The sequence below is a fragment of the Myotis myotis genome, unplaced genomic scaffold, assembly GCF_014108235.1.
Source record: "Myotis myotis isolate mMyoMyo1 unplaced genomic scaffold, mMyoMyo1.p scaffold_m19_p_18, whole genome shotgun sequence".
NCBI lineage: Eukaryota > Metazoa > Chordata > Mammalia > Chiroptera > Vespertilionidae > Myotis > Myotis myotis.
In genome coordinates this window covers 30,604,239-30,655,367 of record NW_023416322.1, presented here as the reverse complement: position 1 = coordinate 30,655,367, position 51,129 = coordinate 30,604,239, and the positions used below count along the sequence as shown (strand labels likewise).

At 42.3% G+C, this 51,129-nt stretch overlaps 2 protein-coding genes across 6 annotated transcripts; one reads left to right on the top strand and one right to left on the bottom strand.

Moving 5' to 3' along the window:
• The first annotated feature begins 2,184 nt into the window (after window positions 1-2,184).
• Window positions 2,185-41,891, top strand: POGZ (pogo transposable element derived with ZNF domain). Of its 5 annotated transcripts, XM_036343612.1 has the most exons (19): window positions 2,188-2,440; window positions 13,774-13,898; window positions 14,875-15,033; window positions 23,851-24,026; window positions 24,939-25,047; window positions 26,426-26,716; window positions 26,798-27,016; window positions 30,092-30,198; window positions 31,231-31,568; window positions 32,263-32,417; window positions 35,241-35,341; window positions 35,823-35,969; window positions 37,522-37,656; window positions 37,751-37,920; window positions 38,071-38,211; window positions 38,803-38,859; window positions 39,057-39,169; window positions 39,433-39,457; window positions 39,587-41,891. In XM_036343612.1, the coding sequence occupies exons 2-19, from the start codon at window positions 13,775-13,777 to the stop codon at window positions 41,256-41,258; spliced, it is 4,239 nt and encodes a 1,412-aa protein (XP_036199505.1). In that variant the 5' UTR covers window positions 2,188-2,440; window position 13,774; the 3' UTR covers window positions 41,259-41,891. The 5 variants fall into 5 exon arrangements, with proteins under 5 accessions (XP_036199506.1, XP_036199508.1, XP_036199505.1 ...); XM_036343613.1 differs by lacking the exon at window positions 14,875-15,033 and having other exon boundaries at window positions 2,185-2,440; XM_036343614.1 differs by lacking the exon at window positions 26,798-27,016 and having other exon boundaries at window positions 2,189-2,440.
• A 2,469-nt stretch (window positions 41,892-44,360) lies between these two features.
• PSMB4 (proteasome 20S subunit beta 4) lies at window positions 44,361-46,714 on the bottom strand. The gene is made up of 7 exons (XM_036344433.1): window positions 46,537-46,714; window positions 46,114-46,320; window positions 45,768-45,914; window positions 45,511-45,592; window positions 44,996-45,112; window positions 44,690-44,778; window positions 44,361-44,481 (listed from the first exon to the last, which is right to left on the bottom strand). Exons 1-7 carry the CDS (start codon window positions 46,674-46,676, stop codon window positions 44,469-44,471), a joined length of 795 nt encoding a protein of 264 aa, XP_036200326.1. The 5' UTR covers window positions 46,677-46,714; the 3' UTR covers window positions 44,361-44,468.
• Window positions 46,715-51,129: the final 4,415 nt, after the last annotated feature.

Here is a 51,129-nt window from a genome sequence, read left to right as displayed (position 1 = left end):
CAATAAATATATTTTAAATGAATGGATGCAAGATGCATTTTCAGTATGGAATGCTAATGATTATTGGTCGACAGTATGTGGTCTAGACCTTATTGGCAGAGAGCATAAGTTGGCACTTGCAGCATGGCAAAATATATGATTCAACAAGAATATTTTGGAGGCAAATAACATTAAGTAAATTACAATAATTATTTCAGGAAAGCATAAAATAGGACTAGAACTTCATGTGGAATTTGTTTTTTGCTGATTGACTCCATAAACTCACCATAGGCTTTTCCAGATCAGGTCTGGAAAGACTTTCAGAAGTGTTTTAAAAAGGATTAGCGATTCTCTCAATTCAAATAATGAAATTCTTCTAAGAATGACTACTTGAAATCACATTTTTGGTATGAAATGGGATGCAGTGGGATGAAAACGGCTGGTGGTATATGAGTACACAATTTGGAATGCATACTTCCACTGCCTATTTTCATGGTCTGGCGGTTTGAATGGAGTGTGTATATAAAGAGAAGGAATAAATAGGATCTGGATCTCCCCAATCTTGCACCAAGTACTTGATTTAACATTTGGAATGAAGCAAAAGAGTTTTAAAGAACCTTATTGTTTTGTGTAAAGCTTAAGGTGGTTTTTAAAAAATATATTTTTTATTGATTTCAGAGAGGAAGAGAGAGGGAGAGGTAGAAACATCAATGATGAGAGGGAATCATTGATCAGACCGTGACCTTCTAGTTCATAGGTCCATGCTCAACCACTGAGCCACGCCAGCCAGGCAGATGTGTGTGTTTTCAAAGAAACACCACCAAAAGTCCATCCCTTCCTCAGTCATCTGCTTCCCACCATCCTCCATATACTGTCCCCAAACATTTTGGAGTCGGGGAGCGGTGGGGAGGCAGCTAATCAGGGTCTGAGGACAGGATGATCCTCTCTGGATTGCATTGTGTGGCCACACTCATCTTGTAAGTACCATGTTGGGAGGGTTGTAACTGGGGGGTTAGGGACCACTGGGCTGGAGATCGGCTACCGAGGGAGCTGGTCATCAGGCCATGGCTGGGAGAGTCTGCCCTTGTTGAGGAATCAGCAACTGGGGCCATGGAAGCCAAGGGAGAAGGTGGTTTGGGTAGGGTACATACCTTCTTCCCAGTCTCCTCATGCATTGCCCGTTGCCTTTCCAAATAGTTCAGAAATGGCCTCTTGAGGTGACCCACACCGTGGGTATCAGAAGCTCGCACAGTTCTGGAGCTAATATTTGTGTATCGCTTAAAGAGCAACAATAGCCTCAAATATCTAAGGAAAATATTAACGTTGTATCATCTTGGGAGGTAATGAAGGACAAACTTCTTAGCGTCCTGGAAAAGAGGTTAGTTTTTGTTTGGGAAAAATAACAAGTGGATGCTCTTCAATGGACTAATCAATATTTTTGAGCCAAACCATCTCAGCCATGATTGAAGCAAAAAAAAGCACGGTTATTGAGTCCATGGTTTCTTAGAATCGAGTGTCTTGGCTGAGTGTAATCACAATGATTTCAAAGCCGCTTTTATATATGAATCACCCTGATAAGCAATCATGTGCGATTTTCAGGATCCAGAAGGATTCAGGGTATAAAATGGCTTTTAAAAGTTCTTCACTTAAGGCTGCCATAAGGCTACTTGGCTGAAGGTCTCTTGAGGAAGAGTGTCATTTTGCTGCCTTTGTTCCCATGACAGTGGTTGGTGTCACTGGGCCTCGCCATCTGGCCTGTGACATGAGGTTCCCCTCCTGATGAGGTGGAAGCCTTGAGTGCAAAGTGGGGACATTCCCCAAATTTCCCTCAAAAGTCCAGGCAAGTGACCTGGGGGGAACATTTCCTTTGGGAATCCCATTTTCCTCGCCCCCCCAAAATGCATATTCTTTAGAAATCTGCGTCTGAAGCTAATCATGCTTGATTTCATATTTTAAAATAACAAATGTTTTTACTTATTTATTTATTTATTTGCAGGCCCAGACAAACTTGATTAGAAAAGAAGCGCCCAGGCGGGGGTTAGGCTGAGCCCATGACGTGCCACACCCCTCAGCCAATGGAAAGGCCAGGACAGGGGGAGGGCGGAAGTGACGAGCCGTATCCCTCCGCGGGGCGAGAGGGTCGGTGGGGGGAGTCGGTGTCTCTCTCCCCCGCGCCAGCTCCTGTACACGGAGCCGCATTCCTTGGCCCTCCCACCCCCTCCCTCGGGGCCCCCCCGCCCCCATCGGGGGAAAAAAATCCATCCCAAATCACTCGCACACGAGGGAGGTTTCCTCGTACCCTCAGGGAGACGAGCTTTCAACGGTTCCCTCTTCTCCGTCTCCCCCCAAGCCCCCGTCCCCTCCCCTGCTCCCACCCCCTTCTCCCGGCGCCGAGTGCAGGTCCCTTTAAGGCGACGGCGCCTTCTCCGGGTCAGACTACCGGCGGCGACGACCACGGGAGGTGAGTGAGCGAGCCTTCTCTCTCCCCACCCCCTTCTCCCGGGGGTTCCGTTATCTTTCCGTTCGGCGAGGCGTTCGGAGGCGAGACAATGAGAGGGGGATGGGGCGGGGACGCAGGGTGGAGGCGGGGGGCCGGTGGCGCGCGCCCCCGCCCCCCGCGAGTGGCGAGCGGCGGCGCGGCCCGCGAGTGGCGAGCGGCGGCGGCTGGCGTGGGGGGCGGTGCGCGAGCGCGAGTGTGAGTGCGTGCGACCCGCTGGAGCCGCGCGGCGGCCGGGCCGGGAGGCCCCTGCCTGCCCGCCCGCCTGTCTGCCTGCCGGCGCCCCCGCCCCCCGGCGGCCGCTACGGCGCGCGCGCGCGCACTCGAGCCCCACGGCCCCGCACACCCGACGTCCACACGCACGCCCGGCGCGAGGCGTCTCGGAGGAGTGGGCGGTGCGGGCGCGGGTGCGGGTGCGGGCAGCGGCCCGCCGGGGAAGGGGCGGGGGTACGGGCGGCGGCGAGACGGCGGGAGGGGCGGGCGTGGGGCCGGGGGCGAGGCTGCGCTGGGGAGGCGGGCGGGGGCGGCGGCCCCTGGGGCGGGGCGGGGGGTGCCGGGCCTGCTGCGTTCCCCTCGCTCCTGGGGAAGCGGGGCGCTCGGCTGGAGTGCGGGGAGGAGCGGGTGATGGCTCAGCCCCCTGTTATGTAATCTCCGCCTGGTCCAGGAGCACATCCCGAGCCTCGGTGCCCGCGGTTAGTCTGTCAAGTCCCCTCCCTCGGCCCCACACTTTCCCGGGGATGGCGCCGTGACTTACAAAGTGGGATGGGGCGGAAAAAGATGTTCTGGTGATTCTACTCCGCCGCGGTGGGCGCCATGTTTCTCCCAGGGACTCTTTCCTCTGGATTCTTAGCCATCGACTCCGAAAAGGAGTGGTTTCGTGGACCCACCTGCTCTCCCTCCCTTCCGGGCGTTTTCCTGATTCCTTCTCCCGTGAGTCGCGGGATTCCCTCCCACTCGCGGGACGTGTCTCTGCTCACTAGTCCTGGACGTTCTTAGCTCAAAAAGGCCGCGTTGGAAAGAGCCCGGTCTCATTTTGGAGGTGGAGAGGGAGGTACAGTTGCGCTGTCTCAGACCAGCCCAGCGCTCTGCTTTCTTGTTTTGACACCTTCCACCGCAGCTCAGAACCCACATGTCACCTGCGATGGGCTTGTATCTCAAACTAAACTAAGAATTAACCGGATGACAAAGTAGCAGGGAAGGCCGCTTCCTGGTAAACGACATTGAACTTGGCGACACCCCTCTCCCCCCCCCTCCCCCACACTTGCTCTTGGGACTGGGGATTGGACTCTAAATTTGATCCATTTAGCACAATTCTTGGGGTTCATAAAAAGTAAGTTGGAAATGGCTCAAAGTGCAGTTTGGTAGGGTCTCATCCCCAAGACTGATGGCGAGGGAGGTGTCATCTCTACGTTTTTAACTGCTGTCCCTCAGTTGAGACTGATTAATGGAACTTCCACATTGGGAATTGTTGGTCTAGCTCTAGCTGCATGAAGGTGCTCAAAATAAAACCTTAAAACAAAATTGCAATCTGTGCCCTTGGTTTCCTGCTCCTTTCCTGTGTCAGTGTGTATCTCAAACTAAATGAACTAACGGAATGACTCTAGGGGTGAACAGGGTTTTGGTGTTTTCACCCCACCTTGAACCAGTGGTATAATCTAGGAAAGCGGTTCTGAAAGGATGAAAGGATGATCCACTGAAAAATGGGGATCTCCTCAGGCCCTTGAGAGCCAGGAGGTTGTAACTATTTCCAAAATAACACTAAAATGCTGTTTATCTTCTTCACCGACATTTGCACTCATGGTCCAAAAGCAAGGATGGGTAAAACTACTGTTGGTGTTTTAGCACAAAGCAAAGAAGTTGAGTGAAACGCTACAATCCTTACTTGAGAATGTCTTTGATGAAGCAATAAAAATGATTAATGCTATTAAATCTCAGACCTTGAGTCCTAGGGAGTATCATGCTAAGTGAAATAAGTCATTCAGAGAAACACAAGTGCAGTGGGTCCTCGGGTTACGCAGGAGATCCGTTTCTCCGCGCGACGCAATGCGATTTTCGCCGTAAGTCAGAACCCACCTACACAAGCACCTACGTCACTCACATGGAGCACAGACACAGCAGTAATGGAGTGAAACAGTAAAAAAAGTTTAAAAGAAAGATAATTCCTCACCTTTACTTGTGGTAAATAAATAATAAAAAACATAAAGCACATATGTACATACGTTGAAATGACGGAACTTTTTTTTTTATAAATAAATGGGAGATGGCCACGTAACCATGAAACGACGTACGTCAAGTCGGACGTAACCAGAGGACTGCTTGATACACATGATCTCACTCATGTGGATCTCACTCATGTGGAATCAGTTTATTAACTGATGAATGGAGTGGATCCAGAGACATGGAAGCATGGAACAGAGTGCGGAATCTCGGAGGGAAGGAGGGGACAGGTGGGTGGGTGGGAGGTAATCAACCAAAGAACTCGTATGCGGATATGCATAACCCATGGACACACCGGGTGGTGAAGGCCTGGGGTGGGGGGCGGGGGCAGGCTGGAGAGGACCAATGGGGGGAAAAGGGGGACTTATGTCATACTCTCAACAATAAAGATTAAAAAAAAAAATCTCAGCCCTAAACGGTTTATAGAGCGTCGGCCTGCGGACTAAAGGGTCCCAGGTTCAATTCTGGTCAAGGGCATGTACCTTGGTTGCAGGCACATCCCCAGTAGAGGGTGTACAGGAGGCAGCTGATTGATGTTTCTCATCGATGTTTCTAACTATCTCTCTCCCTCTCTGTAAAAAATCAATAAAATATTTAAATAAATAAAAAGTTGGACAATGAATAAATGGTCTATCATCCATTATTTTTTTAAAAAAAACAAACACCTCAGCCCTTGTGTTCAAATCTCTTTAATTTTTAAGTATCTGACCAAATGGGAAGTATGCTTACAGTACTTATGCTGCCTAACAAGGTCTGATCCATGTCATACGGAAAAGGACTTGTGAGCCTGAGTTGCGGAACAGCATTGTTTGTTTCATGGATCAGCAGTTTTACTTGAAAGAATGACTGACAGACTAGTTTTTTACACTTGAGTGGTGGATGTTTTCTTGAATGAAGTGAGCTTGTCACTTAGAGGAAAACAGTTGACATCATTTGTTACCAATGATAAAAATTTGAGTGAAATTAGAATTCTCAAATGTCGACATCTTGCCCAGCTGGTGTGGCTCAGTGGTTGAGTGTTGACCTATGAACCAGGAAGTCATGATTCAATTTCCTATCAGGACACATATCTGAGTTTCGTGCTTGCGCCCAATTAGGGGGCATGTAGGAGGGATATTTACTAACTGTAACCATGGGCGAGTTACTTAATCTCACTAAACCTCCGTTTTGACCTCATCTGTAAAATGTAGTTACTTAGGACAAAAAATTGTGAGAATTCACAGAGATAATGAATGTAAAGTGCATAATAATAATACCTGGCTATGTCACAGTAAAATAAAATATATTTCCAGATAATATTGAGTCTTTATTCTCCATATATGTTTTTGTTGAAAGTGAAGACCCCTGATTTAAATTACCCTAGAGCTGGTTGGTGCTTTGTATGGTACGACTTTGATAGATTCTTTGGCATTCTGGTTTGTGATACTAAGACATAGCCACAAAAACATTTTTACATGTAACTCTGGGGAGTCTAGGAGAACGGAAATAGACTAATGTTTTGCTAGTATTTAGCAGAGTTAAATGCAGTTAGACTAAAAATGGAATTTAGACCACATACAACTGTCCGTAAAGAAGAACTTTTATTGGGAGAGGGACTCCTAAATATTAAACCCTTTGGAAATAGGGAACTTATTGCTTACTTTAGTTGTGTTAGTAAACAGCATATAACTTAATATTTGGGTGCTTATTGATAGATTTGTTGTCACAAAAGTGGAAAGCGTTTTGTGTTTGGCAATAGTAGACAGATTATTAACTATTAAGAATCTATTATGAATACTACACGTAACAACAGATCCTTTGAGAGATAAAATGGGCTATGCAAAGGATTGGATAAATAAAAGCTTATTACAGGTTTAACAGTAATTCATTTTATAGCCATATTAAGGAGTCAGCCCTGTAGGTTTTCTGTAGTGAGCCCTTTTTAAAACTCCAAATTGAGGTAACTTGAAAACAAATGCCAGTTACCTTGGGCATTATTGTTTATTCCTCACCCTACAGGAAGAGAGTGATGTTCTTAAATTTTTTGTTTATTAAAACATTTTTCTTGTTCCAAGTGTTCTTTGTATATTGATTTATGAGCTATAAATTCACTAGCAGTGAATTGAAAATGTTAGATTCAGAATTTTTTATTCCTGGAATTGACTTTACAGCTATGAAAGAAACAGACAAATTAAAGGAATTCAAAGTGTCAGAACCAAATCTGTCTGGGGAGCTTTGGTAGAAAACAGGTGTTTTCCTAATCTTATTTGAGATGAAAACAGGTAAACATTTGCTGCCCGTTAAATACCTCAAAAGTAGACTGACAGATAAATCTGCAGGATTCTTTTTGCTGCTTTTTAAATAACATCATTTATAAAGAGGCTCTTTGTACCTTACCTTTTCAATTTTATAGGCTTTTAATGATTAGTTGATTATGTAGGACCTGAATATAAAATAGACTACCATATTTACCAGCATTTTAAGACATAATTCACTCCTCCCTAGAAAGGTCTGTACCTGGTAAACCCACATTATGGATGGAAGGATGAATGCCAAATACTTAAAAGACTGCAGGAATTGCTAATAGTCCTGTGTGAGCTGCAGTGTTGAGTAAAGCTTACCTAGTGAACAAAAATCATGCTGCTAGTACAATCTATACTAATAAAAGGGTAATATACTAATTAGACTGGGAGACCTTCCCGACAAAGCCATGGTGGCGGGGCCAAGGCAGAGGCGGTTCGGGGCGATCAGGCAAGGAGGGGAGGGCAGTTGGGGGTGATCAGGCCGGGGGGGGGGGGCAGTTGGGGACAAGCAGGCCAGCAGGGGGGACCAGTTGAGGGCAAGCAGGCCGGCAGTAGGAGGCAGTTGGGAGCAAGCAGTCCGGCGGGGGGAGAAGTTGGGGGCGATCAGGCTGGCAGGGAGGGCAGTTGGGGGTGAGCAGGCCGTGAGCAGGCCCTGCCAGGCAGAGTGGTTAGGGGTGATCAGGCAGACAGGCTGGCAGGTGAGCAGTTAGGAGCCAGTGGTCCCGGATTGCGAGAGGGATATCTGACTGGCAGTCAGACATCTCCCAAGGAGTCCCAGATTGGAGAGGGTGCAGGCCGGGCTGAGGGACACCCCCCTACCCCGTGCATGAATTTCATACACCAGGCCACTAGTCTATATATAAGCCTAAGCGACCATTACGATGGAACGACTGGTCCCTATGACGCGCACCTACCACCAGGGGGTAGATGCTTGACACAGGAGCTGCCCCCAGCCTGCAGGCCCCAATTGCTGATGGGGCCTGCCGGCCAACCTCCTGGTTCCTCCCCTGGCCGGCAGGCCCTGATCACCCAATCGGGGCCAGGCCCCTGGGCTGGGATGGGGAACCGGGGATGGGTGGCAGCAGATGTGACCCAGGGAGGCCAAGGGCTGGCTGCCTCCTCGGGGCCGGCAGACAACCTCCTGGGTCTCTCCCTCTGGCCAGCAGTCCCTGATCGGCCCACTACCCACCTGCCGCAGTGGTGGTTGGCCCCTTTCCCTGGCTAGCAGGTCCCAATTACCCAATCGGGGCTGGGATGGGGAACCGGGGGTGGGTGGCGACGGACAGGGGCAGGGAGGGAAGGAGGAGGCGGGGAACCTGATTGGCCCTGATCACCAGCCAGGGCTAGGGATCCCACCTGTGCACAAATTTCGTGCACAGGGGCGTGTGTGTGTGTGTGTGTGTGTGTGTGTGTGTGTGTGTGTGGCGCGTGCCTAATATGCTAATTATCTGACAGTTCGACCAGTCACTATGATGCACACTGATCCCCAGGGAGCAGACACTCCAACTGGTAGGTTATCTTGCTGCTGGTGTCTGGCCGGGCGAGACGAGCCAGACATGCCCTGGAGCCAACCATCCATGGTCCCTCCCTGGCCTCTAAAATATTTCTTCTAATTAATTTCCTTTCAATGTGCTTGAATCTGTGCACTGGGCCTCTAGTTTGTTACTATAAAATACAGAAACCATATATGTTACCAAGATGGCGAATAATGAATAGCCCTAGCCAGTTTGGCTCAGTGGATAGAGTGTCGGGCTAAAGGGTTGCGGGTATAATTCCAGTCAAGGGCATGTACCTCAGTTGCAGGCTTGATCCCCAGCCCTGGTCAGGGCAAGTGCTGGAGGCAACCAATCGATGTATCTTTCTCACATAGATGTTTCTCTCCCTCTGTCTCTCCCTCTCCTTTCCACTCTTAGAATCAATGGGAAAATATCCTCAAGTGATGATTAACAACAATAAAAAAGATGGGGAATAATGGATTGGGTTAATGGAGCATGGCAATGTCATCTTATTTTACACTACCTCTGACCCACCTTAGATTAATTTATTTTTTCTAATGTTAATTATTGTGCTATATCTTAAGAAATGTGCATACAATCTGTGTGAAAATTGCTCCCAGAAATAAGAAGAGGTTAGCAGAAAATTCCACCAACAAAGCTACCAGTTTGACTTAGTAAATGGCAAAAAGATGACAGAATATTATAGTATAAAATATCACAACCAAAATATGAGTTAGGTAGTTTTTCTCCCTGGCTTTTTTTTTTTTCCATTTCAGAGGTACAGTTGACCAAAAATTTAAGATATTTGAAGTATACATCATGGTGATTTTATAAATGTATACATTGTGAAAGGATTCCCCCTATCTAGTCAATTAACATGTCCATCACCTCACATTTATTTATTTATTTGTTTATTTAGAACATTTTAAGTTCTACTCAGCAAATTTCAGATATACGATACAGTGTTATCGACTATAGTCACCATATTATACATTAGATTCACAGACCTTTTCATCTGATCCCTCAGCTTTTTACTAATAAAATTTCATGTATGTACAAAAGGTAAAAATACTATAAGGAGTACCTATACCACCTAACATTAAAAAAACATTTTTTATTTATTGATGTGTGGGGTTTTTTTGAGAGAGAAAAGCATTGATTTGTTGTTTCACTTAAACATTCATTATGTGTTCTGCTGGGGATTGATCAAACCCACATTTTTTTTTTTAAGAGAGGGGAAGGGAAGGGAGTGCGGGGGGGGGGGGGGCGCAGGGGGGCGGTTGTGGAGAGAAATATCGATTGGCTACCTCCCATACATGCTCCTATGGGGCGGGGATTGAGCCTGCAATCGAGGTACTTGCCCTTGACTGGGAACTGAACCCAAGATCCTTCAGTCCATAGACTGGTCCACAAGCTAAGGCTCTACCACAGCCAAACTGGCTGGGACCAAATCCACAATTTTGCCATATCAGACGATGTTCTAACCAACTGAGCTACCCAGCCAGGGCATCAATGATGGCGAACCTTTTGAGCTCAGCGTGTCAGCATTTTGAAAAACCCTAACTTAACTCTGGTGCCGTGTCACATATAGAAATTTTTTGATATTTGCAACTATAGTAAAAGACATATTTTTTATATTTATTTTATATGTTTAAATGCCATTTAACAAAGAAAAATCAACCAAAAAATGAGTTCGCATGTCACCTCTGACACACGTGTCATAGGTTCGCCATCACTGGCCTAGATGAAACAATTTTTAATATATTGGCATATTTGATGTCTCTTTAAAAAATACCAAAATATCTGTATATTTGCTGAACCAGTTGAAAGTCATAGTCATAACATTTCCATTAAATATTTCATGTATCCGCTACATAACACTAATACCATTATCCTTTCTAAAAAATTCCCAAATGGCATCCAGTAACTTCAGGCATACCTTGGAGATAATGTGGGTTTGGTTCCAGACTGTCGCAATAAAGCAAGTCACACAATTTTTTTGGTTTCCCAGTGCATATAAAAGTTATGTTTACAATATGCTGTAATCTATTATAAACAGTAAATAGCATTATGTCTAAAAACACAATGTGCAGACCTTAATTAAAATACTTTATTGCTGAAAAATGCTAACCATCATCTGAGACTGTTAGAAAAATGGTGCCAATAGACTTGCTCAACACAGCGTTGCCATATACCTTCTACTTGTAGAAAATGCAGTTACCTGTGAAGCACCATAAAACAAGGTATGCCTGTAGTCTATATTCAAATGCTCCAGTTGTCTCAATGTTATTTATAGTTTTTTTATGAACCAGAATCCAATAAAGGTTCACGTGTTGCATTTTGTTATGTCTAGTTTCTTTTCACCAAGTTTGGTCTTCTCACTGTGTGTGTGTGTGTGTGTGTGTGTGTGTGTGTGTGTGTGTGTGTGTGTCTGTGGCATTGACATTTTATTTTTTTATTTTTTTTAAAATATATTTTATTGAATTTTTACAGAGAGGAAGGGAGAGAGATAGAGAGTTAGAAACATCGATGAGAGAGAAACATCGATCAGCTGCCTCCTGCACATCTACCACTGGGGATGTGCCCACAACCCAGGTACATGCCCTTGACTGGAATCGAACCTGGGACCTTTCAGTCCGCAGGCCAACGCTCTATCCACTGAGCCAAACCGGTTTTGGCGGCATTGACATTTTAAAGGAGACCATGTCATATATAACATTTCATATCCTGCATTTGTCTGATTATTTCCTTATAGAAGGTCTCACTTTCCGGATTTATCTCATTATTTCTTTGTGGTGCTACTTATTCCTCTATTGCTGTATTTCCTATAAATCGGAAGTTACATTTAAATGCTTGCTTTTGACATATGTAATACTTTCTACAATAAATATTTTAAAACATGCTTGCTTTTGATGGCCAGCCTGGCTCAGTGGTTGAAAGTCGACCTATGAACCAGGAGGTCATGGTTCAAATTCCAGGGCACATAGCTGGGTTGCGTGCTCAATCCCCAGTGGAGGGCATGCAGGAGGCAGCTAATCAGTGATTCTCTCTCATCATTGATGTTTCTATCTCTCTCCCTCTCCCTCTCTGAAATTATATATATATATATATATAAAATTTCCAGGAGAGTGTGTGTGTGTGTGTGTGTGTGTGTGTGTGTGTAAAATTAAGTTAAAGGTTTGGTGTGGAAAGAGATTAAACATGAGTAGAATGATAGTTCGGAAAGATCCTTACATTTTAGTACCACATATATAATAATTCCTGTCTTTGGTCAAAAATAGTCGAAAGGTGACTGTATGCCATGGATCGATCACTTGAAAGACCAAAGAGAATAATGGTGTTTCTTTCTTCAGCATCTTGGTGGAGATATTAAATACAGTATTTCATCATATTAATGAAGATTTCTTTTTGATAATGACAACTACAGGAAAGATGCTAAGTTTGCATTTTTCACTTTTAAAGTTTGACTGAAGTATTTAGGTTGATATCTATTGTAACATGGCCTATCTTTCCAACAGAGTTAAATTTTTGTAATCTGAGCTAGAGATGGTGAAATGAAAGTAATGATCATGTTCTGAGATAAGAGTCTAGGTCAGATAGCTCTATTTATTTTGAAGGAAAATTTTTTATAGATTGCTCAACATGTGTATGGAGAGTTTGCTTGCAGCTGGTCAGAGCTGAAAGAAGATTTTTAAAAACCATCTATAGAGGTTATCCACATATGTATTTATTCTTTTGGGTTTGATATTTATACATTAATCATCTGTTGCCTGTGACTCAGAAAGTCATACAGCAAGGAACAATGTATAAAATTAAGTAGTTAGGGCCATAGCTAGTGTGCTCAGTGGTTAGAAGGGTGCTAGGTTTAATTCCTGGTCAGGGGCACAAACCTGGGTTGCAGGGGATGCATTCGGAAGGCAACCAGTTGACCCAGTTAATGTGTCTCTGTCACATATTCTGTCTCTCTGTCTCTCTCTCTCCCTCCTCCCACCTCTCTACACTCTCTAAAAATCAATGGGAAAAATATCCTGAGGTGAGGATTAACAAAACAAAAGTAGTTGGGGGTGGGGAGTTCAGAGTGTTACCTTTTTCAGTGGAATTGGACTGGAAAATACAGTTGTGTGTAGTCTTGGCTCAAAGAATGACTGTGATATGGACTTGGTTTCTTTTTAATTCAATTTATGGCTAGCATTGTCTTTAATATATATAAATTAAATATGAAACTAAGAAAATTTACATTGGTATCTTAGATCTTTTTCTTTTTTTGCTCATTCCCCCCTTTGTGGTTTTGGGAAAACAAATAATTAAAAAGAATATTAGCGACTACTTAGAAGCAAGTTAATAAGCACTTTACCCATTATAACTGGGCACTTGTCTGTAGCTAGTTAACTCACTGGGGCATTGTCTGGATTTTTTAAACTTTCAAGAGAACAATGCCATCTAGTTGGGTATCTCGCAAACTAATGCTATCATATTGTATGGTCCTAACTACTTAACTCAGGTTGGTGGTTTTGCTTTGTTTTATTTTTGGCTTGGTGGTGTGGTGAAAATTTTACTGAGATACTAAGGGCTTGAGAACCTTTGCATTAAAGGCTTTGTTTGAACGTCGAGCAGTAATGCTACTCCCGTTCCAAGTCAAAGAAATTGACCTTTAGTCAACTAATATTGGAGGGCAGAATAGCAATAGCTTTGTTTACATTGCAAAGATGTAGACTTTGTTTTTAAAAGAAACACATAGCTGATGCCTGGCCCAAGTGGCTCAGTGGTTGAGTGTCGACCTATGAACCAGGAGGTCACAGTTCGAATCCTAGTCAGGGCACATGCCTGGGTTGTGGGCTCAATCCCCAATAGGGGATGTGCAGGAGGCAGCCGATGAATGATTCTCTCGTCATTGATGTTTCTTTCTCTCTCTCTCTCTCTCTCTCTCTCTACCCCCCCCCCCCGTGAAATCATTAAAAATATATTTACAAAAATTTAAAATAAAAGAAGCACATAGCTGACTTCAAAACTATGGGGGAGTACTAGACAGTAGTAGGGCTGGGACTAGTGTGAGAGAAATGAGATTCTCATCTTGGGTGTAAAATTTAAGAGGTTGCAAAAAGACTCAGTAATAAAGAAAATAGTATTTAATGTATAATAATTTTGGACCCTTGGAAATAGGGGAGGTTAGAGGACATGGTAGAGGGTAGTACAAGGGGATAGGTTACCAATGGATTCAATAGTCAGATTCAGTGTTTTGTATAAAACACTTTTTTTCCATTCTGAGGTCAATATCTTATTTTATTTCTTATTTTTTTTGTAGCATGGCGGACACAGACCTGTTTATGGAATGTGAGGAGGAGGAGCTGGAGCCATGGCAGAAAATCAGTGATGTCATTGAGGATTCTGTAGTTGAAGATTATAATTCAGTGGATAAAACTACTACAGGTAACAAAAACTCTTTGATCTTACATTGCTTAAGTTGACTTAATTGAAGGACATTTTTGTTAAGAAAGTGTGAAGTGGGGAAGGCATCCAGGGACACCTCATTGTGGCTGCCTTTATTTTCCAGTGTCTAATTTGTATGTGCCTCCATTTCCTCATACATAAAGTTAGACACACTGTATTGAATTCATTAAAAACATTGAGAGTTGTATTAACCAATATTTACCAAACATCTGGCAATCCTTTTACCAAATGATGTATAAATAAGAATACAACATTGATGATGTATGTCAGTGCCCATTTATGCATGCAGTCCAAAAACAAGTTCGCATAGTCTTGGCTTTTTTTTCTTTTACTTGAATTTAGTTTCATTTGTGAGATGAGCAGAATTTGCTTTGTATCTGCCTTCAAGGACAGTTTATAAACTTAGGCTTATTAGCTTCTCTTTCAAAAAGGTGATGTTGAAGGGTCAAGTTTTAGCCCTGAATTCAGAAAGTGGATGGTAGTCCTCCCCCAACCTCCCCTGCCAAATTGTGCCTGTTGCTCTCTTTATTTTTATCTTCCTTGCCTTGGGAACTGAAGATAGCATTGATTTGGGCTGAAACAGGACACAGTTTAGCATCTTGTGGATGACTTACTGTGCATGGTTATGAATACTGGTTGTGGTGCTAATAAAGCTTTAACGTCCCTAGAGGTTTGCTTGACCTGTAGAAGCAACACATTAAAATCCCGGTTTAGTGAGCTTGTGATTTAACTTCATTAATTAGGAAATGAGACGCAGAAAAGGTGGCATTGTGTTTAATTGGTGGAGTGAGGGACAAATAGGAGGAGAAATAGATCAACAGTTGGATTTACAAATAATGCAGGAAAACTTTTGGGCATAGAGACCTGCAGTAAGATGAAAGGGGAAGATTAGAACAGTATCCTTTAGTGTCAACTGTCCCTGCCTTCAAGTGACTGTGCCTCCCCTTCCCCGCAGTTTCTGTGAGCCAGCAGCCAGTCTCAGCTCCAGTGCCCATCGCTGCCCATGCTTCTGTTGCTGGGCACCTCCCTACATCCACCACCGTTAGTAGCAGCGGGGCACAGAACAGCGACAGTACAAAGAAGACTCTTGTCACACTAATTGCCAACAACAATGGTAAGTGGGATTATTGGGGAATTCCTCCTGGGTTAGAGGGAAGAGAGAATGTAAAAAGTCTTAGGAACAGCTAGCTGTACCTGTTTAGCTTTGTTTGGGTACTGATGTGGTGCTAGTAGTTGGAGAGTGAATTTAGTAATGATTTTCTGTTGGGGAAGTGATTCAGAAGGTGGTGCTGTTCCTTCTGAGTTAGTGCTGAATTGATGATGGTGTTTCAGGTCCGAGTGCGGTGGATTCTTGTTGCTGATAATTTCTAGGAGAAAAAATGTAAACCCAAAATTTGTAACTATTGAAGAAATCTGGGTTGAATTTTTGTTGTTGTTATGGTTTGATTGTTTGTTGTTGTTTTTTAATGAGAAGAGTCCCACTAGTTTGTTAATAATCCTCCCAGAGCAGATTTGTTTCATCTTTTTCTCTGGTAGATTCATTTGGTTATTGGGTCCTGGGTATGGAAAATAGGATAGGGCTGTTGTCTACCTGAAGGAAATGGTGAAAGAGTAGTGTTTTTAGTATATTTATTAACTAGAGAGACTATACAGTGTTGGTTTTTATTTCCTGTCTGATAACTATTTCTACACTCTGAAGATGAGTTATTGGCAAGTTATAGCTCAAGATTAAAAACTAGAATAAGCATCTTCATAGAATCACTGCATTGCTGCAAAGGACTTTATTCTTTTTATTTTTTATTGTTTAAAGTATTACATATATCTCCTTTTTCCCTCATCTACCCCTCCTCAGCCACTCCCACCCCCCCAGGACAAGCCCCCACCACTCCAGTGTCCATATCCATTGGTTATGTTAATATGCAAGGACTTTATTCTTAATTATTTTATTTAAAAATTAAATAGCTTTATTCATACAAGAATAATATGTGCATTATAGAAAAGGTAGGCAGAAAAAAATAAAGGAAGAAAAATTTTAAAACTATAATCCCACTTTCTGGATATAGCAATTTGTAACTGTTTTTCTATATATATATGTACTTTTGTATACTTCCATATGCTATATGTAGTGATTTACTTTTTTACAAAAATGGAACATACAGCTCTATATTACTCTTTGCCTGCTTTTTTTTTCTTCAATATGTAATAAATGTCTTCTCACTTTACTAAATATTTATCTGACATATTTTTGATGACTATTTCCCTTTGCTTGGTTAACTTTTATTAACAGTAGGTTGTAAGAGTATATATTGTTCTTTTAAAGAGCTATTGAACATCTCTGTCTTTCTATTCTCACATCGTTAGTTCTGAGAATATAGAACTAAATGTCAAAGATCATCACAATTTTAAGGATTTTGGTCAATTGTTTTTCCTGGATTGGAAATGTTGTGTCAGTTTATATTTCCATTAGAAGTGCATATAGCGTTCTTACTTTTGAATATAACCATTTATTTCCCTAATATTTATTACAGTTTCAATTTTTTGTGATTACAAATGACTGTGGTGAACATTCTAAGGCATTATATCACTATATAAGCATATCTGCAGTATAAAGTGATATTGCTATATCAGGCATTTCAAATTTGATGGACAGTGTCAAATTGCCCTAATTGGTGGCTTTAAAAAAAGTGCCCACTAGTAGCTCTTTCCCCATATGATTGCCAACTTTAAGTATTATTGAACTGAAATCTTTATAATTTCCATAGGTATTTTTCAATCTTTGGGTACTGAAAATTTATTTTTATCATGTGGAAAACCCATTGCATTTTTTTCCAACTTATATATAGGGATTCTCAAATAAAGATGAGGAACCACCATTACCTAGAAAATTCTCTCATTTTTACAGATGTGGAAACCAAGGCCTATAGTCTAAATCAGCGGTCGCCAACCTTTCGGACCTCACGGACCACCGGTTGGCAACCGCTGGTCTAAATAATTTGTTTAAGGTCAAATAGTGGTAAGTGACTAAACTAGATTTGAATTATCTAGATTTCAAAGCCTGTGGCCTTTCCACTATATTTTACTGCTTTTCTTGGTTTCTCTCAAAATAATTGTCAAAGTTCTGTTAGCAATCAGTTTAGCTAAACTTTACTTTCATCCGAGGGTTCCAAGGCATCTCATAACCTAGTCAGTCTCCTTGACTCCTTGAATGGACTCCATTCTGAGCCCACCTAGGGCCTGTGTACAAAATTATAAATATACAATGTATATAAGTTGATTTTATTTATTTCAGAAACCTCTAGTATTATAAATAAAATAATCCAAGTTCATGGTTTTAAAAAAATGGGTATAGACTAGAAACCACAGTTACATATATCTGTGTATTCTTCCAAAACCTGTTCATGCGTGGATAAGCACTCATTAATAGGTCCAATTTGTCTTTCCTTTTTTCTGTAACTTTTTTATCAGATACTCTTGGAATGGTAGCATAAGTGTAGGGATTAGACATCACAATAGGGTAGATAAAAAATATTCCCTCCTAACAACCCAGTTCCCATTAGCCTTCAGTCTAATTATACTGGTATATTGTCTACTTACTACATTGTTAACATAGCAAGGGAGAATAACTTTTAAGCAATTTAATATTGTTTCACTTAGTGTACTAGGTTCTTTGGAAAGCTAAAAAATTGTTTTGTTTTCCTACTCTGCACCCTCCTTTTAAACCAGTTTTAAAACCATTCTGGCTCCTAGTTATCAATAGCCACCTTCTCCAGTAATTATATTTTAAAGGACTGTCCCTTTGGGGGAGCATTGATTGACCTTTATAATTTACCTGTTTCTCTTATTTTCCTTGCCCCCTCTTCATAAAGAAGCATTTACTTGACTGTTGATTTTAAGAAACATTTAATACATATGTGGGAGGGAAGCCAGGGTTTGGAAAAGAGTAGGGGCACATTAATAGTGTTTATAATGCTCTAGTCCTGAACTGGGCTGTGTTTGTTCTAACATTATACTTTATAACCTAAATTGATGTACTATTAGAGGCCCGATGCACGAAATTTGTGCAAGGGGCTCGGCCCTCGCAGCCCCGGTTTTGTCTGGAAGGACGTCTGGAAGGTCGTTTGGCTCTCTGGTCTAATTAGCATATTACTTTTATTATAGCTTTTATGTGGATCAAATGTTAAAATAAAGATTTTTTGTTAATCTTCACCCTGGGATATTTTTTCTTTTTTTAATATGTTTTTATTGATTTCAGAAGAGAGGAAGGGAGAGGGAGAGAGAGATAGAAACATCAATGATGTGAGGGAATCATTGACCTTCTGTTTCATAGATCGATGCTCAACACTGAGCCATGCTGGCCAGGCTCACTGATTGCTTCTTTTATGTGCCCTGACCAGGAATCAAACTGGCAACCTTGTTGTATCAAGAGGACATTCTAACCAACTGAGCTATTCAGCCAGGACAGCATTCTTTATAGCAGTAGAGTTTGTGCAGATTTTATGAGAACCATGCCTGTCCTTTGAGACTTGCAAATATTGGTTGATTTCACATAAATGCAAAACATTTGCTTCCTGTATTTAGTTGGAATGTTGAGTTCAGTCATTATCTTAAGAATTTTTAGGCTTGCCGAAACCGGTTTGGCTCAGTGGATAGAGCGTCAGCCTGTGGACTGAAAGGTCCCAGGTTCGATTCCGGTCAAGGGCATGTACCTTGGTTGCGGGCACATCCCCAGTAGGGGGTGTGCAGGAGGCAGCTGATCGATGTTTCTCTCCCATCGATGTTTCTAACTGTCTATCCCTCTCCCTTCCTCTCTGTAAAAAATCAATAAAATTAAAAAAAAAAAAAAAAAAGAATTTTTAGGCTTAAATAAATAACAGTTTATTTTCTTTAACCCTAGCAGTGAAAATAATAAATAGAAAATACATGATTTTGTTTAGCCAATATTTTTTCAACTATAAATTGGAAAGGCATAAAAGAGATAGATGTGGAATGTATGGATTAAAATAGACTTATGTCCATCAGTTACACTTTATGTGAACCCTTTTGTAACCTGATTCAAACAAACTCCTTTTAAAAATTACAATCATCAATTTGTAGTCTGACTTGGTATTTGATATTAAAGTATTATATATTTAACTTTAGTATAATTGACAAATATAATTGCAACATATTTAAAATGTACATCATGGTGATTAGACATACATTTGTGAAAGGATTTCCACTATCTAGTTAATTAACACATCCATCACTTCATATATTTATCTTTTGGAGGGGAAGGAGTGAGAACATTTAAGTTCTACTCTAAGCAAATTTCAATTATATTTATCAACTATAGTCACAGACTTACATTTTTTGGAGTGATAATGGTGTTGATATTCACTCTTTTTTAAGTTCTCTTTTAAAGTTCTTATCTATATATATGAAAGGCTAAAGGTCCATCCTTCCCTCCAACTGGTAGCTATGACGCACACTGACCTCCAGGAGAAGACACTCAACGCAGGAGCTGCCGAGCTGCAGTGACTTGGCAGCTGTGGTTCTTGGGTGACACACCTGGAACCAGAAAGGAGGGAGCCCAATTCTGGGGTGCCTCACCTGAGAATCGCCCTCTCAAAATCTGGGACCCCTCAGGGGGTGTCGGAGAGCTGGTTTCGGCCCAATCCCCACAGGCCCGGCTGAGGGACCCCACTGGTGCACGAATCCATGCACAGGGCCTTAAGTATAGATATAAAAGGCTAAGTTGACTCGCACATGTGCGACGCATATAAAGCTGAAGCGGGAATTTTGGACTGGAACACGCAGTGTTCCCCTGGGCAGAATGGCTCCCGGGTTCTTTGTCCGTCGGAGTCGAAGAATGAATCCACGGACAGAAGATGGTATAGCAAAGGTGGAAATTTATTGAAGACCAAGTACAGATTGCCACATGGGGAAGGGGAAAGAATTTCACAGCACAGACTCCCATGTGGGAATGGGGAAAGGGTCCCACTGAGTTCCCTTTTCCTGTGCCTTGATATCCTTTCTGATTGGTCACTATTTCCTTAGACTGGTTACTATAGTAACTTTTGAGCTAAAAAGTCGAATTTCACATGGGACATGTGAGATTTTCCTCCCCTTCTCCCTTAGTGTTTTCCTATCCCCTTTTTAGGCCTTCTCCTTCTGGATGAAGGGCTTTCTTCCCTTTATTCTGTAAATATAGACCTTCTGCTGTTTCCAGCTCCCTCAGTCTATGGAAATGTACTTGTTGCAGCTTTTTAGCCCCCTATTCTGTGGAAATATACCTTCTGCTGCTCTGCAGCCCTGTGCTTCTTCCATGGTCCCTTTAATTTCTAAAATTTCCTAAACCTGTCTTTTCACCCCTAAAAACTTCTGTTTCAAAGCTCTCGCTGGCGCCAATTGCATGCGTGCGCTTCAATCTGTCATTGTCGATCGTAAATTTGGTTGTTTTTGTTGACATTCTGAAGCTGAAAGAAAGCCGCGTCCTCCTCGACAGAATATGTCTGAAGACCAACCATTGCCACAGCGTATCTCTGAAGCCGAAAGAAGCCGGCGTCGTAGACAGAATATGTCTGAAGAACAACGGTTGGCACAGCGTATCCTTGATGCCGAAAGAATGCGACGTCGGCGACAGAATATGACTGAAGAGGAACGATTGGCACACCGTATCACTGCAGCTGAAAGAAAGCGACTTCGTCGACAGAATATGTCTGCAGAAGAACGATTGGCACAGCGTATCTCTGAAGCCGAAAGAAGCCGGCGGCGTCGACAGAATATGTCTGAAGAACAACTATTGGCACAACGTACCTATGAAGCCGAAAGAAAGCGACGTCGACGACAGAAAATGTATGAAAAACGGTCATCAACAAGTACTACCAATACTGGTAGGAACTGCCTTCATAGCAGAAATGAAGTAAATGAGGATGCAGTTATCGAACACAGTTGTGATGGAATGTAACACATGGTGTTACATGTCAGTTTTACCTATCCCTAAATTTCTCCAATGAAATGGAGTTATATGTTGCTTTCTCTCCAGTTCGAAGAGCGTGTGATGTTAAAGTTAAAGTTGTAAATACAGCATCACAAGGGAAGTTGGTCAGGCACTCTGAAAGTGTTTTTACTCTTAATGTGGTGTACAGGGAGATATTAGAATAAGTTTAATCAATTTATCAGTCACTGTTTTTATCGATGTTGTTTTTATATCATGTTTTTGTTTTTATATCATCTTTTTGTTGTTTTCATATGTCTTTGTTATTGTTTATTTATTAATTGGTTTATAATTTTCATGTACATTTTACTAATTTTCTTTTTTTCTATATAATTTTATTGATCACTGTTAAATAAAATATTACTTTTCCTTTGCTTCAATTCATGTCTTCTTGATCAGTTCTTTGTTTTCCCTTCCAAAAATGTCATATGCCACACCTGAGGCAATGAAGAATTTTTAAACAACACAGCTAAGAACTTGAACATTCATTCACTTGCAGTTACCTATATGCTTGTTACATGCAGTAGGGCTCCTGGGGGTTTAGTCATCCTGTTATAAGTTTTCGGAAAACATACATCATAACCTTTATTCATCTTCAACTCATAGGCTCTGTTGTATCTGGAAAAGCCTGGTGACCAGCCCGTGGGCACTGCACCCCGGCCACCAATAACCGCATGGCCGATGGTAGCTCACACGGACTCCTCCGTCATTTGCTGACGGAAAAGCACTAATTTTCTTTCAATTCGGACATTTCTATTGTAGAAAAAGGGTGAATAGCGATATTAAAATATTTCTTCTACAGTAGGTCCTTGGGTTACATCAGAGATCTGTTCCTACGGCACAACGTAATGCAATTTTCGCCGTAAGTCAGAACCCACTTACATAAGCACCTACGTCACTCACATGGAGCACAGACACAGCAGTAATGAAGTGAAACAGTAAAACAAATTTAAAAGAAAGATAACAATTCCTGACCTTTACTTGTGATAAATAAATAATAAAATACATAAAGCACATATGTACATACATCAAAATGATGGAACTTTTTTTTTATAAATAAATGGGAGATGGCGACGTAACCATGAAAAGACGTACGTCGAGTCCGACATAACCTGAGGACTGTCTGTAATTAATTTCCTTTCAATGTGCACGAATCCGTGCATCAGGCCACTAGTATTGAAATATTTATAGGTGACATGATATGATCTAGAACTTGTTTCAGAATAATATGGGCGCTAGTAAGTGGGTGGAAGGTATAGATGAAACATGATTGGCTAATCATTGAAACTCAGTGATGGTACATGGGGTTCATCATAGTGTGCTATTTTTATATGTATTTTAACTTTCCCATAATCAAAACATTTAAATTTAAAATATATACAGTCAGTAAGTTGCCAATATAGTTATAGATATAACTTGTTGGAATTTTATATCTGTCAACCTCTATAATCACTACCCTGCTGGCCTAGTAATTGTCAGGGTCTAGTCCACTACTGCGCTCTCAGTTTCTCAGAGACTGGGACAAACCACTGTTGGCCCATTAATAGCCACCTATGTACCCACTCTGCTGGTTTTGCTTTGTAGCTAACTGCAGTGACTCCATTTGCCAAGTTGAATATACAGTTCAGAGGAGTCCATCTTATTCTGGTGATTTGAGGTAAAAAAGTTGAGACAATATTTTGCTTTTATCTTTGATTTAGGTATATTGGCTCTCCCAAATTTTCTATCTGGTTTTAGAATATTATAAATTAGAAAATATAGTATTGAGAATTTTTAGCCAAATGTAGTATATAGAGGACTTAAAAACATTTACAAAATTGCTTTTCTCACAAATGAAAAGGAACATAAAATATTTCAATAACAATTAGCCCAGTTTATTAGTATGTGTTTATTAATATTTATTCATGAATGAATCATTGTCTTATTAAGTCAACATTTTTACTTACTGTTGTTTAGTTTTTGACCAGGTCTTTTGTTTATCAGTCTTGATGACATAGAGCGAAAGAAGGCAGCCTATCAACCTCTGTTTCCATACCTAAGACCATGGTTGTTCAGAAAGTCTTTGCATTTCTGAGATTTGACTCACTAGGAAGAGATGCCATTCTTTTCTTTATTTTTTTAAATATATTTTCATTGATTTCAGAGAAGAAGGGAGGGAGGGAGGGAGAGAGAGAGATAGAGAAAAAAAAATCAGTGATGAGAGAGAATCATTGTTTGGCTGTCTCCTGTGCACCCCACATTGAGGATTAAGCCCGAGACCCAGACATGCCCTGATTGGGGAATTAAACCATGACCTCTTGGTTCATAAGTCGATGCTCAACCCCTGAGCGACACCGGCCGGGTGAGATGCCATTCTTTAAAGTCTCTGTACTTGCTGAGTTAATGCTTATTTGATGAATAGTCCTCTTATTAAAAAAAAATTAGGTAGTAGGGGCGGGCTAGAAGGGATCAATGGGGGAGGAAGGAATATATGTAATACTTCCAACAATTTTTAAAAAAAATAAGGTGGGTTAGCAGCAAATTACATTCTGACAAAATAGGTGTTACTGGTTAAAATATGGTGTTCTTGGTTTTTGTTTTAAGAAAAGCATGTTATTTTATTTGTATGAAAAACATGTTATTTTGTTTCACTGATTTGGTATGGGGAGATTGTGTTGTCACTTAATGAGTCAAAGCGATAGACATACAGAAGTCATAATGTGTTGAGACATCTCTAGTTAAGATATATAAGGTAGATGTTAGTGAACTTCCCCTATCTACTTGTTTTTTCTGTTAGTTTTAGATTTGGGTGAAGCTTAAATTTTTGTTGAGTTTGGTGACATTAAACCTGAACTGAATGACAATCTTGGATATTTTGATATCTAGGACGCCATTTCTTAGCTAAAATCATAATGTTATAAGATGTGGATTTGTTTTCTATTACATTCATATTTTTCCCTCCTTTTTACACTTTAGCTGGCAATTCTTTGGTCCAACAAGGTGGACAGCCGCTCATCCTAACCCAGAATCCAGCCCCAGGTCTGGGCACAATGGTTAGTCAACCAGTATTGAGGCCTGTCCAGGTCATGCAGAATGCCAATCATGTGACTAGTTCTCCTGTGGCCTCACAACCAATATTCATCACTACTCAGGTGAGTAGGGACTCTGAATTCTGGGACTGGTAGAGAGGAGAGAAAGACCATGTGAACTTTTGGAGGCTCTACCTTAGGTCTTTAGCATCATTGGAAATGGTCCTACGTCCTGTTTTTTGACCTGGCTTTCTCATTTGCTGTTTTGTAATATGGTGCTGACTTTTATAAAAAGCCTAACATAGCTTACAGCTGGTTAATTTCCACTTCATACTCCTTAGAGGGCTATTAAGTCTGGGCAGAAATTAGGGGGAAATATTGGATTCAGAAACCTTAACACATGGCCCTCAAGGCTTCTTGCCCTTTACTTGGGCTGCTCTTAAAATGGGGTAAGTTGACTTTTGGAAGTCTATATGTGAAACTGGGGAAGTGCAGGCAGATCTTTGGAAGAGAAAAGGATGACTTACTTGATATGTAATGTGAATTGAAGTTTAAAGCCTAATGCCGAATATGGGATGTAAAGACAAATGCTCCTCTTTGCCTTTGACTTCCTGAGTTACAAACTCTTTTCTTAGAAATTTGCCAGGGATTAATGGCCTTTGGGAACAATTTCTTACACTTGTTTGTTGAATCACTCTAGTGAATACTGTTAGTGTCTTTTTTTTTTCTTCCATGCCTTTAGCAATTTAGGAGCCAATCTTTGAATTTTTTTAAGCTGAGATTTTCTTAAGACAGGAAGTAGGTTTTCATTTTTGCTCATGTCTACCAAAGCTTATTCTTCGGTTTTGATATTTTGTCACTCAAAAGTTTGCCAGTATTCCTAAATTTCTCCATCTTAGTCATTTAAAAACTCGAACTCCAGAGAGAGAACTTTTAGGTAAGAGTGTGGGAATTTTTTTGGATGTAGGCCTTACTGCAATCTCTGCCAGTGTTAGCTGATCTCCATGTTAAAGATCATTTTGCTTTTTAATGCAGGGATTTCCTGTAAGAAATGTTCGGCCTGTACAAAATGCAATGAATCAGGTTGGGATTGTGCTGAACGTACAGCAAGGCCAAACGGTTAGACCAATTACACTAGTCCCAGGTAAGGAAAAATGATTGTCCATGTGGAATGAGCTTGCATCCTGAAGATTTGTTTTTATTGTCTCAAAATACAATAGGTCATTTAAAAGTGTATTTAAGGAAAATATAAAAATATAAAAACCATATTGATTTAAGTCCATTTTTTAAAATGTTTCTAACCTTTGGCCAGGGTGGTGGTTTTATTTATTTTTCTTCTTAACTTTTTACCACCCATTATGAAGTAGTGAAACAGGGTTTATACAGTCATTTTTATGTTTCTTATGTTTTAGTCAGCTATGAAATTTGTTCTCCTGAAAAATTATTAACACAAACTCCTAATTCCATATTTTTTATAATTCTATTCACATACATGGTGGAATTATAAATTTTATTTTGCTTTAATTTTGTAGTATAAATTTTTGGATATAAATAAAACACATGACATACCCTTTGAGGGTAAATATTGCCAATGATTAGTTCTTTGTTTACTATCTAACTTTGCTGTAATATAGGCCAACAAAGAATATCTTAGTTGAGTTGTTGTAATGGTATCTCTGTAGCCTAAGTTTTTGTTGTTGTTCTCAGAGCCCACAGAGTGTTTTTGGCCTTCAGTCTGTTGAGTTTATCCACTCTCTAGTTCTAATATTTCTTAAATAAATGTGAGTGGAATTGTCTATGGCTGAGCCAGGAGACTCTCATCTTTGGGACATCCTAATAGAGTGGCATAGTTGGTCTTCTATTTGAATTTATATAAGAGAAAGGAAGACTCCTTTAGTACTCTGAGAAAGGAAGATTGTTTTTTTCAGGACCAAGTCTGCCCTTGGGACCTATATGTATACCCATTCAGCCTCTCACTCTATACCCATTCTTTCTCTTCCAATACCAAGCCAAGTGGTAAAGTGTTTGGGGAGGAATTAATAGGAATCCTCTTTCTTCAGTTTAATCTTTTTAGGGCTAATTACCTAGACTAATTTCTTTTATCAGTTTACATGCATATTACTTTCTTAGATATTGGAATCTATGCTATTCTTTTCTTTTTTTAATATATATTTTATTGATTTTTTACAGAGAGGAAGGGAGAGAGATCGTTAGAAACATCAATGAGAGAGAAACATCGATCAGCTGCCTCCCGCACACCCCCCACTGGGGATGTGCACACTATCAAGGTACATGCCCCTGACCGGAATCGAACCTGGGACCTCCCAGTCCGCAGGCCGACGTTCCATCCACTGAGCCAAACCGGTCAGGGCTATGCTATTTTTGGTAACCTCTGATGGTCACCAGTCAGTTTGGGGAAATGATCATTTTCTATTCCAGTATTTCCAGTAAAGATAGGAGCAATGTGTTAAAAGTAAGTTTATTGACCAAGATTTGGTACTTTCTTTGTCTCTCTTTTGAAGCCCCAGGTACCCAGTTTGTTAAGCCGACAGTTGGAGTCCCACAAGTGTTCTCTCAGATGACCCCAGTGAGGCCAGGATCCACAATGCCTGTGCGGCCCACCACCAACACCTTCACCACCGTCATCCCAGCCACCCTCACCATTCGAAGCACCGTCCCACAGTCCCAGTCCCAGCAGACCAAGTCCACTCCCAGCACTTCTACCACTCCCACCGCCACACAGCCAACCTCACTGGGACAACTAGCTGTTCAGCCGCCAGGCCAAGCCAACCAGACCTCGAATCCCAAGCTAGGTGAGGTTTTGGAAGAGGAAATGGCAGAGCTGGGACGGGGTGGTGGGTGGAGAACAGATGATTATCACTTGGCCAACATAGCTCCCTCCTTCCCCTCTCCACCTGCAGTGAGCATTACCAGCTTTGTCACTGTGAAGCGACCTGGGGTTACAGGTGAAAATAGCAATGAAGTGGCCAAACTGGTGAATACCCTTAACACCATCCCTTCCCTGGGCCAGAGTCCCGGGCCAGTGGTGGTATCCAACAACAACTCTTCCCATGGCTCTCAGAGAACCAGCGGACCTGAGTCTTCAATGAAAGGTACAATAACCTGAAAGACTCTGAGCAGCCAGTTATTCAGAAACATTGATGTGCTGTATCGGAACTCTACACTATGGAATAGAGAAATAAATGGAATTCAGTCACTGCAGTCTGTTCTCACAGGAGCTGAGCGTAGTAAAGAGACAGCCACTGTGAGAAGTGTGCCTGAATCAGCTTCAAGCAGTTCTGTAATTGTGCTTTGTGGATTAGTGACAAGGATTGATTGATTGATCAGATATGGGTGGGACAATCAAAAGATGGCTTCCTAGATGAGATGGATTTGTGAACAAGGTTTTAAAGTCAGGATTTGGTAGAGAGGTTTGCAGGATATGAGCGTGAGAGTTTTTAATAGTCTAAATTAACTTTTTCTGTAAATGACATTGTGCATTAGGCCTATGTCACAACTACTCACCTCTACCACTGTGGTACAAAAACAGCCACAGACAGAATGTAAATGAGTGAGCATGACTCTGCTCAATCAAAACTATCTATGGACTCTGAATTTTTGAATTTCATATAATTTTCATGTGTCCAACGATCTTATTCTTTTTTGCTTTTATTTCAACCATTTAAAAATGTAAAAACCTATAACAAATGGTGTTGGAAAAAAACGAATATCCACATGCAAAAAAACGAAATTGGACCCTTATCATAAATAAAAATTAACTCAGTGAATCAAAGACCTAAACATAGAGCTAAAACTATAAAACTCTTAGAAGAAAACAGGGGAAAGCTTCATGATATTTAACTTAGCAATAATTTCTTGCATATGATACCAAAAATACAGGCAACAAAAGAAAAAATAAATAAGTAAAACTACATCAAAACTAAAACCTTCAGGGCAACAAAGGACTCTTACAAGTACCAGAAAGTCAAGCCACTTAATAGGAGAAAATATTTACAATCAAATAAGGGATTAATATCCAGAATATATAAAGAACTTCAACAACTCCACACAAAAGAACAAACAGCCCAATTCAAAAATGGGTAGAGGTGTTGAATAGACCTTTCTCCAAAGAAGATATACTATACAGATGGCCACTGAGCCCATGAAGCCCAATACTAAACATCACTAATAATTAGTGAAATGTAAATCAAAACCACAATGAAATACTACTTTACAGCCATTAGGATGGTTGTTATCCAAAAATCAAAATAAGTTCTCGTGAAGATGTGGAAAAATTAGAACCATTGTGCAGTGCTGGTGGGAATGTAAAATAGCATGATTTTTACTATTGATACTGATAGTTACAAAAAAGAAAGAAAGGAATATAAAATTACCATATGAGCCCTGGCCAGGTAGCTCAGTTGGTTAGAGCGTCATCCTGATATGCCAAGATTTCAGGTTCCATCCCTGGCCAAGGCACATACAAGAATCAACCAATGAATGCATAAGTAAGTAGAACAATAAATCAATGTTTCTCTCTCTTCCTGCCTCTCTCCCTCTAAAATCAATAAATAAAACTTTAAAAAATTACCTTATGGGGAAATATACCTAAAGAATTTGAAAGCATGGATCCAAACTGACATTTCTGCATCCATCTTTATAGCAGCACTAGTGACCTGGAGCACGGATTTGTGCACATTGAAAGGAAATTAGAAGAAAGATTCGTGCAGTAATGATGTTACTGCAAAAAATTACATGTAAAAATAGTATCCTGTATAATAAAAGCCTAATATGCTAAGTGTCCAGTAGTCCATTCAACCAATCGAAGTGTAATAAGCTAATGATATGCTAAGGCCACTCAACTGCTCGCTATGACGTGCACTGACTACCAGGGGGCAGATGCTCCAACCGGTAGGTTAGCTTGCTGCTGGGGTCCGGCTGATCGGGACTGAGCGAGATGGGCCGGACATGCCCTGGAGCCCTCCCGCGGTCCCTTCTTGGCTGGCCAACCTCCCACATCCCTTCCCGGACACAGTCATGCACCAGTGGGGTCCTTTGGCCTGGCCTGCACTCTCTTGTAATCTGGGAACCCTCAGAGGATGTCAGAGAACCAGTTTCAGCCCTGATCCCGCAGGCCAGGCCGAGGGACCCCACCGGTGCACGAATTTGTAGTAGTAGTATAAAATTAAAACACGTGCGATTGGCACCAGCAAGAGCTTTATATGTATCACAAATGCGTGAGTCAGTGTTTATTTTTAAATTGCCAGTGCGCGTCATATGTACCAGCCAGTTGGTCTGACCGTTGATGAATAAATCGCAATGTGGATCACGTTGAATATCAACAAAAACAACCAAATCCACGATTGACAATGACATACTGAAATGCGCGTGCGATTGGCGCCAGCGTGAGCATTATCTGTACCGCGCATGTGCAAGTCAATGCCAGTGCGCATCATGTGTTCCAGACGGACAGTCAGTCACTTAGCCTTTTATATAGATAGATTATTCATAATAGGCAAGAGGTAGGAACATCTCAGAGGTCCTTCAATCTATGCATGAATAAACAAAATGTGGTATATATGTAAAATGGTATATTGTTCAGCCTTAAAAAGGGAGAAATTCTGACACATGCTACAACATTCATGAACCTTGAGAACATGATGTTAAATGAGCCAGTCACAAAAGGACAAGTACTGTATGATTCCACTTATGTGGCGTACCTAGAGCAGTCAGATTCATGGTGGTTGCCAGGGACTAGACAGAGTGGGGGATGGGCAGTTAATGGGTATACAGATTTATTTTTGCAAGATGAAAAGACTTCTGGAGATTGCTTGCACAACATTGGGAATGTACTTAACACAACTGTACACTTAAGATTGCTTAAGAAATAAATTGTATGTTATGTGTCTTTTACCATAATCAAGGGGGGGAAATGTAAGTCATGCTTAGCTCATGGACCAAATAGAAACTGACAGCTGGCTGGGTTTGGTCTACGAGCCCAGGTGTAATTTGCTGACCTATGGCCTGGAGTCAGAAGAATAGCTTAAGGCATGACACTCATGGTGATCTCTCATGCTTGCCTACCAACCTTGATATGCGTCTCGGGGAGTGTAACCTTTTCCCAAAAGGCCAGTAATATTTTCCAGTATCATCTTATTAAGCTTTTCAATGCTTCTCTCTTCTTCCAGTGACCTCTTCCATCCCCGCGTTTGATCTCCAAGATGGTGGCCGGAAAATGTGTCCACGGTGTAACGCTCAATTCCGTGTGACTGAAGCTTTGAGAGGTCACATGTGTGTAAGTGATTCACTTGTGTTGGGATTCGATTTAAAGAGCTACCACTGTATGCTGCCTGTCGTAATGGGAGCTTGTGAAGTGGGGATTTTAAAATCACTTGGAAGTTTTTTAAAGTGCTGCTTTGTCTTTTGGACTGTTTAGAAGAGTTATATACTGTGGGATGTCATAGGATACATTTAATGTCCCTCAAATGAATCAGAACATATGCAACCTTCATTCCTTAGTTGTGCTAGATTTTGAAATTGCACAGGTCCGGTTTGTTAGATAACCAGAACTCAAACCAACTTGGCCTCAGTTCATTTTCTGCTTATGTGTCATTGATGAACCAGTTCCCATTTCTAATCTTTTTGGGTTTTTTGTATTAGTCCTGATGGAAAGGTCAGAACCTCTTCCTCCCAGAGAGCTCAGAACCAAGTTATGTTAGTGAATGGTTAAAGGAGCTAAAGCAGGAAGAAGTACAAGATAAGGTGTTTGGAGTGGCATGTGGCTGTAAATACATATCTCTATATATAAAAGCCTAAGTGACCGAACGACTGGTCAACTGGTCACTATTACGTGCACTGACCACCAGGAAGCAGACTCTCAACGCAGGAGCTACCCCCTGGTAGTCAGTGCACTCCCACAGAGGGAGCACCGCTCAGCTGACCGACAGGTGCCAGAGGCAGGGCTCATAGCTGTCGAGCGCCACTATGGCAGCGCAAGCCTCTCCCAATCAGGACTGATTGGGCACGAGCCCGCGGCAGGCGCAGCAGGGCCAAGATGAGCGGAGCAGCAGGCAGTGTTGGACTGCCGGTTTCGGCCCAACCCCCACAGGCCAGGCCGAAGGACCCCACCAGTGTACAAATCCGTGCACCAGGACTCAAGTACACTAGAAAAAGAGTGACACTTGGAAATGCTGTAGAAATCTTGAGGGTGAAAGCTGATTGAGACCACCTAGAACCAAGCTTACCAATGACTGTTAGTGAGGTTGGGGAGTTATCACACCCTATCCCCAGGATAACCAGAATGATAAGATGTCTTTTTTCTTTGTAGTACTGCTGCCCAGAAATGGTTGACTTCCAGAAGAAAGGGAAGTCTCCGGATTCAGAACCCAATGTCCCATCAGCAGCAAAGCCCTCATCCCCTGAGAAAACAGTTCCTGTTGCTTCCACACCCTCTTCAACACCAATTCCTGCTCTGTCACCACCTACCAAAGTACCAGAGCCAAATGAGAGCGTGGGTGATGCTGTCCAGACCAAGCTCATTATGCTAGTAGATGACTTCTACTATGGACGGGACGGTGGCAAAGTAGCCCAACTCACAAACTTCCCTAAGGTCGCTACATCCTTCCGATGTCCACATTGTACCAAAAGGCTAAAAAACAACATTCGGTAAGTGATAAAGAGCATTGGATGTTACCTTGGACAAGACAAGACTGAAATTTTCTTACATGTTTAAGTCTTTCTCTTTGGAGAATTGTCCTATTATCCAGTCTTGGCTAAGGATTAGCATTAGATCAAGATCTAATCAATAGAACAGTGGTTCTTAATCTGTGGGTCGCGACCCCTTTGGGAGTCGAACGACCCTTTCACAGGGGTCGCCTAAGACCATCGGAAAACACATATGTAATTACATATTGTTTTTGTGATTAATCACTGCTTTGATTATGTTCAATTTGTAACAATAAAAATACATCCTGCATATCAGATATTTACATTACAGTTCATAATAGTAGCAAAATTACAGTTATGAAATAGCAACGAAAATAATTTTATGGTTGGGGGTCACCACAACATGAGGAACTGTATTAAAGGGTCGCGGCATTAAGAAGGTTGAGAACCACTGCTATAGAAGGACATATTGTGGTAATAAATAAAAGATAACTGGGAGACCAATTAAAAGATAAGGGAGACAAGTGTGTCTCCTTCCACAGAAGTCTTAATTTCAAGAACCCTTTTCTGGGTTAACAGAGGAAGTGGAAGGAGGAGGAGCAGGTAATATCTGTTCTGTGATTCTGCTGTTACATGTCTCCAGGGTTACTGGTTTTAAATGTTTTCTGTACTTTCCCTTTGCGCTGTACTACAGATTCATGAACCATATGAAACACCATGTAGAACTTGATCAGCAGAATGGTGAAGTGGATGGTCATACTATCTGCCAACACTGTTATCGCCAGTTTTCCACTCCCTTCCAGCTCCAGTGCCACTTGGAAAATGTTCATAGTCCTTATGAATCAACTAGTAAGTTTGGAAACTCTTAAATCCTAAGGATATACTCAGCTCTTTATCATTGAACTAGAGGCCCGATGCACAAAATTCGTGCAAGGGACTCTGCCCTTGCTGCCCCAGCTTCATCCAGAACAGCGGTTCTCAACCTGTGGGTCGCGACCCCTTTGACAGTCGAACGACCCTTTCACAGGGGTCGCTTAAGACCATCCTGCATATCAGATATTTACATTACGATTCATAACAGTAGCAAAATTACAGTTATAAAGTAGCAACGACAATAATTTTATGGTTGGGTCACAACATGAGGAACTGTATTTAAAGGGCCAGAATGTTGAGAACCACTGATCCAGAAGGTTGTCCAGATGTTCTCCTGTTCGGCCGTCTGGCCTAATTAGCATATTATGCTTTTAGTATTATAGATGGCACTAGGGGGAGCTGGTTATATTTATTTGTATGTGGGTGACAGTGTAGAGGAAGTTCTTTGCATATTCGTAGTCATTTCCTTACTTCACTTGCTCTGTTTTCTTTCAAGCCTGAGTTAGGTTCTTTTCAGCATGAATTGAGTTCAGTGCTAGATCATGAATTAGGGGCTTTGGCTTAGGACCACTGGAGAGACATACATGTAGTGGGTTTATTTTATAGAAGGAGCATCTATATTTGAACCTTCATTTTAGTTTGTCCCCTGGTAGATTTTATGGAGGATAAAAGATAATGTTTATTATAAAGTACTTTACAATTGAGACAGTGCTTGAAAAAAATTTAGTTATTTACTGAACACCGTACACCTCAGTAAGGTGCCATTGTGAGAATTTGATCCCAGTCTTCTAGGATATTTCCTGTGTCCTTTAAGGGATTTCTAGTTTTGTTGAAGATATAAAAATTATGTAAATATAGGGAAATGTGAGAACAACATAGTATGTTTATTATAAATATGTGTTATATGTTTCACCAAAAGTAAATGAAATAGATCAGAGAAGGGAACAGATAGATCCTTATGGCCAGATCACAGAAAGTCATGCTTAAGTTTTTGGGGCCTTTAAATACAAGAAGGATTTAAATTGATGGTAATTAGTAAGGAAAGCTTTTATGTGATGGGAAAAGCAAGCAAAGGCATAAAGACCAGAAATATGCATAAGATCTGGATGCTTTTGCTACAAATTAAAAACCTTGACTTAAATAATTGAACAACAAGGACATCCTTTCTATCATTTTAACTGAGAGAACTTCAAGCCCAGAACTTCAGTGTTCTGCTTCTTAACATTTCTCTTGTCTCTGGCTGTGTTAGTCTCAGGTGTTTCATTCAGACACAAAATTATGCAGATGAAGAAGAAACCATATCTTCCTGTGTCTTCCCTGAATCTATGTCTTACAAGGCAGAATTGCTTTCCCTTATATCTCCTTGTCCTTGATCATATTTGCAAGGGGGATAGGATTGCCATGAGTGGCTTAGACTAGTACTGGTCAAAGAAATATAATGTGAGCAACACATATAATTTAAGTTTTTAAATAGCTGTGTTAAATAGTTTTAAAAACCTAAAATTAATTTTAATAGTGTATTTTATTTAACTCATATCCAAAATAGTTATTTTAGCATGTAATCACAATTTTAAAATTAATGAGATATTTAACTTTTTTCCCATTAAAGAACAGATTTTTAGTATTTCGATAAGTTTGCATGATGACAGATGATTGCTAGACTTAGTGTGATGATCATATTGTAAGGTATATAAATGTTGAATCACTATATGATACACCTGAAACTAATATTGTATACCTAGTATACTTAAATTTAAAAAAAAAAAAAGAGAAAGAAAGAAAGAAAAGAAAAATAGCCCTGGCTGGTGTGGAATTGCAGCCTTATAAGCTTGACAAAAATGGGCAATTGCAAAGTTATCTTAAATTTGTTATTACTGTAATAACTCATAACAAGGCAAGAACTTCTGTTCATGAGTCTTGGTTTTTTTAGGACAAATTCTTATTTGTACTGATTTAAGATGTTTAATAAATGTTTGTTGAATTATTCATAGGAGATAATCATCGTCTAACCTTGAGCAAAATAATTAAGTAATGTAGTATTCTGAAAGAACTGATTTGATAATGATATGCAGAAATAGATCTTGTATTTGTTGGTGAAATAGAAGGAACTAGAATTTAGCTGATCAGCGTAGGAAATCATTGGGCTTCTACCAAGTTTTTGCCTGTGAGATTGGAGACGTGACAATCCCTAGATGCATTTTGAAATAATGATGAAAACACAAGTATAGAGTTAGAGATGGTGCCTAAATTTTTTTAAAATATATTTTTATTGATTTCCGAGAGGAAGGGAGAAGGAGAAAGACAGAAACATTAATGATGAGAGAGAATCATTGATCAGCTGCCTCCTGCACACCTCCTACTGGGGATCGAGCCTGCAACCTAGGCATATGTCCCTGACTGGAATCAAACCTGGGATTCTCAGTCCACAGGCCAATGCTCTGTTCTCTGAGCCAAACCAGCCAGGGCCTAAATTTTGAGCTGAGGAAGAGGTGGGTAGTGAGAAGGGCAACAGAGGGAAGCAGCAGAATGCTGCTCTAAGTTAGAGTTGATGGTAGAATGTCCAATTAAAAAGGTCTTGCAGATAATTCAAAATCTAGAATGGAGCTTTGGTAAGAAGTCTGAGCTAGAGATATGGTTAGTTTTATCAGCAACACATATATTAAGATGGAACCATTTTAAAGAAAGAGACAGTGATTTCTAACTATGGAAAAAGGAAGATGCAGAACTCAAAATAGAATAAGCCAGGAGGACCTTGGTCTTATTTTCAGGTGAATTTATTGACTATTTTTCTTCTTACAGCCAAGTGCAAGATCTGTGAGTGGGCATTTGAGAGTGAGCCACTATTTCTGCAGCATATGAAGGATACTCATAAGCCTGGAGAGATGCCTTATGTTTGCCAGGTATTATCTTTCTCCCTAGAGAGTTTTAGCCATTTTGCTCTCAGGCTAAATATAAAGAATCCATCCACTCATGACCAGTGCTGACTACCCACCACCCACGCACAGTTTTAGGAACATTGCGAGATGCAGAAGAAATAGTAAACACAGGTTCTGTTTTCAGGATTCTTCATGCAGGAGAAAAACATAAAGGAACATACACATGTACTAAGTGAGTGTCTGGTACTGAACTTGCCCTTTGGAGACTATCAGAGGGGACTTTGCTCCTCTTAGTCAAAGAACACGAATTGTTCTCAGACTTTCCTGGCCTTCCTCATTTTTATCGTAATTCACCGCTGAATTTATCACAAAGTCGGAAATATGATTTGATCTATACATTTAAGGAATTTTATTTTCATATTTTAACGTTTTTGTTGCTACCTCTTTTTTGAGGCCCCAGTCGTTTGCTTCATTCTTAGCTTACTTTCCCTCTTGTGTGACGCAGGTGTGTCAGTATCGCTCCTCACTCTACTCTGAGGTAGATGTCCATTTTCGGATGATTCATGAGGATACTCGGCATCTGCTGTGCCCGTACTGCCTGAAGGTCTTCAAAAATGGCAACGCATTCCAACAGCATTACATGAGGCACCAGGTACCTGGCACCAAGCAATTGCCAAATTCTTATTTTTAAAATGTATGGATGCTAGGGCCCGAGCTGAGCTAGACAAATAATTTTGATAGGAAAGAATGTATATGTGTTTGTAAGTTTTTTGAGTTTCATTTGTCTACATTGCACCGGGCTTAGGTGTTAAGCAGTTTACTGGCAAACAAGATAACTAAACAGTACAATAAAGCATGAAAAATGTCGTGTTAGAGGAGATACAGAACACAGAAAAGCATGTACCTGTTCTGAAAGTCTAGTAAGCTTCTAGAAGAAGGGTGTGCAAGACCTGAAGGCTGAGGAAGAATGAGCAGGGGAAGTGGAATTGAACAGTGGGCTCAGAGGCACAGAGCCAAAGTGTGGAGGTTCAGGGAACTGAAAGAAGTTCAGTGTGAAGTGTAGGGAACGGAGGTTATAGAGAATCTGGTAAGCCGTGAAAAGGAATTTCAACATGAAAATAAGTCATTGAGAAGCTATCAAAGAGGCTTTAAGTCCTGGGCTGCTGTGCTTAATGTTCACACGTGTGTACAAACATGCCAACACTCTCACTTGTAAATACCTTGTTAGACCCATACATTCATTTGCATAGCAGTGACTGCTGACAATCCACCACAAGTGTATTTTCAAGTGGCAGCATGGAGATTATCACTGGTAACTCAGCTGACGTCAGACAGCCTCCTATCCTAGAGAAGAAAATCATAGACTTGGATCATGTCGCCAAAGGACTTCCCTACACAGCAGTCGAATCCTCACACTGGTCTGTCTCACAGGGAGGCATATCTGTACAGATTGATGTGTTAAGAGGAAAAAGAGCAAGGTGTAGAAAAGTACTAGCGTTGTTGTCAAAGAAAGGAAAAACGGGGAGGTGGTGATGGAGAGGTATGTGTGTGTAACATGGTTGTCCATGAAAGAAACCCAAGAAGCTAGTAAGTTTTTGTGGACAGGGACTAAGGATCAGAGTTGAAAACAATCTTACAGAATAAAAAGTATGATTTTTTTTTTAAACATGTACGTTTTCCTTTTTAAAGAGCTCAGCCAGTGTGGTTCATTGGTTGAGCATTTACCCATGAACCCCAATAGGTCCCCGGTTGGATTCCCAGCCAGGGCACATGCCTGGGTTGTGGGCTCGAGCCCCAGTAGGGGGTGTGCGGGAGGCAGCTGATCGATGATTCTCTCTCATCATTGATGTTTCTCTCTCCTTCTTCCTTCCTCTCTGAAATAAATAATAAAGAAAGAAATGACAATGTCCAGAAGTAGGTAGCACTGTCCACATTGCAAATATAAAGTAGGGACAAGTCGAGCTTGAGCCACTCACCCAGATTATTAAAGCAAGTCAGGAAGAGATGGTTTGAGGACCTAGTCGTCCTGCTTTGAGTCCACCTTTCTTTGGGAGAATGGGAGGTGATGATTCTCAGTGGCAGTCTGTGCCTGTTGTGCATCAGCAGAAAGATGTGAAGAATGGTATGGTTGGCACTGATCTACCTTCTCAGGGAAGAAAATTCACTGGGAAGTGTTAAAAGAGTTTCTTTTTTTTTCCCTTCAGAAGAGGAACGTTTATCACTGCAACAAATGCCGGCTGCAGTTTCTCTTTGCCAAGGACAAAATTGAACACAAGCTTCAGCACCATAAAACCTTCCGTAAACCCAAGCAGCTGGAAGGTTTGAAACCAGGCACCAAGGTAAAGGGACTGTCAACGTTTCCTTTGCAGATTCAGGAGAGGAATAGAGAGTTTCAGTATCTGACGTCTAATTGTTCCTCCCCTTGACCCACAGGTGACAATCCGGGCTTCCCGAGGGCAGCCACGAACTCTTCCTGTCTCCAGTGAAGCACCTCCCAGCACCTTGCAGGAGGCAGGACCACTGACCTCATCCACGGACCCTCTGCCCGTCTTCCTTTATCCCCCCGTCCAGCGCAACATCCAGAAGAGAGCTGTTAGGAAAATGTCAGTGCCTCCCTCTAGAGGCCCGGGCGGGGGGCATGCTATTCCTCACCCAGTGTGACCTGGTAGCTTTTAGTAGGGTCTGTTGTCTACAGTCCTTACAGTGTGGGTGCCCAAGGGCAGTTAATGATCATCTTCCTTGTTTCTTGACAGGAGTGTCATGGGCCGGCAGACATGTCTGGAGTGCAGCTTTGAGATCCCAGATTTCCCAAACCATTTTCCTACATATGTTCACTGCTCTCTGTGTCGCTATAGCACCTGCTGTTCTCGAGCTTATGCCAATCACATGATCAAGTAAGTCACGATTAAACCACTGTTTCTGTCTGGGAGTTCAGATTCACAGAACTCTCTTTATTCCCTCCCCTGTTTATAGTATGTTTTTTCCTTCAGTTCTTAGAGCTGTTTGTCTGTCTCTTAGAGCAGAGTGAGAGGCCAGCCCATGTTCATTTGACTTTAATGGGCTGTGCTCTGATATTGTGGAACCTTCTGCTCAAATTGTGGTTCAAGGACCAGCAGCACCACATGGAAGCTTGTTAGAACTGCAGCTCTGGGTCCAGCCCCAGGCCCTCTCGATCACTGTGTGCATTTTCATAGACCCTAATCCTAATCCCCTCTCCCCCCTCCCAGTAGGAAAACTGGCACTGTTTGAGGTTAGGATGGTTGGAGGGGTTTTTTGGTTGTTTTTTTTGTTTGTTTGTTTTAAAAAGGGAGAAACATCGATGTGAGAGAAATATCAGTTGCACCCCTACCGGGATGATGCTCCAGTTGACGGAGTGACCTGGCCAGGGCAAGAGGCATCTCTTTTGTTGGGTCATTGTCAGTGGCTGGTGATCTCTGTTTAACCAGCAGAACCCTGTAACTCAGACCACTTTTTGTCTTTCTCAGCAATCATGTTCCACGGAAGAGCTCCAAGTATTTGGCTTTATTTAAAAATTCTGTGAGGTAAGGAAAAACTTACTGATGGTGTCTGAATTTTGACGTTTTTACCGGTACATTAGATCCTCTTAGCTGTTTTGGGATGGGTGGGTATGTGAATTACTTTGAGAGAGAGAAGAAGGGACACTCCTTTATTAAGCCTCGAGGCCTAACTCTGTAGTTCACTGCTGTACTTGACTTCTGTACTCTTGGCTCTTTCTCAGCGGAATCAGGCTGTACTGCACTTCTTGTACCTTTGTTACCTTTGTGGGAGATGCCATGGCCAAGCATTTGGTATTCAATCCCTCTCACAGATCCAGCAGCATTCTGCCACGAGGTAAGTAGGAGAGATGGGGTTAGCAGGACAAAAAAAAAAAAAAAAAAAGATAGGGATACAGGTGATGTTACATGAATCAGGAGCATCCTTACCCTAGTCACTGTTTTGGCCTACTCCACAAATTGGAAGCATCCTAACCGGAAGTTTATGTAAGACTTGAGTAGGCAGTCGATTTGCCTTTTTGATTGAAATCCCAAGACACTGTCTTAAGAAGGCTTTTTTCTTCACTGAGTTAACTTTTTTTAATGTCTCCTTTTCCATAGCACTCTCTTGGATGTCTCACTCAAGGTAAAGGAAACTCACTTCATGGTTCAATTTCTGTTTTTCAGTGTGTTTGGTTTTTATTATTATTACTACTGTTATTTTGTATTCCTGGTTTTACTGAGGTTTTTCTTACTCTCTTTTCGAACTCTTTAGGCACAGCCAGACTCGTGACCGGGTGAATGACCGGAACTTGAAGAATATGTACCCTCCTCCTTCCTTCCCCTCTAATAAAGCTTCCACTGTGAAACCTGCCGAGCCCACCCCAGCTGAGCCTGAAGAGCTATCAACACCCATGGCCCAGGCACTCCCATCACCAGCTTCAACTGCAACCCCACCACCAACCCCCACGCACCCCCAGCCATTAGCCCTCCCACCCTTGGCTACAGAGGAGGCTGAATGTCTGAATGTTGATGACCAGGATGAAGGGAGCCCAGTCACCCAGGAACCTGAGCCAGCCTCAGGGGGTGGGAGTAGCAGTGGGATTGGCAAGAAGGAACAGCTGTCTGTGAAGAAGCTTCGAGTAGTACTGTTTGCTCTATGCTGTAATACTGAACAGGCAGCCGAACACTTCCGGAACCCGCAGCGACGCATCCGCCGTTGGCTTCGGCGCTTCCAGGCATCCCAGTGGGAGAATCTGGAAGGCAAATATCTGAGCTTTGAGGCAGAAGAGAAACTGGCTGAGTGGGTGCTGACCCAGCGAGAGCAACAGCTTCCGGTCAATGAGGAGACCTTGTTCCAGAAGGCCACCAAAATAGGGCGTTCTTTGGAGGGGGGGTTTAAGATCTCTTACGAGTGGGCTGTGCGTTTCATGCTGCGGCACCACTTGACTCCCCATGCCCGGCGTGCCGTGGCCCACACCCTGCCTAAGGAAGTAGCAGAGAATGCAGGACTCTTCATTGAATTTGTACAACGGCAGATTCACAACCAGGACTTACCCTTGTCTATGATTGTGGCCATTGATGAGATCTCCTTGTTTCTGGATACAGAGGTATTGAGCAGTGATGACCGAAAGGAGAATGCCCTGCAGACAGTGGGCACAGGGGAACCTTGGTGTGATGTGGTGCTGGCCATTCTGGCCGATGGCACTGTCCTCCCCACCCTGGTTTTCTACCGAGGACAAATGGACCAGCCCGCTAATGTGCCAGACTCTATATTGCTAGAGGCAAAGGAAAGTGGCTACAGTGATGATGAGATCATGGAGCTGTGGTCAACCCGAGTGTGGCAGAAGCACACCGCTTGCCAGCGCAGCAAAGGCATGCTCGTGATGGACTGTCATCGCACTCACCTGTCCGAGGAGGTGCTGGCCATGCTCAGTGCCTCTAGCACTTTGCCTGCAGTGGTCCCGGCAGGCTGTAGCTCCAAAATCCAGCCATTAGACGTATGCATCAAACGAACAGTCAAGAACTTCCTGCACAAAAAGTGGAAGGAGCAGGCTCGGGAAATGGCAGATACTGCGTGTGATTCTGATGTCCTGCTGCAACTGGTGGTGGTCTGGCTGGCCGAGGTACTGGCTGTCATTGGGGACTGTCCGGAGCTGGTTCAGCGATCCTTCCTCGTGGCTAGTGTTCTGCCTGGCCCTGACGGCAACATTAACTCACCGACAAGAAATGCTGACATGCAGGAGGAGCTCATTGCCTCCCTAGAGGAGCAGCTGAAGCTGAGCGGGGAGCAGTCTGAGGAGCACTCGGCTTCCACCCCCCGACCCAGGTCATCTCCCGAAGAGACAGCTGAGCCTGAAAGCCTCCACCAGCTCTTTGAGGGGGAAAGCGAGACCGAGTCCTTCTATGGCTTTGAAGAAGCTGACCTAGATCTGATGGAGATTTGAGTGTTGGGGTCTTGAGGGCATATGAAGTGGGGGTGGGAAAGTGTGAGGGAGGGTAGAGGGGCTTAGGGGAAAGGGGGTATACCAGGTGGGGTATTTGGTTTATATTTTTTAATTTTATGCCACCACTGCCCCCTGATGTTGACTTATACTTCCCTGTGGATTTGTGGATTATTAGGAAAACAAATAGTAATCACATCTGAGCCGAAGAGCTGGCCCATTGGTCATTCATTTATGATGATAACAGGTTTTTGTGAATTTTTGAAAAAATTTAAATCACTGTGTTTGGTATTTTTCTGACAAAACAAGAAAAGAAAAAAAAATCCTTTGTGGACGAATGTTAATTTTTTTTGTTTCCCCTTTTACCTCAATTGTATTATAGTACATCTGGTTTGTTTTACTGTGTGGCCAATGTCTGGGCATGATGCTATCCAACCATTGTCAATGTGAGAACATTTCTGAAGATGGGAAAGAAAAATTGTAGCTCACAAACTGGTTTATTATATATATGGATAAACTTTTTTCATTGTGGTCTTAACACTTTTATATAAAAATGAAAATGGAAAAAAAATCCCACTGAACTCTCTCTTCCTTCTCCTTTCTTACCTTCCCTCTCCAGAGAAGTTGGTTTCTACAGCAACTCGATATAAAATTGTGGCTTTAAAAATGCATGAAACCACCTTTAATCATCCAGAATGATGAATAGATCTTTTTCCTCACCACCCTCCCAACAAAAATATGACAAAACCAATATCCTTTGCACTTGCGATCCTTGGCCCCTTTTCCCATTCTCACACCATCACTCTGGACAAAGGATCACACATGTCATTAGCAAGCAAGAGGTACTGAGGTGATCACAGAGTTAGGGTGGAAGCCATTCCCAGTGTGGGGTCTTCATCCTGCAGGCCCTCTGGGGGCAGTCCCTGCCTTGTTGAACTTCATCTTAAGTGGACAGTGACTGATCAAGTGACCACATTCCTACAGCCAGGAGCTAATGGTGCAAGAAATTAAGTGTTGAACTTTAAAAAGAAAAGACAGACCACTTGCTGAAATCCTGCTTTCTCCTATTTCTCTTAATGCTTAGTGAAGAATCTGACCTGAAGAAGAAATACATGGGGGTGTGCACAGAGAAAAAGACTTGAATCTTTATTTTTCACTGCCAGCATCAAGGAAAGAAAAAATTTTTCTACGGCTTGCATGAGGGATTTTTTTTTAAGTTGTATGTACTCATGGTTATAAACTGAAATGTGCTGTAACAGAAAAGGAGCAAAAATCCAGGTCCACCTTTCCCACAGCTACACCGTTCTGTCCACCCCGAGTCTTTCAGCAACGTTTCCTTCCTAAAGCCAAGACAGCAACCTGCACAGGCTTGTAAATGGTTCATCTTTAAAATGTACGTAAGTGGAACATTAATAAAATGAAGGGAAATGAGTTTATAAAACAATGTTTTTTTTCCTAGGTGCCCCTATTCTAACAGGTTTCACAGACTGGCAGATGCTCAAGATGTGATGGGCCTGACGGTACAGGTGTGACATTTGTTACCCCCGTTTGTCCTCACCCCCATTTTTTGTTTTTTAACCCCCAGAAGGCTATAATATAGTGACCTGGAGGGATCCCTCCCGGAAACAGCGTGGCCAGCATCTAAAAACTGAACTGAGGATCCATCTGGGCTTCTCTCCCCCAGCCTTTTGCCTGGTACCATTTTGACAGAGTTACGGATTTTCGAGTCAATCCTTTGCCTTTCAGAAAGATCAAGAACTATGGTCAGCTCGATCTACAACGACCTAATCCTTTTTGGTAGTCTCCACAGCAGCCCAAACGTAGTGGAGCTGGGCTCCCGGGCTCTGCACACTGAATGACTTTCTGGAGGGGCAATTTTTTAAAGACCGTATTACCAACAGTGGGTCAGCTGAGTTTGGCCAGGAAGTTATTGTGGATTCTGCCCGCGTGGCTTAGTGTAGTAGAAGATTGGGTTTTTTTTATAATTCAGTTTAATCAATAAAATATTTATTGCCTACTTTCTGTGTTGAGACTATAGAATATTCAAATTGAAAGCTCATGGTTTTCTCTTGCTTTAATGTGCTGGTTTGTTGTAATCATGGATGATACGACAGATAGGTGTTTTGATTTCTCCCTTCTCACCTCACTGAATTTCTGTACGTTTTTGGGTTTGCGGTCTGTACTTTCTCAAAAAGAGGTTTAGAGAGGATATGCCACAGAATTACCTAGGGTGTTCATTTTTATTTTTACATTTTTTGTTTTTTTCTTTATTTGGGAGGTGTTCATTTTTAAATAGAGTTTAACACCATTCCGGGGATGGAATTTGGTTGCTACCCCAACTGATTTGACTCACAGCTACACTTAGGACCTTTTAATAAACACACAAAACTTGTAAGTTTTATGGCGATGCTAGAAATTAGTAGGTTTGAACAATAGACATTTAGGTTCAGTGTTTGATGGAAGCTGAGTGGGAGGATTGAGGCTGTCAGTTCCAGCTGGGGGGGGGGGGGGCGGGGGGTAGCCTTATACAGAACAGCTCCGCTAGGTGCTCCATTTTATCTTTAAAATGGTGTTTTCACTAAAACTACATTTGCAGCCAACATTAACCAGAAACTGTATTTTAGAATCTAGTGCATGGGTGGAAATGTCAAAGAAAAATATTGAACACAAAAGCCAATTAGGGTATCCCACAGGGATTAAGCCTGGCCTCTACACAAAGCTGCTTTCACAAATGAAGATAGCAGTGGGTCTTCTGTATTGCCATGCAGAGAACTCTATCTGCTAGAACAGTGGTTCTCAACCTTCCTCATGCTGAGACCCTTTAATACAGTTCCTCATGTTGTGGTGACCCCCAATTTCATTGTTACAAATTGAACATAATTAAAGCATAGTGATTAATCACAAAAAACAATATGTAATTATATATGTGTTTTCCGGTGGTCTTAGGCGACCCCTGTGAAAGGGTCGTTCGACCCCCAAAGGGGTCGCGGCCCAAAGGTTGAGAACCACTGCGCTAGAAGAACCAATAGCCAAAAGGTTCTCAGATCAGGGAGGGAATGGCCCATTCTTGGTGTGACGTAGTCAGACAAAATACAACTACTCAGCAAGTGTTTCAAAAGATTTATTTTACAAAAGAAAAGTCTACCTCTGAACCAGCCAAGTTCAAAGTTGGAAGGAGAATACAACTTCAGCTCTAGATAATACATCTGTACTTCATTCAAAGCCACTAAAAAGGAAGAGAGCATTAATAAATTTGTGAAGTGATAGGGAAAGGAATCAATTCCTAAAAGCAGTTCTATTGAACCAAAATGCATGCCATCCAGAGAATTTGGGGTTAAGACTTCAAAAAAAAAAAAAACAGCTTAGTGCAAGCCACGGGGCCTCCCAACTCTTCTACCACCTATTTTTTCCATTATAATTTTAGTTTCAATCACCTGATCATGTGGGCAATATCCCAGTTGGTTTCTGCCGAAAGTGGTCCCTCTATTTCAACACCTTTTTCGGTTACCGTGGCAATTTGAAACTGAAAGAAAGCAGAGCTCTCAATGAAAATGCCCACCCCCCACATGAAAGAAATCTCTGGGGCTGGTCAGAGGTCAAGTAGAGTCTTTCCCAAATAAGAAAATAGGAGACAGAGAAATGGGACTGTCCTTCAAAGCACAGAAACCCTTGGCATTTGCAAGTATGGAGAACCTGCCAATGAGATCCCCTTCACCTTCATTATTCACTCCCCTCCTCACCCGGTTGTAAGAACGGGCATCCCGGTAGTACAGCACTCGCATGCAGCGTTCCACTAGGTCTCGGGCCTCAGTCTGGCTCAGCACTGGCTGCTTCTCCAGAACTTCTCGAAGCAGAGGCTAAGGAGATTAGGGAAAAACATGGGAGATATCAGGGGCTGACCACCTGGCTATTCGTCTCAAATCCATGGTGTAATATGCACAAATGAGTGAAAAAGTAACATTCCACCTAGTGCCTCACCAGAATACTCTGTTTACTTGTGCTAAGACCCACCTGAAGGGGAAGTTCTAGAGTTCCTCTCTTTGCACATGTCTACTGACTCCTGACCATGCCTTGTCAGTGGAATGCAAATGCCACACTTACAGCCTCTGGACTACAAATAGAAACCATCTGCCCAGCCATGGGGATCCTAGCCTGTTCCCGATGTCAGAATTATAAGGTAAAAGCAAGCACACAACCACTAACCCCCAGGGCCTGCTCTTTTCCCCTCTGCCCCACCTCTCAACTCACCACTTACCTGAGCCAAGTATGCGCCATAACCAGTGGCCAGGGAAGGGGCTTCATAGGCTACGCCAAGCATGTCCACGTAACCGAGGAAGCTAAAAGGACACAATCGGTCAAAGAACTAATTCCATCTTAAGTTTCTGCATCCTCGCTGAAGTATGGGGCCATGGGGTCTACGAACTAGGAGTTACTCAGGGGGTAAAGATAAACCCATTACACAGGCACTGCAGGTTAGGCTGCCAAGCAAATGTTATTTGTACTCAAATCAACCTCTCTCCATCCGAATAGCCTCCAATGACCATGGTGTTCCACAGGGGGTTCATCTTGGAGCGGCGGCTGTACATGGCCCTGGTCAGCCACGAATGAATAGCTCTAGGACTATAGCTGTGCCCGTCTCCCAGCAACTCCTCATCAATCCTTAAAAAAAAAAATCGGCGTGAGAATATTAAAGTCGGGATCTCCATCCCCCATCTTCACCCCCTACAATGCTCCCCGTCCTCCGCCTCGAGTGCCTCCACCTTAGAGCTTCTTAAGGAGAGAAAACACATACACACGCACACACACCAGCGACCCCCCGCCCACGTGGGAACTACGCCCTGTTCTCTAGATGACTTACACCATCTGGCCGAGGACCTGCTTCACATACTGGAAATCAGCGTAGTCTCCGGAAGCACCCAGCATGGTGCTGTCATTGACTCGCATGATGCGAGAGATGTTGCGGAAACGGGCCAAGGAGCCGTAGGAACCCAGCATGTCTGCGGCAATCACCACTCCGCCGTCAAATTTCACGCCCAGGACCGAGGTCCCGGTCACCATGGGGCTCCTGGGGACAGAGGGGGTGGGGAGTCTGCAGGGCGGCGCGGGGGGAGCGCCCGAGTCCTCTCCCTGCGCGGTGGGTTCCCCTTCGACTTCCCAGAGCCCCATTCATTCCCCAGGACTCCGTGCCCCTCGCTGCCCCTCGCCTTCTCCGGCTCCCTCGGAACCCTCGGCCCACAGGCCCACACCCACCCCTGCGCAAGCTGGGGCGCCCCGAGCTTACTGGGTGCGCGTGATCGGACCCCCGTGGAGCGCGGACGCCGGGTCCACCAAGGAGCCGGGAGTTGGCGGGATGCGATAAAACTGCCCGGGGGCCGGACCCCCAGCCCAAAGTCCGGCCCGCGACTCCCAAACCGCTTCCATCTTAGTCACGGCAGCAGAAGAAATGAAAGCGCTTGCGCCAGCGGAAGCGGAAGTGATCCTTCAGTGCCACACTTTTCCTCTTCCTGCCAGCGGCTCCCGGCGGCCATGCGGATGAGGTCACTCGGGGCTACCGTCCTTCCGGGGGCGGCACCCAGGCCCGCAGAGTCCGCCTGTGAGGATGGACCAAATCGGGGCTCTCCGAAGCCCAGATTTAAGGGAGGACAGGGTGATGTGGGAGGCAGGCATGGGGGCGTTAGGGGGGCCTCCCAGACACTTCTCCTGAGCGCGGAGGCAGAATTTCTCCTGCCCAGTTTGGATCCTTATCGAAAGCCCCACATGAGACTAGTAGTGAACCAGGATCGCTCACCGAGTTTCTCTGAGCACCCCCATATGGCAGGCATTATCGGCTTACACTATAGGTCAGAGACCGAGGCGTGGGTGGTAGTGATTCCCCGATCCCACAGCTAGCGGTGGCAGCTCTGGGCCTTCAAACCCAGGAGGTAAAAAGGAACCGTACAGCTATGCCTGTCTCTCGTGGATTACTCACTCCATAGGAACAAGTTTTCTCGTGAGAACATGCTCTTGCCCACCGCTTAAGCAGCAGAAAATTCCACCGACTGTGGGAGAGAGACTCAATTCCAGGGCTTCGCTTCTGATTCTGTGGTCTAGGCTGGAAGCAGTAGAATCAAACTGGGAGGGAACCTAAAACCACTACTTGGGCAGTCCTCCCTACACAACTTGAATGTCAATTTTTTTTTTTTTACTCAGATGGAAACCAAATTGATTTTGTTTCTTAAATTTCCTGAGTTGATTTGAACCAAAGCAATGCATGACATTTTAACCTTATTGAAAAACAAAATATTTTATTAGATCATGAAACCCTGGAAAGGGAAGAGTCAAGAATTTTGCATGGCCCTAGCTGGTTTGGCTTGTGGATTGAGCATCGACCTGCGGACTAAAAGGGTCCCAGGTTCGATTCCTGTCAAGGGCACATGCCCAGCGTGTGGGCTCGATCCCCAGTGGGGAGCATGCAGGAGGCAGCTAATCAATGATTCTCTCTCATCATTGATGCTTCTATCTATCTCTCTCTTCCTTCCTCTCTGAAATTAGTTTTAGAAATATATTTTTAAAAACTCTCTTTTAAAAAGAAGAATTTTGTATGTTAGAGGCACCCACCTCTTTATATCAACTTTTGATCTTGAAAAATCAGTATTTTGGGGGTGGGCTTTAATTAATAGCCACCCACATCCCAAGCCCCATATTCCAGGTGATTTTTGGGCCATTCATCAGCTTACTTGAACAAAAAACAGATGCTCAGGTGTGATGACAATGGGCTTCCTGAAATTCCTCAAAAACCCATAAGTACCTCCCTTTCCCCCACTAGAGCCCTCATCATATGAACTTAAATCAATCAGCCAGCAATGAACTGGCTATATCCTTGTTTAGAAGTGACCAGAGGTGGCTGCTGGTTTCTGGTCTCCTTTTTAAGTCTCTAGATTAAGGCTCTGATAGGGCCAGTTTTGGTTCCAGAGGTCTGGCAGGTAGCCAAATTCCATAGGGCAGTGGTTCTCAACCTTCCTAATGTCGCAACCCTTTAATAATACAGTTCCTCATGTTGTGGTGACCCCCAACCATAAAATTATTTTCGTTGCTACTTCATAACTGTAATTTTGCTACTGTTATGAATCGTCATGTAAATATCTGATATGCAGGATGTATTTTCATTGTTACAAATTGAACATAATTAAAGCACAGTGATTAATCACAAAAACAATATGTAATTACATATGTGTTTTCCGATGGTCTTAGACGACCCCTGTGAAAGGGTCCTTCTACCCCCAAAGGGGTCTTGACCCACAGGTTGAGAACCGTTGCCATAGGGTCTTAAAGCAGAAAAGTGAAAGGATCTGGAATTATCCAGCCGAAGAGGATGGCACAGAAAGCAAACCAACATTTGATGGTGCAGGACTCAGAAGGTGACCAGCAGTGTTCTGTTCTAAGGTGAGCTCAAAAAGACATGAGTTAAACTTGCAACAAGGGAAATTTTGGAATATTTCTTTTTCTTTTTAAAGCAGTCTGATATTATGGAGGAACACTTTTAAGTGTACCCGTTTTCTGTGGTTGTCTATTTGATTTTTATTAGCATTTAGCTCCCAACAAGTTTAAGTTTTTAAGTCAGTAATGACTGGACTGGGTTTTATAATATGCAGAATGTCCTTGGTTATAGGAAATGTCCTGAAATTCTCAGAAAATAAATAAAACTAAACCACTATGACCACCATCTCATAAATATTTCCACTACTCCATTTTTTTTTTTTTTTAGGAGAAGTGAAAAATAAATCTTCAACTACAAAAGAGTTACATAAGCATCTTTTCCCGAATTGCGTAAGCCTGGCCCCAGGGACTATCACACAAAGCTGAGAGAGAAAACTTGTCCAGCTTGCCCATGGCTGCACTGCTCTGCGGGTCTCCCCTGAGGAGTTTGCGGTTTTACACCCTCTGTAGTTCAGGTCTACGATATCCCTCTCAGAGCATGCGCCACACTTGTCTGGAGCCGATCTGCCTCGCTAAACTAAAAGACCCACCAGGGCAGGAACTGAGGTTGGCTTTTGACAGCGCCCTTTGATACACAGAAGATTTGAACTTTGACATAGTCCTAGTTATCTGTTTTTCTCTTGTTCCCATATTTTTGATGTCATCTCCATATCTTTGATGTCAATATTCAAGAAATCGTCGCCAAATGCAATATCATGAAGATTTCCCATTGTTTTTCCCCCCCCAAAAGTGTTCTTGTTTTAGCTCTGATGTTTAGATCTTATCTGTTTTATGTTAATTTTATATATGGTATTAAAAAAAAAAAAAGGATCAACTTCTTTTGCATGTGGATATCCAGTTTTCCCAGCACCATTTATTGAAAAGACTGCCTCTTCTTCATTGAATGGTCTTGACACCCATTAATCTATATGTCTGTCTTTACTACATTGTTTTGATTATTGTAGATTTATAGGCATTTGCCACTCATTTATTTTCCACATGAACTTTAAAATAATTTCTTCCATTCCTTCAAATCCATGGTAATTCCTAATGGGCAATAATTACTAAATAATTTGAGAATGACTTTTTATAGTAAATTTTCCCAGCTAGAAATATTGTTCACCTTTCCATAGAATCATTTCTTGATCTTTAAGAATTCATCTTTTTCCTCATATAATTTAGGGATATTAAATTTATTATTTTTAATAATTCTGTGAACATAATTCACTACATCAATAAAGTAAGGGAGAGAACCCATACAAACAGATGCCTCCAAAAAAACACTTTATGAAAATCAGTAGCCATTCCTAATAAAATTCTGCAAAATAGGAATGTAAGTAGAAGACCTGAACATAATAATGCCTTTTTGGCAAAAACTAATGATACAGATATTAATTGCTGAAGTATTCAAATTAGAAAGTAGACAAAAAGTCCAGTATTACAAGGGTACCCTTTTCTCCACATCCTCACCAACACTTGCTATTTCTTTTTTTTTTAATAATAGCTATTCTAACAGGTATAAGGTGATACCGCATTGTATTTTGATTTGCATTTCCCTGATGATTATCGATGTAAACACGTTTACATGGACCTGTTGGCCATCTGTATGTCTTCTCTGGGAAAATGTCTATTCAGATCATCTGCCGATTTTTTAATCTGATTTTTTTTTTTTTTTTTTTTTGCTATTGAGTTGTATGATTTTCTTATTTATTTTTGGGTATTAACCCCTTAACAGATATATGATTTGCAAATATTTTCTCCCATTCAGTAGATTGCCTTTTCATTTTGCTGACGGTTTCCTTTGCTGCACAATTGTTTGTTTGTTTGTTTGTTTGTTTTATTCCTGGGTAATCACCATGGTGTGGATGTACCACAGTTTGTTTAATCATCCACACGTCGAGAGACGTCGCAATTGTTTCTTTCTAGTTTTGGGCTGTTATGAATGAAAGCGGTATAAGCATTCCCGTACGAGGTTTTGTGTGTGCTGTTCTCATTCTGGCAACTGATCCTGATACTGTGGTTGGCTGGTATTTATGACTTTCCTCTTGTTCCCTTGTCTTAATAATAGCTAACATTTATAGAGTGTTTGCTACATGCTGGGCCCTGTCCTAAGAGCTTTACAAGTATTACTCACATAATTCTCAAATAGCCACTCGAGGTCTGAGCTATTATTATCCACCTTTTACAGGTGTGGAAACTAAAGGAGAGAGAGGCACACAGAGTGCATGTGTTGGCGCCCAGCTTTGAGCCCAGGTAGCCTGGCACCAGAGCTCAGCCTCTAAACCACTCAGTAAGGCAGCCAGGGCTCAGATGGCTCTTTCCTTATGGAGCAGCGGTTCTCAACCTGTGGGTCGCGACCCCTTTGGCGGTCGAACGACCCTTTCACAGGGGTCGCCTAAGACCATCCTGCGTATCAGAT

What these genes read in the sequence shown, in the direction of transcription:
- POGZ (XM_036343612.1), top strand. Translation starts at nt 13,775, where the DNA reads ATGGCGGACACAGACCTGTTTATGGAATGTGAGGAGGAGGAGCTGGAG. An exon ending in AGTGGATAAAACTACTACAG is followed by an intron (nt 13,899 to 14,874) that starts GTAACAAAAACT and finishes CCTTCCCCGCAG; the next exon opens with TTTCTGTGAGCCAGCAGCCA. An exon ending in TTATTTAAAAATTCTGTGAG is followed by an intron (nt 38,860 to 39,056) that starts GTAAGGAAAAAC and finishes GCTCTTTCTCAG; the next exon opens with CGGAATCAGGCTGTACTGCA.
- PSMB4 (XM_036344433.1), bottom strand. Translation starts at nt 46,676, where the DNA reads ATGGAAGCGGTTTGGGAGTCGCGGGCCGGACTTTGGGCTGGGGGTCCG. An exon ending in CAGGTCCTCGGCCAGATGGT is followed by an intron (nt 45,915 to 46,113) that starts GTAAGTCATCTA and finishes TTTTTTTTTAAG; the next exon opens with GATTGATGAGGAGTTGCTGG. An exon ending in GGCTATTCGGATGGAGAGAG is followed by an intron (nt 45,593 to 45,767) that starts GTTGATTTGAGT and finishes GTGTCCTTTTAG; the next exon opens with CTTCCTCGGTTACGTGGACA.